Raw genomic sequence first — 71,542 nt, forward strand, 5'->3', positions numbered from 1 at the left:
GGAGCAGAGTATGTGTGAGGTGATGTGGGAGGGTTGGATTCGTGTATAATGGCGGATAATGAGAAGGGGGAAGCAACTGAGGCAGCTGAACGGATGGATAATGACCCCAGTGACCAATAAAACCACGAGCACTTCGCACTTGTTCAAAAAATAACCTCATGCTCGGGAGTGAATCCAGTGAAACGTTGTCTCCAAGACATGTCTTCCCCCTGAGTCAATGATCCCAATAAGCATTACCATTGCACCTAATCAAGATTATTGTGTTGGAAGCACTCACCTCAATTACCTCTGTTATATTTGTAGAATGACACCAATAAATCCGACTAAAAGTGGAGGCATTGACCGCATAAAACCTCTTATTTAAGATCGGCAAAGCTCAATACACTCTATTTACATCGGAGCTACTTCAGAACTTGTCTTATTGGAGACTGAGCCAGTTAGACGTGAATATCTACGCAAAACCTAAATATACTGACTAGTGACACAGGGCAACCACGAAAAACTGAGACATATAGGCTGGTGGTGTCAACAAACCCCGACACACCCAGATATATCAACTGGTAACCCCAGTAAACCCCGATGAACACATGTGTACAGGTTGTTGATCCCACTAAACGCCGATAAACACTTATATATAGGCTGGGGATTGCAGGAAAACCTGATAAGCCCCGACACGAATATATCCAGATATATAGGCTGGTGTGCCAGCAAACTGTGATAAACCCAGGAACAGGAAATGGAGAGTCGTGGTGAACGGATTTTTTTCGGACTGGAGTGAGGTGTACAGTGGTGTTCCCCAAGGATCGGTGTTGGGACCACTTCATTTCTTGATATATATTAATGAATTGGACTTTTGTGGACACGGCACAATTTCAAAATTTACAGATGAAACAAAATTTTGAATGGTAGTAAACAGTGAGGAGGATATTGATATACTTCAAGATGTTATCGTTAGGCTGGTGGCATGGGCGGGCACGTAGCAGATGAAATTTTAACGCTGAAAAATGCGAAGTGATACATTTTGGTAGGAAGAACGAGGAGAGGCAATATTAACCAGAGGGCAAAACTCCAAAAGTGGTACAGTATCAGAGAGATCTGGGGGCAAATGATTTTTTATTCATTCATGGGATGTGGGCGTTGCTCGCAAGGCCAGCATTTATTGCCCCTCGCTAATTGCCCTTGAGGTGGTGGTACTGAGCCGCCTTCTTGAACCGCTGCAGTCCGTGTGGTGAAGGTTCGCCCACGGTGCTGTTAGGTAGGCAGTTCCAAGATTTTGACCCAGCGACGATGAAGGAACGGAGATATATTTCCAAGTCGGGATGGTGTGTGATTTGGAGGGGAACGTGCAGGTGGTGTTGTTACCATACGCCTGCTGACCTTGCCCTTCTGGTTGGTAGAGGTGGCGGTTTTGGGAGAGCTGTCGCAGAAGCCTTGGCGAGTTGCTGCAGTGCATTCTGTAGATGGTACACACTGCAGTTATGTTGCTCCGGTGGTGAAGGTAGGGAATGTTTAGTGTAGTGGATACGGTGCCAATCAAGCGGGCTGCTTTGTTCTGGATGGTGTCGAGCTTTTTGGTTTTTGTCTCTCTGGGTGCCCGATGAACATTTAATTTGATGCATTTGTCCTAAACTGATGCCTTTTCCACATCTCAGGGCGGTCAGACTTGCTCTCTCTGCCTGTTACTGCTTGTGACCATTAACGAGAACAGGCCGCGAGTTAAACATTTATCAGCAAATCGCCAGAGAGATAACACAGCGAGAATAAAACACATTGCCTCACATTGTTAGACAACGAGAGACACAGATTGTAATGAGTGTCAGTAAACAGACCCGAAAATCAGAGTCCGAGAAAGGAAAGGATGAGAGATATCGAAAAGAGTCATCAAAAGAAAGAAAATGCTTTCTCCACCCCAACAACAACAACTTGCATTTATATCGCGCCTTTAACGGAGTAAAACGTCGCAAGGCGCTTCACAGGAGCGATTATCAAACACAATGTGACACGGAGCCATATAAGGAGATTTTGGGACAGGTGAGGTGGGTTTTAGGGGTCTTAACGGAGGAGAGAGAGGTAAAGAGGCGGGGAGGTTCAGGGCGGGAAACCCAAAGCTTTGGGCCCAGTCGGTTGAAGGCACGGCCGCCAATGGTGGAGCGATGAAAATCGTGGATGCTCAAGAGGCCTGAATTGGAGGAGTTCAAAGATCTCGGAGGGTTGTAGGGATGATGGAGGTTACAGAGATAGGGAGGGACGAGGTCATGGAGGGATTTGAACACGAAGATGATAATTTAAAATTTGAGATGTTGATGGACTGGAAGCCAATGTAGGTCAGTGAGCAGAGGGGTTCTCCTCCTGAACGGTGGTTTGAATGTTTGGGGGGCGTGGCTGTGATAAATATCAATATTTAACATAATGATCCCACTTTTCAACTACCACCAAATGATTACAATGCTGACCTGGAATAATCCGTAAAACAAGCCATTAAGATCAATGGTCACTTTAGAAAGGAGTTCAGAAGATTCTTCTAAGAAGGAGAAGGCTCAAGAATCGGATTGCGTACATTTCATGATGGCGTATTTATTTGTGGCCAGGGAGAGGGATGAGACACATGACATTTTTCACACATTTCAAATCTCTGCGGTCAGACTGGCGATTGTTTATTGATCAGGAAGATGGCTGGTAATAATCTAAGACCCAGTGAAGCGGTGAGAACAGTGCAGCAGGGAATGTTCCCGGAAAAATAGGAGCCTGCAGCTCACCGTCTGGTCCCTGTGTCAAGGACAATAAACAACACCACAGCTCCAGGCCAGGAACAGAGAGCTGCTGTTAACGTGGCCCAGCCCTCGCAAACTGCTGGAAATGTAGGATGGAAAACAGACTTTGGGTCTCGGAGGCTACTTTAGGGGCTCAGTGGCTCATCGAAAGAATAATTTCTATTAAAGAGCAGGGCCCTGCTCCATCACAGACTGATACTCTACAGTACATAGCAAAGTAAAGCTCCCTCTCAACTGTGCCATCAAACACTCCGGGGGCGGGTGCATCTCGGGCTAGATCAAGATTAAATCGTTTCAGTACTGTGGCAGGAGTGGAAACCTGACTGGAGGGATTCAAACATGATGTTGTGGGAAAGATGGACACGGATTTTGGAGGCGACAACGCTTTGGACATGAAAGGGAGGTCGGAGCTGGGGTGGCAGTTTCCCTTAGTGTAGCGGTTATCACGTTTGCTTCACACGCAAAAAGTCCCCGCTTCGATCCCGGGCGAGAATGTTATTTGGGCATTTGTTCCAAACCGAATCTCCAGGGTGAGTTTCTTTTCCTGTGAGAAGGAGGCGACAGTTGGCTTTGCCTGTTAATTTTGGCAACGGCTGCACCACATCCCTTCGGGGAAGAAGCGATTTGGGAGAAGGGAAGATGGAAGTGTCCGTCAACCTGTTTAAAAGAGGCCAAATACAAGATAATATTTGGACGTCATCAGCTGAAAATTAACATTGCCTGAGCTTCGAAATCTGAGCGGGTCCCATTCCCCCAGAGTGAGGAATGATCGGAAGGGGAAATTCCACCCAGTTTATATTTTCGTCCAAGGTGATGTCACAAAGTCCAATTTCGATTGGAGCCGAAATAGTTGAGTTTGGAGAGCATGAGATTGAAGATCGAAACGTCTCTGGGTTTGATTCTGTGTTCGGGAACTTTTTGTTGCTTTGTTCTCGTTCTTTGGGTCGATTCTCGCATTTATTTACACTGACTTTTTTTTTACCGGAACAGAAAGGTTGTGGAAGAAATAGAGAGGCATCAAGAATGGCAAATATTGATAGCGTCTTTATTTAGCTTTTATTTCTCTTTCCTCTTCTGCATTTTTCTCTGGAATTTGTATTTCTCGGTGCCGGGAGACCATTTGATTTGAGGCATTTGTCCCAAACTGATGTATTTTCCACAACTCGGGGCGGTCAGTCCCGCTCTGTCTGTTACTGCTTGTGACCATTAACGGGAACAGGCAGAGAAGAAAACGTTTATCAGCAAATCGTCAGAGAGGTAACAGAACGGGAATCAAACTCATTGCGCATGATTTTATCGGGGAGGGGGGCTCATGGGAGGCGGTCAGGGGTCATGGGTGGGTCAGTTATCGGACCGAGGGCTCAGTCATCGGCGGTCGCGGGTCATCGCGATGGTCACAGATAACGGGGTTCGTAGCTCGTGCAGTGGTGTCAGAGTTTTGGAGGGGGTCGGCCGATCGCCTGTGTGGGATCATGGCAGGTAGGCTTGTTGGTCCTGGCGGAAGCACTCCTGCTCCTCCGGGCCCACAAGCTGTGCAATAAAGGAACTTACTTGCTGTTTCGGGCTTTCTCACCTCCTCTCATGTGGTGTGAAGGAGAAGGTCCAGGAATCACGGCCCCCAGGAGCTGAAAATAAAAAAGCTGTGAAAATGGAGACCCGCAGCCTCCTTCAAAGCTTTCACTGACCGACACGCCTCGGTATAAACCAGAAGTGGACGGATTGGTTTCGGGTTTTAGTTACTTTACTAATTTTACCTGAGGCAAAGGATACAGTCGGCTTATCTACAGGGCTGAGTCCCTGCCCGCTGCACTCTGTCTGTCTGTCTCCCGGTATATCAGTCTGATTAAGTCTCTGCTTTATTCTCAGGCATCCATGTTCAAGATGCTGAGCGCTGAAATTGACTTTCTCCTCCGCTGCTTCCCACTGCCTTTTGGATATTTGTGTGGAGGGCCTCTTGCTCCCCCAAACCCCCTCTGCGGATATCGGATGTCCTCCCTTCTGTCCACCAATTGCACCAAGGGTCTCTAGTGCACCTTCAGAGAATCTTGTTGCATGCTCTCTTGCAGGCCTGGTACGAATACAGATCGGCAGATTGGTGAGGTCAGGCGTGCAGATTGGAAGATGTGGGATTCAGTTGTGCGCAACCTTTATTCAATGTTTTAACACAACTCATCAATGTGTAAACAAATGGATGGGACCTGCATCTATGTTTTACGTGTGCGATGTCTGATCTCCATTCAGACTCCTTGAAAAAGGTAGACTGTTATTTTCATCAAAACAACAGGTACCAGCAGCCTTTTGGAGATTTCTAAGAAACATTGACCCTTTATGATATTCAGCTTCCTGCTGGTGGTGGAAAGTGTGAATTGCATTGATTCCCGGTGCAAGGCCCGGAACGGAACGCTGATTGCAGGTGAATCCTGGAGTGGGCGGACACTTGCATCCTGCCTGCGCAGGGCTCATTGGGCGTTGGGTAATAGCACATCACGATACCCTCGCCCAAACCCGAACCCGATCCTATTTTTCCACCGAGGTTTTTTATTCCCGCTGTGTTATCTCTCTGGCAGTTTGCAGATAAATGTTTAACTCGCGGCCGGTTCCCGTTAATGGTCACAAGCAGTAACAAACAGACAGAGCGCGTCTGACCGCCCTGAGGTATGGAAAAGTCATCAGTTCAGGACAAATGCATCAAATCAAAAGTTCATCGGGCACCGAGAGAAACAAAAACCAGTGAGAAAGGCAGAAGGAAATAGAGAAATAAAAGGTAAATACAGACGGCATCCTTGATGTCTCTCTATTCCATCCACAACCGTATAAATGTCAGTGCAAGTAAATGTTCGAGAAGCGGCCCAAAGAAGAGGAAATAAAATAACTCAAAATTGCCAAAACCCAGAAACGAACCAAGAATGTTTAGATTTTCAATCCAACGCTCTCCCAAGTGAGCTATTTCGGCCGTAGTACAGCAACGGATTTTGTTCATCCTCTTGGAATAAATTTTAACCCAGGGTGGAATTGCCCCTCCCGCTCATTCCTCACTTCGGGAGAATGAGACCGACCATCAAAGCGAGATTTTCTGATAATGTCGTTGAATCTCATTTATATTAAACATTCCTTCAACTCTCTGCCGGCGGGATTCAGACCTGGGGTTTGCCATGAACCAGCTTCCCCTCAATTCGCATCTTTATAAGTGAATCGACCAACAAACGCTCGACAGAGTTCAGGTGATATTAATAATAAAAACATAAATTGCGGGAAACACTCAGCAGGTCAGGCAGCATCTGTGGAGAGAGCAACATCCTTTCAGTTCGATGACCATTCATCAGAACTCTCTCCACAGATGCTGACTGACCTGCTGAGTATTTCCAGCATTTTCTGTTTTTCCTTCAGATTTCCAGCATCTACAATATTTTGCTTTTGTTTTACAGCTTGTATTAATGTTCTCCTGATGATATCTTAATATTGTCTTATTTTTGGGCCACTTTAATCTGGTTAATGGATCGATTCTTCCATCATCCCTTCTCCCACATCGCTTCTCTCTCTCATTCATTCTTTCCTTCTTTAAATCCAGAATAGGGCGGGAATCAGAGCTCACAAAACGGCCCCACCCCCGCCCACCCCCGACCAAATCTTCCGCACACAGACCCCCATTTTTATACGTTCATGGAATGTGGGCGTCGCTGGCGAGGCCGGCATTTATTGCCCATCCCTCATTGCCCTTGAGAAGGTGGTGGTGAGCCGCCTTCTTGAACCGCTGCAGTCCGTGTGGTGAAGGTTCTCCCACAGTGCTGTTAAGAATGGAGTTCCAGGATTTTAACCCAGCGACGAGAAAGGAACGGCGATATATTTCCAAGTCGGGATGGTATGTGACTTGAAGGGGAACGTGCAGGTGGTGTTGCTCCTATGTACCTGCTGCTCTTGTCCTTCTCGATAGTAGAGGTCGCAGGCTTGGGAGTTGCTGTTGAAGAAGCCTTGGCGAGTTGCTGCAGTGCATCCTGTGGATGGTACACACTGCAGCCACTGTGCGCCGGTGGTGAAGGGAGTTAATGTTTCGGGTGGTGGATGGGGTGCCCATCAAGCGGGCTGCGTTGTTCTGGATGGTGTCAAGCTTTTTGAACCTTAAATGAGCTGCACTCATCCAGGCAAGTGGACAGTATTCCATCACACTCCTGACTTGTGCCTTGTAGATGTTGGAAAGGCTTTGGGGAGTCAGGAGGTGAGTCACTCGACGCAGAATACCCAGCCTCTGACCTGCCCTTGCAGCCACAGTTTTATGCAGCTCTGTACAGTTCAGTATCTGTTGAATGGTGACCCCCAGGAATATTGATGGTGGAGGATTCGGCAATGGTAATGCCGTTGAATGTCAAGGGGAGGTGGTTAGACTCTCTCTTGTTGGAGATGGTCATTGCTTGACACTTATAGAATCATAGAATTATAGAAGTTACAACATGGAAACAGGCCCTTCGGCCCAACATGTCCATGTCGCCCAGTTTATACCACTAAGCTAGTCCCAATTGCCCATATCCCTCTATACTCATCTTACCCATGTAACTGTCCAAATGATTTTTAAAGGACAAAATTTTACCCGACTCTACTACTGCCTCTGGCAGCTCGTTCCAGACACTCACCACTTTAGAGTGAAAAAATTGCCCCTCTGGACCACTTTATATCTCTCCCCTCTCAGCTTAATTCTATGCCCCCTCGTTATAGATTCCCCTAACTTTTGGAAAATATTTTGACGATCTACCTTATCTATGCCCCTCATTATTTTATAGACTTCTATAAGATCACCCCGTAACCTCCTACTCTCCAGGGAAAAAAGTCCCAGTCCATCTAACCTCTCCTTATAAGTCAAACCATCAAGCCCCGGTAGCATCCGAGTAAATCTTTTCTGCACTCTTTCTAGTTTAATAATATCCTTTCTATAATAGGGTGACCAGAACTGTACACAGTATTCCAAGTGTGGCCTTATTAATGTCTTGAACAAGTTCAACAAGACATCCCAACTCCTGTATTCAATGTTCTGACCAATGAAACCAAGCATTTCGAATGCCTTCTTCACAACCCTATCGACCTGTGACTCCACTTTCAAGGAGCTATGAACCTGTACTCCGAGATCTCTTTGTTCCATAACTCTCCCCAACGCCCCACTATTAACGGAGTAGGTCCTGGCCCGATTCGATCGACCAAAATGCATCACCTCACATTTATCGAAATTAAACTCCATCTGCCATTCATCGGCCCACTGGCCCAATTTATCAAGATCCCGTTGCAATCCTAGATAACCTTCTTCACTGTCCACAATGCCACCAATCTTGGTGTCATCTGCAAGCTTATAACCATGCCTCCTAAATTCTCATCCAAATCATTAATATAATTAACAGCGGACCAAGCACCGATCCGTGAGGCACACCGCTGGTCACAGGCCTCCAGTTTGAAAAACAACCCTTCGACTTCAAGCCAATTTTGCATCCAATTGGCTGCCTCACTTTGGATCCCTGAAATGCGAACAGGAGTTGGATTCGAACCCACGCCCCCGCAAAAATTAGAACCTTAATTCAGCGTCTTAAGCCGCTAGACCATGCTACCACCTAAAATTAGCAACCACTTGTCTGGCACGAATGTTACTTGCCACTTACCAGCCCAAGCCTGGATGTTGTCCAGGTCTTGCTGCATGCGGGCACGGACTGTTTCATTATTTGAGGAGTTGCGAATGGAAATGAACATTGTGCAATCATCAGCGAACAACCCCATTTCTGACCTTATGATGGAGGCAAGGTTATTGATGAAGCAGCTGAAGATGGTTGTGTCCAGGACACTGGCCTGTGGAACTCATGTAGCAATGTCCTGGGGCTGCGATGATTGGCCTCCAACAACCGCAATCATCTTGTTCGGTATGACTCCAGCCACTGGAGAGTTTTCCCCGTGATTCCCATTGACTTCAATTTTACTCAGGCTCCTTGTTGCCAAACTCGGTCAAATGCTGCCTTGATGTCAAGGCAGTCACGCTCACCTTACCTCTGGAATTCATCTCTTTTTTCCATGTTTGGACCAAGGCTGTAATGAATTCTGGAGCCGAGTGGTCCTGGCGGAACCCAAACTGAGCATCGGTGAACACGTTATTGGAGAGTAAGTGGCGGGAAAAAAGTTATGGTTGCACCCAGATTTGGGATTGGATCGCTAGATTCAGTGTTTGGAGTACTCACCATGACACATGGAATCCGATGATTTCTTCAGCCAGTAGCCACCATTCAAAGACACTTGGCTCTTTTCCCAGCACGGCCATGTCGCTGTATTACTGACCTCTCGAGGCTGTTGCCAACCCTCTCCAATCAGCAAAACTGCAAGCAATGGACAATTCCAAACTGCCATCTTGACCCGGCCCTTTGCCGCTCCCACGTTCAGCTTCCACTCCTTCTCCTCTGCTCAGAATCGATGCTCAGCCAATCACACAGCTACTAATCAAACCTGTCGCTTCCATCGTCACTGCTTCTGTTTCACTCTGCTCAGCGCAGCTCCGATTATATCTTGCCGGATAATCTGTGAATAAATATTGCAAGGCACTGATGCATGAAGATTGGCGTAAAACAAAATGTAAACTTTGCCCGAGGACACGATCCAAGCAATTCCTGCATTTCAAGAGACAGTGCTTTGAATTTCGGCATGTTTGCTTGCTGAATGCAGATTGCAAAGAAAAATTCAGCAAACACCATTCTTTGGTGCAGTGAAGCGCAGTTTTGCACAAAAAGCAACTTTCTCTTCTGAAGATTTAGGAAAGCAAAAAACAGGCTGAGCTTCCAGACTGATAGAAATGTTACAGAACGGAAAGAGGCCATTCAGCCAATCGAGCCCTGACGGCTCGATGCAAAAGCAATCCAGCCAATCCAACTCCCTCGACCGATCCCAGTCGCCCTGCACATGCTTTCCTTTCAAGTATTCATGCAGTTCCCTTTTGAAAGCCACGATTGAATCTACCTCCACCACAACCCCTGGCAGTGCATTCCAGATCCTAACCACTCACTGTGTAAAAAAGGTTTTCCCTCATGTCACCTTTGGTTCTTTTGCCAGTCACCTTAAATCTATTTCCTCTGGTTCTTGATCCTTCTGGCATAAGGAACAGTTTCTTTCGATCTATTCTGTCAACACCCCTCATGATTTCAAGTAAATCTGTCATATCTCCTCTCAATCTTCTCTGTTCCAAAAAGAACAAACCCAGCATCTCTAGGCTATCCACGTAACTAAAGTCCCTCATCCCTGGAATCATGCTAGTTTATCTTTTCTGCACCCTCTCGAAAACCTTCACATCTTTCGTGAAGTGCCGTGCCCAGAACTGGACCTAATGCTCCAGTTGTGGTCGAACTAATGTTTTATAAACCTTCATCATAGCCTCCTTGCTTTTGTAATCTATGCCTCAAAATATAAAGCTCAGCATCCCATATGATTTGTTGACCGCTTTCTCAACCTACCTCGTCACATTCAACGGTTTGTGCACATATACCCCCAGACCTCTCTGTCCATCGACACATTTTAGAATTGTGAGCTTTAGTTTATATTGATTCTCCTCGTTCTTCCTACCGAGATGTATCACCTTGCATTTTTCTGCGATAAATTTCGATATCCTCTTGAAGTCCATCACTATCCTCCTCAATGTTCACTATACTTCCAAGGGTTGCGTCATCTGCAAATTTGGAAATTGTGCCCTGTACACCCAAGTCCAAGTCATTAATAAATATCAAATAGGGCAGTGGTGCGAGCACCGACCAGTGGGGAACATTACTGTACACCTCCCTCCAATCCCCAAAACAACCGTTCATCACTCCTCTCTGGTTCCTGTTACTGAGGCAATTTTCGAAACATGTTGCTATTGCTCCTTTAGGCCGTTCGGCCCTTCGAGTCCTGCCAGCTCGATGCAAAAGCAATCCAGCCAATCCCACTCCCTCGCCCTATCCACGGAGCCCTCGGCATGTTTTCCTTTTGAAGTATTTATACAGTTCCCTCTTGAAAGCCACGATTGAATCTGCCTCCACCACGACCCCTGGCATTGCATTCCAGATCCTAAACACACACTGTGTAAAAAAGGATTTTCCTCAAGTCATCTTTGGTCATTTTGCCAGTCGCCTTAAATCTATGTCCTCTGGTTCTTGACCTTTCCGCCAATAGGAACAGTTTGTCTCCATCCATTCTGTCAATACCCCTCATGAGTTTAAATACCTCTATCAAATCTCCTCTCAATCTTCTCTGTTGCAAGAAAAACAACCCCAGCTTCTCCAGTCAATCTACGGAACGAAAGTCCCTCATCCCTGGAATCATTCTCGTTCGTCTTTTCTCCACCCTCTCTTAGGCCTTCAAATTTTTCCAAAAGCGCGGTGCCCAGATCTGGACACAATACTCCAGTTGTGGTCGAACTAATGTTTTATAAAGGTTCATTATGAATTCCGTGCTCTTGTGCTCTGTGCCTCCAATTATAAAGCCCAGGATCCCGCATGTTTTTTCAACCGCATTGTCAATCTGCCTCGCGACATTCAACGAATTGTGCACATCATCCCCAGATCTCTCTGTTCCTGTACCCCTTTTCGAATTGACCCCAATTATTTATATTGATTCTCCTCGTTCTTCCTACCGAGATGTATCACCTTGCATTTTTCTGCGTTAAATTTCGATATCCTCTTGAAGTCTGTCACTATCCTCCGCACAGTTTGTCTCCATTTATTCTGTCAATACCCCTCATGAGTTTAAATAGCTCTATCAAATCTCCTCTCAATTTTCTCTGTTCCAAGAAGAACATGCCCAGCTTCTCCAGTCTATCCACGCCACTAAATTCCCTCATCCCTGGAATCATTCTCGTTCATCTTTTCTGCACCCTCTCTTAGACCTTCGCATTTTTCCTAAAGTGCGGTGCCCAGATCTGGACACAATACTCCAGTTGTGGTCGAACTAATGTTTTATAAAGGATCATCATGAATTCCGTGCTTTAGTGTTCTATGCCTGTATTTATAAAGCCCAGGATCCCGTATGCTTTTGAACCGCATTCTCAACCAGCCTCGCTACGTTCAACGACTTTTCCCCCATATCTCTCTGCTCCTGTAACCTTTTCGAATTGAGCCCTCTTATTTACATTGCTTCTCCTCGTTCTTCCGACCACTGAGATGTATCACGTTGCATTTTTCTGCGTTCAATTTATATATCCTCTTGAAGTCTATCACTATCCTCCTCACTGTTCACTATAATTCCAAGGTTTGTGTCATCTTGAAATTTGGAAATTGTTCCCTGGACACCCAAGTACAAGTCATTAATAAATATCAAAAAGGGCAGTGGTGCGAGCACCGACCTGTGGGGCACATTACTGGACACCTCCCTCCCATCCGAAAAACAACCGTTCATCACTCCTCTCTGGTTCCTGTTACTGAGGCAATTTTGTATCCATATTGCTACTGCTCCTTTTATTCTATGGGTATCAATCTTGATGACAAGGCTATCATAAGGCACTTTATTAATCGCCTTTTGAAAGTTTACATACACCACATCAATCGCATTGACCTCAGCATCCTTCTCCGTTACCTCATCAAAAACTCTATCAAGTTAGTTCAATACGATTTGCCTTTAACAAAAGCCCAAATTTATACAATTAGCTCGAACCTCATTGATAGAGGCTCCGAACTTCCCACGAACAGGGATGGGATTCCAGGTGACTTTTATTTGTTTCCCCAAAAGTTACAAACGGAAGGGACAAAAGTTGAGGTTCCACCGAGATTTGAACTCGGATCGCTGGATTCAAAGTCCAGAGTGCTCACCATTACACCATGAAACCCATTCATTAAAACATGCGACCCCCTTCCCTTCAAGGATACTGGGCTCCATTATCAGCATCGCCATGGCGCTGCATCATTGACTGCACGAGGCGACTGGCAAACGTCTGCCATCAGCAAAACTGCAAGCACTGGTCAATCCCAACCTGCCACTTTGGCCTTTTCTCATCCATACTTCCAGCTTCCCCACTTTTCCCTCTGATAAGAAGAGATGCTCAGCCAATCGCACAGCTGCTGTCAAATCCATCGCTTCCCTCGTTGATGCTTCTGTTTCACACTGCTCAGCGCAGCTCGTCTTGTTGGATAATCAGTGCATAAACATTGCAAGGCACTGATGCATGAAGTTCGGGGTGAAATGAAAAGAGCTCGATCCTCACTGATTAAAGCTGCGAACTCCCCACCAACACGGATTAGATTCCAAGTGATTTTAACTTGTTTGCCCTTAATTTGCAAACGAAAAGGACAAAATTCGAAGGTTGATCGAAATTTGAATTTGGATCGCTGGAATCCAAGTCCAGAATGCCCTTGTTATTGCACTGTGTGAACCAACTGATTACTTCAGCTGGCACCCACCAGTCAAAAACACTTGGCTGTTTTATCAGCACTGCCTTAACCCCACATCACTGACACCTCGAGGCTACCGACAAACCTCTCCCATCATCAAAACTGCAACATCTTGATAAGAAAATGTCAACATTGCCCGAGGACATGATCCAAGCAATTCTTGCCTTTCAAGAAACAATGCTTTGAATTTCTACATGCTTGATTGCTGAATGCAGATTACAAAGAAAAGTTCTGCAAACACCATTCTCTGGTGCAGTGAAACTCAGCATTAAACAAAATACAGCTTTCTCTTCTGTTGATTTGGGAAAGCTAAAGTCCGGTTGAGCTGATGAACTGAAACCGATAGAAGCAACTGGAACCTCATTGATTGATAGTGACTTCCCACGAGCAGGGAGTGGATTCCAGCTGCATTTTGTTTTTTTTTCCCTGCAGTTGCAAACGAATGGGACAAAAACAAATCAGGTTCCACCGAGATTCGAACTCGGATCGCGAGATTCAGAGTCTAGAGTGCTCACCATTACACCATGGAACCCATTTGTTAACAAAAGTCGCACCCTCCATCAAAAGACATTTGGCTCTTTTCTAAGCACGGCCACGTCGCTGCATCACTGACTTCTCGAGGCTGTTGCCACACCGCTCCCATCAGCAAAACTACAAGAACTTGACAATTCCAAACTGCCACTTTGACTTGACCCTTTCTCATCTCTTCCTTCAGCTTTCAACCTTTTCCTTCTGCTTCGTATCGATGTTCAGCCAATCACACAGCAGCGAGTCAAACCTATCGCTTCCCTCGTCACTGCTTCTCTTTCAATCTGCTCAGCGCAGCTCCGATGACAGTCGTGCCGGATAATCTGTGAATAAATATTGCAAGGCACTGATGCATGAAGATTGGCCTAAAACAAAATGTAAACTTTGTGCGAGGGCACGATCCAAGCAATGCCTGCATTTCAAGAGACAGTGCTTTGAATTTCTGCATGTTTGCCTGCTGAATGCAGATTGCAAAGAAAAATTCAGCAAACACCATTTTGGTGCAGTGAAGCGCAGCGTTGCACATAAAGCAACTTTGTCTTCTGAAGATTTAGGAAAGCAAAAGACAGGCTGAGCTTATGGACTCATAGAAAGGTTACAGCACGGAAGTAGGCCGTTCGGCCCTTCGAGTCCTGACAGCTCTATGCAACAGCAATCCAGCCAATGCCACTCCCTCGCCCTATCCCCGTAGCCCTCGGCATGTTTTCCTTTAAAGTATTTTTCAGTTCCCTCTTGAAAGCCACGATTGAATCTGCCTCCACCACGACCCCTGGCATTGCATTGCATTTCCTAACCACTCACTGTGTAAAAAAGGTTTTTCCTCAAGTCACTTTTGATTCTTTTGCCAGTCACCTTAAATCTATGTCCTCTGGTTCTTGACCTTTCCGCCAATAGGAACAGTTTGTCTACATTTATTCTGTCAATACCCCTCATGAGCTTAAATAGCTCTATCAAATCTCCTCTCAATCTTCTCTCTTCCAAGAAGAACATGCCCAGCTTCTCCAGTCTATCCACGCCACTAAATTCCCTCATCCCTGGAATCATTCTCGTTCATCTTTTCTGCACCCTCTCTTAGACCTTCGCATTTTTCCTAAAGTGCGGTGCCCAGATCTGGACACAATACTCCAGTTGTGGTCGAACTAATGTTTTATAAAGGATCATCATGAATTCCGTGCTTAAGTGTTCTATGCCTGTATTTATAAAGCCCAGGATCCCGTATGCTTTTTGAACCGCATTCTCAACCAGCCTCGCTGCATTCAACGATTTGTGCACTTTTCCCCCATATCTCTCTGCTCCTGTATCCTTTTCGAATTGAGCCCTCTTATTTACATTGCTTCTCCTCGTTCTTCCGACCACTGAGATGTATCACCTTGCATTTTGCTGCGTTCAATTTATATATCCTCTTGAAGTCTATCACTACCCTCCTCACTGTTCACTATAATTCCAAGGTTTGTGTCATCTTGAAATTTGGAAATTGTTCCCTGGACACCCAAGTACAAGTCATTAATAAATATCAAAAAGGGCAGTGGTGTGAGCACCGACCTGTGGGGCACATTACTGGACACCTCCCTCCAATCCGAAAAACAACCGTTCATCACTCCTCTCTGGTTCCTGTTACTGAGGCAATTTTGTATCCATATTGCTACTGCTCCTTTTATTCTATGGGTATCAATCTTGATGACAAGGCTATCATAAGGCACTTTATTAATCGCCTTTTGAAAGTTTACATACACCACATCAATCGCATTGACCTCAGCATCCTTCTCCGTTACATCATCAAAAAATCTATCAAGTTAGTTCAATACGATTTGCTTTAACAAAAGCCCAAATTTATACAATTAGCTCGAACCTCATTGATAGAGGCTCCGAACTTCCCACGAACAGGGATGGGATTCCAGGTGACTTTTATTTGTTTCCCCAAAAGTTACAAACGAAAGGGACAAAAGTTGAGGTTCCACCGAGATTTGAACTCGGATCGCTGGATTCAAAGTCCAGAGTGCTCACCATTACACCATGAAACCCATTCATTAAAACATGCGACCCCCTTCCCTTCAAGGATACTGGGCTCCATTATCAGCATCGCCATGGCGCTGCATCATTGACTGCACGAGGCGACTGGCAAACGTCTGCCATCAGCAAAACTGCAAGCACTGGTCAATCCCAACCTGCCACTTTGGCCTTTTCTCATCCATACTTCCAGCTTCCCCACTTTTCCCTCTGATAAGTAGAGATGCTCAGCCAATCGCACAGCTGCTGTCAAATCCATCGCTTCCCTCGTTGATGCTTCTGTTTCACACTGCTCAGCGCAGCTCGTCTTGTTGGATAATCAGTGCATAAACATTGCAAGGCACTGATGCATGAAGTTCGGGGTGAAATGAAAAGAGATCGATCCTCACTGATTAAAGCTGCGAACTCCCCACCAACAGGGATTAGATTCCAAGTGATTTTAACTTGTTTGCCCTCAATTTGCAAACGAAAAGGACAAAATTCGAAGGTTGATCGAAATTTGAATTTGGATCGCTGGAATCCAAGTCCAGAATGCCCTTGTTATTGCACTGTGTGAACCAACTGATTACTTCAGCTGGCACCCACCAGTCAAAAACACTTGGCTGTTTTATCAGCACTGCCTTAACCCCACATCACTGACACCTCGAGGCTACCGACAAACCTCTCCCATCATCAAAACTGCAACATCTTGATAAGAAAATGTCAACATTGCCCGAGGACATGATCCAAGCAATTCTTGCCTTTCAAGATACAATGCTTTGAATTTCTACATGCTTGATTGCTGAATGCAGATTACAAAGAAAAGTTCTGCAAACACCATTCTCTGGTGCAGTGAAACTCAGCATTAAACAAAATACAGCTTTCTCTTCTGTTGATTTGGTAAAGCTAAAGTCCGGTTGAGCTGATGAACTGAAACCGATAGAAGCAACTGGAACCTCATTGATTGACAGTGACTTCCCACCAGCAGCGAGTGGATTCCCGCTGCATTTTGTTTTTTTTGCCCTGCAGTTGCAAACGAATGGGACAAAAACAAATCAGGTTCCACCGAGATTCGAATTCGGATCGCTAGATTCAGAGTCTAGAGTGCTCACCATTACACCATGGAACCCATTTGTTAACAAAAGTCGCACCCTCCATCAAAAGACATTTGGCTCTTTTCTAAGCACGGCCACGTCGCTGCATCACTGACTTCTCGAGACTGTTGCCACACCGCTCCCATCAGCAAAACTACAAGAACTTGACAATTCCAAACTGCCACTTTGACTTGACCCTTTCTCATCTCTTCCTTCAGCTTCCAACCTTTTCCTTCTGCTTAGTATCGATGTTCAGCCAATCACACAGGAGCGAGTCAAACCTATCGCTTCCCTCGTCACTGCTTCTCTTTCAATCTGCTCAGCGCAGCTCCGATGACAGTCGTGCCGGATAATCTGTGAATAAATATTGCAAGGCACTGATGCATGAAGATTGGCCTAAAACAAAATGTAAACTTTGTGCGAGGGCACGATCCAAGCAATGCCTGCATTTCAAGAGACAGTGCTTTGAATTTCTGCATGTTTGCCTGCTGAATGCAGATTGCAAAGAAAAATTCAGCAAACACCATTTTTGGTGCAGTGAAGCGCAGCGTTGCACATAAAGCAACTTTGTCTGCTGAAGATTTAGGAAAGCAAAAGACAGGCTGAGCTTATGGACTCATAGAAAGGTTACAGCACGGAAGTAGGCCGTTCGGCCCTTCGAGTCCTGACAGCTCTATGCAACAGCAATCCAGCCAATCCCACTCCCTCGCCCTATCCCCGTAGCCCTCGGCATGTTTTCCTTTAAAGTATTTTTCAGTTCCCTCTTGAAAGCCACGATTGAATCTGCCTCCACCACGACCCCTGGCATTGCATTGCATTTCCTAACCACTCACTGTGTAAAAAAGGTTTTTCCTCAAGTCACTTTTGATTCTTTTGCCAGTCACCTTAAATCTATGTCCTCTGGTTCTTGACCTTTCCGCCAATAGGAACAGTTCGTCTACATTTATTCTGTCAATACCCCTCATGAGCTTAAATAGCTCTATCAAATCTCCTCTCAATCTTCTCTCTTCCAAGAAGAACATGCCCAGCTTCTCCAGTCTATCCACGCCACTAAATTCCCTCATCCCTGGAATCATTCTCGTTCATCTTTTCTGCACCCTCTCTTAGACCTTCGCATTTTTCCTAAAGTGCGGTGCCCAGATCTGGACACAATGCTCCAGTTGTGGTCGAACTAATGTTTTATAAAGGATCATCATGAATTCCGTGCTTTAGTGTTCTATGCCTGTATTTATAAAGCCCAGGATCCCGTATGCTTTTTGAACCGCATTCTCAACCAGCCTCGCTACATTCAACGATTTGTGCACTTTTCCCCCATATCTCTCTGCTCCTGTACCCTTTTCGAATTGAGCCCTCTTATTTACATTGCTTCTCCTCGTTCTTACGACCACTGAGATGTATCCCCTTGCATTTTGCTGCGTTCAATTTATATATCCTCTTGAAGTCTATCACTATCCTCCTCACTGTTCACTATAATTCCAAGGTTTGTCTCATCTTGAAATTTGGAAATTGTTCCCTGCACACCCAAGTACAAGTCATTAATAAATATCAATAAGGGCAGTGGTGCGAGCACCGACCTGTGGGGCACATTACTGGACACCTCCCTCCCATCCGAAAAACAACCGTTCATCACTCCTCTCTGTTTCCTGTTACTGAGGCAATTTTGTATCCATATTGCTACTGCTCCTTTTATTCTATGGGTATCAATCTTGATGACAAGGCTATCATAAGGCACTTTTCGCCTTTTGAAAGTTTACATGCACGAATCGCCTTTTGAAAGTTTACATGCACCACATCAATCGCATTGACCTCAGCATCCTTCTCCGTTACCTCATCAAAAACTCTATCAAGTTAGTTCAATACGATTTGCCTTTGACAAAAGCCCAAATTTATACAATTCGCTCGAACCTCATTGATAGAGGCTCCGAACTTCCCACGAACAGGGATGGGATTCCAGGTGACTTTTATTTGTTTCCCCAAAAGTTACAAACGAAAGGGACAAAAGTTGAGGTTCCACCGAGATTTGAACTCAGATCGCTGGATTCCAAGTCCAGAGTGCTCACCATTACACCATGAAACCCATTCACTAAAACATGCGACCCCCTTCCCTTCAAGGATACTTGGCTCCATTATCAGCATCGCCATGGCGCTGCATCATTGACTGCACGAGGCGACTGGCAAACGTCTCCCATCAGCAAAACTGCAAGCACTGGTCAATCCCAACCTGCCACTTTGGCCTTTTCTCATCCATACTTCCAGCTTCCCCACTTTTCCCTCTGATAAGCAGAGATGTTCAGCCAATCGCACAGCTGCTGTCAAATCCATCGCTTCCCTCGTTGATGCTTCTGTTTCACACTGCTCAGCGCAGCTCGTCTTGTTGGATAATCAGTGCATCAACATTGCAAGGCACTGATGCATGAAGTTCGGGGTGAAATGAAAAGAGCTCGATCCTCACTGATTAAAGCTGCGAACTCCCCACCAACAGGGATTAGATTCCAAGTGATTTTAACTTGTTTGCCCGCAATTTGCAAACGAAAAGGACAAAATTCGAAGGTTGATCGAAATTTGAATTTGGATCGCTGGAATCCAAGTCCAGAATGCCCTTGTTATTGCACTGTGTGAACCAACTGATTACTTCACCTGGCACCCACCAGTCAAAAACACTTGGCTGTTTTATCAGCACTGCCTTAACCCCACATCACTGACACCTCGAGGCTACCGACAAACCTCTCCCATCATCAAAACTGCAACATCTTGATAAGAAAATGTCAACATTGCCCGAGGACATGATCCAAGCAATTCTTGCCTTTCAAGAAACAATGCTTTGAATTTCTACATGCTTGATTGCTGAATGCAGATTACAAAGAAAAGTTCTGCAAACACCATTCTCTGGTGCAGTGAAACTCAGCATTAAACAAAATACAGCTTTCTCTTCTTTTGATTTGGGAAAGCTGAAGTCCGGTTGAGCTGATGAACTGAGACCGATAAAAGCAACTGGAACCTCATTGATTGACAGTGACTTACCACCAGCAGGGAGTGGATTCCCGCTGCATTTTGGTTTTTTTGCCCTGCAGTTGCAAACGAATGGGACATAAACAAATCAGGTTCCACCGAGATTCGAACTCGGATCGCGAGATTCAGAGTCTAGAGTGCTCACCATTACAGCATGGAACCCATTTGTTAACAAAAGCCGCACCCTCCATCAAAAGACATTTGGCTCTTTTCTAAGCACGGCCACGTCGCTGCATCACTGACTTCTCGAGGCTGTTGCCACACCGCTCCCATCAGCAAAACTACAAGAACTTGACAATTCCAAACTGCCACTTTGACTTGACTCTTTCTCATCTCTTCCTTCAGCTTCCAACCTTTTCCTTCTGCTTAGTATCGATGTTCAGCCAATCACACAGCAGCGAGTCAAACCTATCGCTTCCCTCGTCACTGCTTCTCTTTCAATCTGCTCAGCGCAGCTCCGATGACAGTCTTGCCGGATCATCTGTGAATAAATATTGCAAGGCACTGATGCATGAAGATTGGCCTAAAACAAAATGTAAACTTTGTGCGAGGGCACGATCCAAGCAATGCCTGCATTTCAAGAGACAGTGCTTTGAATTTCTGCATGTTTGCCTGCTGAATGCAGATTGCAAAGAAAAATTCAGCAAACACCATTTTTGGTGCAGTGAAGCGCAGCTTTGCACATAAAGCAACTTTGTCTTCTGAAGATTTAGGAAAGCAAAAGACAGGCTGAGCTTATGGACTCATAGAAATGTAACAGCACGGAAGTAGGCCGTTCGGCCCTTCGAGTCCTGACAGCTCTTTGCAACAGCAATCCAGCCAATCCCACTCCCTCGCCCTATCCCCGTAGCCCTCGGCATGTTTTCCTTTAAAGTATTTTTCAGTTCCCTCTTGAAAGCCACGATTGAATCTGCCTCCACCACGACCCCTGGCATTGCATTGCATTTCCTAACCACTCACTGTGTAAAAAAGGTTTTTCCTCAAGTCACTTTTGATTCTTTTGCCAGTCACCTTAAATCTATGTCCTCTGGTTCTTGACCTTTCCGCCAATAGGAACAGTTTGTCTACATTTATTCTGTCAATACCCCTCATGAGCTTAAATAGCTCTATCAAATCTCCTCTCAATCTTCTCTCTTCCAAGAAGAACATGCCCAGCTTCTCCAGTCTATCCACACCACTAAATTCCCTCATCCCTGGAATCATTCTCGTTCATCTTTTCTGCACCCTCTCTTAGACCTTCGCATTTTTCCTAAAGTGCGGTGCCCAGATCTGGACACAATACTCCAGTTGTGGTCGAACTAATGTTTTATAAAGGATCATCATGAATTCCGTGCTTTAGTGTTCTATGCCTTTATTTATAAAGCCCAGGATCCCGTATGCTTTTTGAACCGCATTCTCAACCAGCCTCGCTACATTCAACGATTTGTGCACTTTTCCCCCATATCTCTCTGCTCCTGTACCCTTTTCGAATTGAGCCCTCTTATTTACATTGCTTCTCCTCGTTCTTCCGACCACTGAGATGTATCACCTTGCATTTTGCTGCGTTCAATTTATATATCCTCTTGAAGTCTATCACGATCCTCCTCACTGTTCACTATAATTCCAAGGTTTGTGTCATCTTGAAATTTGGAAATTGTTCCCTGGACACCCAAGCACAAGTCATTAATAAATATCAAAAAGGGCAGTGTTGCGAGCACCGACCTGTGGGGCACATTACTGGACACCTCCCTCCCATCCGAAAAACAACCGTTCATCACTCCTCTCTGGTTCCTGTTACTGAGGCAATTTTGTATCCATATTGCTACTGCTCCTTTTATTCTATGGGTATCAATCTTGATGACAAGGCTATCATAAGGCACTTTATTAATCGCCTTTTGAAAGTTTACATACACCACATCAATCGCATTGACCTCAGCATCCTTCTCCGTTACCTCATCAAAAACTCTATCAAGTTAGTTCAATACGATTTGCCTTTAACAAAAGCCCAAATTTATACAATTAGCTCGAACCTCATTGATAGAGGCTCCGAACTTCCCACGAACAGGGATGGGATTCCAGGTGACTTTTATTTGTTTCCCCAAAAGTTACAAACGAAAGGGACAAAAGTTGAGGTTCCACCGAGATTTGAACTCGGATCGCTGGATTCAAAGTCCAGAGTGCTCACCATTACACCATGAAACCCATTCATTAAAACATCCGACCCCCTTCCCTTCAAGGATACTGGGCTCCATTATCAGCATCGCCATGGCGCTGCATCATTGACTGCACGAGGCGACTGGCAAACGTCTGCCATCAGCAAAACTGCAAGCACTGGTCAATCCCAACCTGCCACTTTGGCATTTTCTCATCCATACTTCCAGCTTCCCCACTTTTCCCTCTGATAAGTAGAGATGCTCAGCCAATCGCACAGCTGCTGTCAAATCCATCGCTTCCCTCGTTGATGCTTCTGTTTCACACTGCTCAGCGCAGCTCGTCTTGTTGGATAATCAGTGCATAAACATTGGAAGGCACTGATGCATGAAGTTCGGGGTGAAATGAAAAGAGCTCGATCCTCACTGATTAAAGCTGCGAACTCCCCACCAACAGGGATTAGATTCCAAGTGATTTTAACTTGTTTGCCCGCAATTTGCAAACGAAAAGGACAAAATTCGAAGGTTGATCGAAATTTGAATTTGGATCGCTGGAATCCAAGTCCAGAATGCCCTTGTTATTGCACTGTGTGAACCAACTGATTACTTCACCTGGCACCCACCAGTCAAAAACACTTGGCTGTTTTATCAGCACTGCCTTAACCCCACATCACTGACACCTCGAGGCTACCGACAAACCTCTCCCATCATCAAAACTGCAACATCTTGATAAGAAAATGTCAACATTGCCCGAGGACATGATCCAAGCAATTCTTGCCTTTCAAGAAACAATGCTTTGAATTTCTACATGCTTGATTGCTGAATGCAGATTACAAAGAAAAGTTCTGCAAACACCATTCTCTGGTGCAGTGAAACTCAGCATTAAACAAAATACAGCTTTCTCTTCTTTTGATTTGGGAAAGCTGAAGTCCGGTTGAGCTGATGAACTGAGACCGATAAAAGCAACTGGAACCTCATTGATTGACAGTGACTTACCACCAGCAGGGAGTGGATTCCCGCTGCATTTTGGTTTTTTTGCCCTGCAGTTGCAAACGAATGGGACATAAACAAATCAGGTTCCACCGAGATTCGAACTCGGATCGCGAGATTCAGAGTCTAGAGTGCTCACCATTACACCATGGAACCCATTTGTTAACAAAAGCCGCACCCTCCATCAAAAGACATTTGGCTCTTTTCTAAGCACGGCCACGTCGCTGCATCACTGACTTCTCGAGGCTGTTGCCACACCGCTCCCATCAGCAAAACTACAAGAACTTGACAATTCCAAACTGCCACTTTGACTTGACTCTTTCTCATCTCTTCCTTCAGCTTCCAACCTTTTCCTTCTGCTTAGTATCGATGTTCAGCCAATCACACAGCAGCGAGTCAAACCTATCGCTTCCCTCGTCACTGCTTCTCTTTCAATCTGCTCAGCGCAGCTCCGATGACAGTCTTGCCGGATCATCTGTGAATAAATATTGCAAGGCACTGATGCATGAAGATTGGCCTAAAACAAAATGTAAACTTTGTGCGAGGGCACGATCCAAGCAATGCCTGCATTTCAAGAGACAGTGCTTTGAATTTCTGCATGTTTGCCTGCTGAATGCAGATTGCAAAGAAAAATTCAGCAAACACCATTTTTGGTGCAGTGAAGCGCAGCGTTGCACATAAAGCAACTTTGTCTTCTGAAGATTTAGGAAAGCAAAAGACAGGCTGAGCTTATGGACTCATAGAAATGTAACAGCACGGAAGTAGGCCGTTCGGCCCTTCGAGTCCTGACAGCTCTTTGCAACAGCAATCCAGCCAATCCCACTCCCTCGCCCTATCCCCGTAGCCCTCGGCATGTTTTCCTTTAAAGTATTTTTCAGTTCCCTCTTGAAAGCCACGATTGAATCTGCCTCCACCACGACCCCTGGCATTGCATTGCATTTCCTAACCACTCACTGTGTAAAAAAGGTTTTTCCTCAAGTCACTTTTGATTCTTTTGCCAGTCACCTTAAATCTATGTCCTCTGGTTCTTGACCTTTCCGCCAATAGGAACAGTTTGTCTACATTTATTCTGTCAATACCCCTCATGAGCTTAAATAGCTCTATCAAATCTCCTCTCAATCTTCTCTCTTCCAAGAAGAACATGCCCAGCTTCTCCAGTCTATCCACACCACTAAATTCCCTCATCCCTGGAATCATTCTCGTTCATCTTTTCTGCACCCTCTCTTAGACCTTCGCATTTTTCCTAAAGTGCGGTGCCCAGATCTGGACACAATACTCCAGTTGTGGTCGAACTAATGTTTTATAAAGGATCATCATGAATTCCGTGCTTTAGTGTTCTATGCCTTTATTTATAAAGCCCAGGATCCCGTATGCTTTTTGAACCGCATTCTCAACCAGCCTCGCTACATTCAACGATTTGTGCACTTTTCCCCCATATCTCTCTGCTCCTGTACCCTTTTCGAATTGAGCCCTCTTATTTACATTGCTTCTCCTCGTTCTTCCGACCACTGAGATGTATCACCTTGCATTTTGCTGCGTTCAATTTATATATCCTCTTGAAGTCTATCACGATCCTCCTCACTGTTCACTATAATTCCAAGGTTTGTGTCATCTTGAAATTTGGAAATTGTTCCCTGGACACCCAAGCACAAGTCATTAATAAATATCAAAAAGGGCAGTGTTGCGAGCACCGACCTGTGGGGCACATTACTGGACACCTCCCTCCCATCCGAAAAACAACCGTTCATCACTCCTCTCTGGTTCCTGTTACTGAGGCAATTTTGTATCCATATTGCTACTGCTCCTTTTATTCTATCTTGATGACAAGGCTATCATAAGGCACTTTATTAATCGCCTTTTGAAAGTTTACATACACCACATCAATCGCATTGACCTCAGCATCCTTCTCCGTTACCTCATCAAAAACTCTATCAAGTTAGTTCAATACGATTTGCCTTTAACAAAAGCCCAAATTTATACAATTAGCTCGAACCTCATTGATAGAGGCTCCGAACTTCCCACGAACAGGGATGGGATTCCAGGTGACTTTTATTTGTTTCCCCAAAAGTTACAAACGAAAGGGACAAAAGTTGAGGTTCCACCGAGATTTGAACTCGGATCGCTGGATTCAAAGTCCAGAGTGCTCACCATTACACCATGAAACCCATTCATTAAAACATCCGACCCCCTTCCCTTCAAGGATACTGGGCTCCATTATCAGCATCGCCATGGCGCTGCATCATTGACTGCACGAGGCGACTGGCAAACGTCTGCCATCAGCAAAACTGCAAGCACTGGTCAATCCCAACCTGCCACTTTGGCATTTTCTCATCCATACTTCCAGCTTCCCCACTTTTCCCTCTGATAAGTAGAGATGCTCAGCCAATCGCACAGCTGCTGTCAAATCCATCGCTTCCCTCGTTGATGCTTCTGTTTCACACTGCTCAGCGCAGCTCGTCTTGTTGGATAATCAGTGCATAAACATTGGAAGGCACTGATGCATGAAGTTCGGGGTGAAATGAAAAGAGCTCGATCCTCACTGATTAAAGCTGCGAACTCCCCACCAACAGGGATTAGATTCCAAGTGATTTTAACTTGTTTGCCCTCAATTTGCAAACGAAAAGCACAAAATTCGAAGGCTGATCGAAATTTGAATTTGGATCGCTGGAATCCAAGTCCAGAATGCCCTTGTTATTGCACTGTGTTAACCAACTGATTTCTTCAGCTGGCACCCACCAGTCAAAAACACTTGGCTGTTTTATCAGCACTGCCTTAACCCCACATCACTGACACCTCGAGGCTACCGACAAACCTCTCCCATCATCAAAACTGCAACATCTTGATAAGAAAATGTCAACATTGCCCGAGGACATGATCCAAGCAATTCTTGCCTTTCAAGAAACAATGCTTTGAATTTCTACATGCTTGATTGCTGAATGCAGATTACAAAGAAAAGTTCTGCAAACACCATTCTCTGGTGCAGTGAAACTCAGCATTAAACAAAATACAGCTTTCTCTTCTGTTGATTTGGGAAAGCTAAAGTCCGGTTGAGCTGATGAACTGAAACCGATAGAAGCAACTGGAACCTCATTGATTGACAGTGACTTCCCACCAGCAGGGAGTGGATTCCCGCTGCATTTTGTTTTTTTTGCCCTGCAGTTGCAAACGAATGGGACAAAAACAAATGAGGTTCCACCGAGATTCGAACTCGGATCGCTAGATTCAGAGTCTAGAGTGCTCACCATTACACCATGGAACCCATTTGTTAACAAAAGTCGCACCCTCCATCAAAAGACATTTGGCTCTTTTCTAAGCACGGCCACGTCGCTGCATCACTGACTTCTCGAGGCTGTTGCCACACCGCTCCCATCAGCAAAACTACAAGAACTTGACAATTCCAAACTGCCACTTTGACTTGACCCTTTCTCATCTCTTCCTTCAGCTTCCTAACCTTTTCCTTCTGCTTAGTATCGATGTTCAGCCAATCACACAGCAGCGAGTCAAACCTATCGCTTCCCTCGTCACTGCTTCTCTTCCAATCTGCTCAGCGCAGCTCCGATGACAGTCTTGCCGGATAATCTGTGAATAAATATTGCAAGGCACTGATGCATGAAGATTGGCCTAAAACAAAATGTAAACTTTGTGCGAGGGCACGATCCAAGCAATGCCTGCATTTCAAGAGACAGTGCTTTGAATTTCTGCATGTTTGCCTGCTGAATGCAGATTGCAAAGAAAAATTCAGCAAACACCATTTTTGGTGCAGTGAAGCGCAGCGTTGCACATAAAGCAACTTTGTCTTCTGAAGATTTAGGAAAGCAAAAGACAGGCTGAGCTTATGGACTCATAGAAAGGTTACAGCACGGAAGTAGGCCGTTCGGCCCTTCGAGTCCTGACAGCTCTATGCAACAGCAATCCAGCCAATCCCACTCCCTCGCCCTATCCCCGTAGCCCTCGGCATGTTTTCCTTTAAAGTATTTTTCAGTTCCCTCTTGAAAGCCACGATTGAATCTGCCTCCACCACGACCCCTGGCATTGCATTGCATTTCCTAAACACTCACTGTGTAAAAAAGGTTTTTCCTCAAGTCACTTTTGATTCTTTTGCCAGTCACCTTAAATCTATGTCCTCTGGTTCTTGACCTTTCCGCCAATAGGAACAGTTTGTCTACATTTATTCTGTCAATACCCCTCATGAGCTTAAATAGCTCTATCAAATCTCCTCTCAATCTTCTCTCTTCCAAGAAGAACATGCCCAGCTTCTCCAGTCCATCCACGCCACTAAATTCCCTCATCCCTGGAATCATTCTCGTTCATCTTTTCTGCACCCTCGCTTAGACCTTCGCATTTTTCCTAAAGTGCGGTGCCCAGATCTGGACACAATACTCCAGTTGTGGTCGAACTAATGTTTTATAAAGGATCATCATGAATTCCGTGCTTTCGTGTTCTATGCCTGTATTCATAAAGCCCAGGATCCCGTATGCTTTTTGAACCGAATTCTCAACCAGCCTCGCTACATTCAACGATTTGTGCACTTTTCCCCCATATCTATCTGCTCCTGTACCCTTTTCGAATTGAGCCCTGTTATTTACATTGCTTCACCTCGTTCTTCCGACCACCGAGATGTATCACCTTGCATTTTTCTGCGTTCAATTTCGATATCCTCTTGAAGTCTATCACTATCCTCCTCACTGTTCACTATAATTCCAAGGTTTGTGTCATCTTGAAATTTGGAAATTGTTCCCTGGACACCCAAGTACAATTCATTAATAAATATCAAAAAGGGCAGTGGTGCGAGCACCGACCTGTGGGGAACATTACTGTACACCTCCCTCCAATCCGAAAAACAACCGTTCATCACTCCTCTCTGGTTCCTGTTACTGAGGCAATTTTGTATCCATATTGCTACTGCTCCTTTTATTCTATGGGTATCAATCTTGATGACAAGGCTATCATAAGGCACTTTATTAATCGCCTTTTGAAAGTTTACATACACCACATCAATCGCATTGACCTCAGCATCCTTCTCCGTTACCTCATCAAAAACTCTATCAAGTTAGTTTCATACGATTTGCCTTTAACAAAAGGCCAAATTTATACAAGGAGCTCGAACCTTTTTGATTGAGGCTGCGAACTTCCCACGAACAGGGATGGGATTCCAGGTGAGTTTTATTTGTTTCCCCAGAAGTTACAAACGAAAGGGACAAAAGTTGAGGTTCCACCGAGATTTGAACTCGGATCGCTGGATTCAATGTCCAGAGTGCTCACCATTACACCATGGAACCCATTTATTGAAACATGCGGCCCCCTTCCCTTCAAGGATACTGGGCTCCATTATCAGCATCGCCATGGCGCTGCATCATTGACTGCACGAGGCGACTGGCAAACGTCTGCCATCAGCAAAACTGCAAGCACTGGTCAATCCCAACCTGCCACTTTGGCCTTTTCTCATCCATACTTCCAGCTTCCCCACTTTCCCCTCTGATAAGTAAGGATGCTGAGCCAATCACACAGCTACTGTCAAATCCATCTGTTCCCTGGTTGCTGCTTCTGTTTCACACTGATCAGCGCAGCTTGTCTTGTTGAATAATCAGTTCATAAACATTGCAAGGCACTGATACATGAAGTTCGGGGTGAAAAGAAAACAGCTCGATTCTCACTGATGGATGTGGAGATGCCGGTGATGGACTGGGGTGGACAAATGTCAGGATTCTGACAACACCAGGTCATAGTCCAACAGCTTTATTAGAATCACAAGCTTGTGATTCCAGTAAAGCTGCTCGACTATAACCTAATGTTGTAAGACTCCTCACTGATTGAATCTGCGAACTCCCCACCAACAGGGAGAGCGAGATGCAACCAGACCGCTTCAACAACAGCACAGGATCCCCACTCTCGAATCCATCTGCTGCAAGCCGCTGTTTAACGGAGAAGCCACACGATGCCATGTCAAAAGCAACAGTTTCCGCAGTTTAGCGGTTATCACGTTCACCTCACATGTGAAAAGTCTCTGGTTTGATCGCAGGCGGGAACGTTATTTGGGAATTTGCTCTTGTGACAAGGGGGTGATAATTCGTTGTTCCTTTTAAATTTAGCAACGGCTGCACCACTTTCCTTGTGTCATAAACACTGAACATTTTAACCAGACTCTTAAAACACAGTTTTTGAAATGAGAACGGATGAAAGTTCATCACATGCAAAACACAATAACTTACTCACTCGGTAACCATGTTCGTATTTTCGTCAGCCAGTTTGCAGAACGTTATCGCTTCATTCATAGCGATTACAACAATTATTTATCTTTCACAGGTTTTCATCCGTTTCGTGCATTCATTTCATAAAGTTCATCACTGTTCTGTGAAAATTATTTTTCTGACCGGGAATCGACCCACACCGCGGCGGGAAAAGCCCCGAATCCAAACCACCAGATGCCGCGCAATGGGTCGACACGAAGAACAAATTAAAAAGCAGAAACAGAAAATGTTGAGAACTCTCAGCAGGTCAGACAGCATCTGTGGAGAGAGAAACAGAGGGAACCTTTCAGGTCGGTGACCTTTCATCAGAACTCGCTCCACAGATGCTGCCTGACCGGCTGAATGTATCCAACATTTTCTGTTTATATTTCAGATTTCCAGCACATTGCTTTTGAAATTAAAGTGAAGCCCAAGTTGATGAAAGTTGCACCAGTGAAAATCATGGGTGGATATTTAGAAGATGCGACATTAGGAAGGGCTGGACTGCGATTCGAACAGTCCTCCACCCAAAGCTCGGGGAAGTCATTGAAATTTCAAAGAGGACTTGGGATGGGAAAGGAACGACAGGCTCACGTGATTGGTCGTTGGTATTCGGAATGCACAAAATGCAGTCCCCACTGCTCTGATTAGCCGAATCAGAGAAATAGTAATTCACAACACAGGACAAATCCGTTTGATTTTAGTTTTGGAAAACATTTCACGACAGCAGCTGTCCACCATCAGTTTACTTTTCCAAACTGAAGGGTGTGAAGCTGGCACGAGTGATGATCTGTGCTGTATTATTTCTGAGCAGCGGACTCAGCTTGTCCATGAATGCCGACTTGATGGAAGGCGAAGTCCCAATTGGTAGAGGGGATCGGTTTCTCGAGCTGTGATTCATCATCATCTATTTCAGTAATATTCAGGTTTGATGAAATTGAGATGAGATGAAACGAGCAGGTCCAACGAGCCGGTCTGTAATACTACACGGCATCTACAAATTTGTCTCTTGCACTTACAGTGAAGCAGAGGGCAGTTTTCAATCTTAAACCAGCAAGTTGGGTGGCGCAGTAAGTAGTGTAGATGGGAGCAGAAAGTAGTGAAGGGACATTGATGATTAAATGAGAGGGAAAAACTATGACAGATGGAGTTCAATGTGGAGAAGTGTGATATAATCCACTTGGAACCTTAAAAAGATCTGAATCAGAGTATTTTCTATATGACGAGAAACTAGGAACTATGGAGGGGCAGAGAGGTTCAGAGGTCTATCTCCATAAAGCACTAAAAACTAGCAGACAGGTACAAAAAATAATTGATGGAATGTGAGCCTTCATCTCAAGGGGCTGGAATAAAAAGCGTGGAAGTTATGCTACGGATGCATTAAGCTATGGTTAGACCACATCTGGAGTACAGCATTCAGTTCAGGGCACCGTACCCCAGGAGGGACATATTGGCCTTGAATGGGGTGTAGAATAGATTCACCAGAATGATACTGGGGCTAAAAGGGTTAAATTATGAGGACAGGTCGTGCAGACTGGACGTGTAGTTTCTTGATTATCGGCGATTAAGGGGCGATCTAATTGTAATGTTTAAAAAGATAGGGTGGAGAGAGAGAGGCAATTTCCTTCGGGGGTGTCTCGAACAAGGGGGCTTAACCTTAAAATTAGAGCAGGGCCTTTCAGGGGTGATGTCAGTAAACACTTCTTCACATGAAGGGTAGCGGGACTCCCACACACTGTGCAGGGCTCAGGCTGTTTTTGGTCAGTGTGCTGAGTCCCACACACCCTGGGGGATTGGCTCAGTTACACATCTCCTGGCTCTCTGAAATGTTTCACTCATCTCAAATCTCCGCGGTCAGACTGCCGATTGTTTATTGATCAGGAAGATGGCTGGTAATAATCTGAGAGCCAGTGAAGTGGTGAGAACAGAGCAGCAGGGAATGATCCCAGAACAATAGGAGCCAGCAGCTCGCCGTCTGGTCCCTGTGTCAGGGACAATACACAACACCTCAGCTCCTGACCAGGAACAGAGAGCTGCTGTTAACGTGGCCCAGTCCTCGCAAACTGCTGGAATTGTCGGATGGAAAACACGCTTTTCGTCTCGGAGGCTGCTTTTGGGGCTCAGTGGCTCATCGAAAGAATGATTTCTATTGAAGAGCAGGGCTCTTCTCCATCACAGACTGATACTGCACAGTGCATGGCAGAGTAAAGCTCCCTCTACACTGTGCCATCAAACACTGCGGGGGCAGGTGCAACAAGGGTTAGATCAAGATTAAATCTCCCTCTATACAGTCACAGAGGATGTCATTTGTGACTTTGATAAGGGCCGTTTCAGATCTGTGGCAGGGGTGGAAACCTGATTGGACGGATGTGTGGGAAAGATGGACACGGATTTGTGAGGTGACAACACGTTCAAGGACTTGAGAGGAAAGGCAGGTTGTAGATGGTGTGGTAGTTTGCATGGTCAGATGTTCAAGGTGCGTCTTTTGAGAAGGAGGGTGATGACAGCAGATTTGATAGTGAGGAGGACAGTCCCTGAGTAGAGCGAACCGTTATCAGTGTCAGCTAACATGGGGCCAGGAAGGGAGGTTGGGAGTCCAACAGTTTGGTGGAAATAAGTTCGAAGCATTAGGAGGTGGGTCTCATGTTCAAAATGAGCTCAGAGAGGGCATGAGGAGAGAGAGGAGAGAAACTTTGTGGACTTGAGGAAGGGAGGGAAGTGGCAGAGGCAGCTGTACTGATGGTCTCAATCGTAGTGACAAAGAAGTCTCTGAGCTTCTCGCACTCACTTCGTTCAAGAAAAACTCTCCTCATCCCTCCGTGACTGTTTTCCAATTTATCTTAGATGTGTGTCCTCTGGTTATTGATGCTCCCATTACTGGAAACAGTTTTTCCTTATTTACTCTATCAAAACCTTTCATAATTGTGAACAGCTCCATTAAATCGCACCATAACCTTCTGGGTGTCGTCCCAGTGTCGTTCCTGGTGGCTTTTTCATCGGTTCTCATATTGTATACCGGTTCGGGCTCCTTGTTCGTATCCAATTAACGCGATTTCGACTCCAGTTGTTGGATTAGTCAACTTCTCGCCCCAGCCTTCCAATTTGCCTGCAGTGTGGGCTGTCGATGCTTTTTCCTCCCTCGCTTCCATGTCAGTCCCACAATCACACTGAGAAATGAGGCAGACCACAGCTATTAAAGTGACCAAAAACCCAAAACCAAAAGCTGAAGTGAAGCAGCAGTTCATGGCCAATTGTTTGACCACAATCCTTTTATCATTTACTGTAAAATCTGAGTCTCAGTGAAACACACACAGAACATTCTGGAAACACTCAGCCAGTCGGGCCCCATCTGTGGAGAGAACGGACCAATTAACTGAGAGCCTCGATGTGACGAGGAACGAGACTCGGCCACCTTTGAGAAAAAAAGAACTTTCACATCCTCAGGACATCCCAACTCACTTCACTGGAAGTTCAATCATTATCGTTTTAGAGGAGAACGCAGCAGCCTAGTTGTGTACAGCAAGATCCCATAAACAGTGATGAGATATTGAGCAGACCTCCTGTTTGTTGGGTGTTGATGGTTGAGGGAAGAATGTTGGCCAGGAAACCGGTAGAATTCTCTGATCTTCACAAATTCACACGGGACCTTTACACCTCGGAGCAGAAAGAAGGGACCCACATTAACCACCTCATTCAAATGACAGCACCTCTCACAATGTAGCTCCCTCTCAGCACGACACAGTCAGCCTGGATCACATATCCCAGAGCTGGAACTGGAGCTGGAACCCACACCCATCCAAACACCAGCCTGACTCTCTGGTATTACTCTCACCCCTGGCTAGTCATGAACCAGACTGTGCCACCCCCAGAGTAACTGATGACCACAGCCTCAGCTCCGGGTCCCGTTATGAACCATTGCCGCAGCCTGTTATCGCTCTTTGAAAGTGGCGTGGGATTCCCGCGTTCATTCTGTGATGTGCATTGGGGCAGTGGGACGAGGTGTATTGCTCTGGAATAGAGCCGGTACTGACTCGATGGGCCAAATGACATCCTTCCGTGCTGTGACCCTTCTATGATTCTATGATTACATGTGGGTTGAGAGGGATACATGGAAGTATTCAGAGATGGCCTTATCCATGATTGAAACGATCAGGAGCAGAGAGGCCACGTGAGATGGCAAGGTTCGAGGGGGTGGCCGTGAATATGCGTCGGGGAGTTTCTATGCAGGGAGAGATTAAGTGAGGATAAAGTATCACACCATAGACCTGTTAGCAAAATTGAAGCCCATGGGATTAAAGGGTCAATGGCAGCGTGGATACAAAATTGGCTCAGTGGCAGAAAACAGAGAGTAGTGTTGAACGGTTGTTTTTCAGACTGGCGGCAAGTATCCAGTGGTGTCCCCCAGGGCTCGGAATTAGGACCACTGCTCTTTTTGACATATATTAATGAACGGGGCTTTGGTGTACAGGGTATAATTTCAAAGAATTTGCAGATGACACGAAACTCGAAAGTGTAATAAACAACGTGGAGGATAGTGAAGGACTTCAGTAATACATAGACAGACTGGCGAAATGGGCAGAAACATGGTACATGAAATTTAATGCTTGGAATAGTGAAATGATACATTATGGTAGGAAGAATGGTGCAGAAGCTATGGTAAGAGAAACTAAATGGTGCAATTTTAAAAGGTGTGCTGGAATAGCGAGACCTCGGGTGCATGTACACAAATCTTTGAAGGTGGCAGGACAAGTTGAGAAGCCTGTTAAATAATCAAATGGGGTCCTTCTCTTTATTAATTGAGGCATAGGATACAAAAGCAAGGAATTAATACTAAACCTTGATAAAACACTGGATAGGCCTCAGCTGGAGTATTCTATTAAATTCTGGGCACCAAACATTAGGAAGGATGTCAAGGCCTTAGAGAGAATGCAGAGGAGATTTACTAGAGTGGTGCCATGGATGAGGGACTTCAGTTGTATGGAGAAACTGAAGAATTGGAGTTGTTCTCCTCAGATCAATGAAGGTTAAGGGGAGGTTTGATAGAGGTGTTCAAAATCATGAAGCGTTTTGATAGAGTAAATAAGGAGAAACTTTCCAGTTACAGTAGGGTAGTTACATCAAGGGTTAGATACAGAGCAAAGCTGCTCTGCACTGTGACATCAAACGGTGCCAGTGCAGCTACAGCACAGGTTAGATACAGATTAAAGCTCCTAGCAAAATGTCCCATCAAACACTCTCAGGGCAGGCACAGCACGGGATAGGTACAGATTAATTTTAACTCTGAACTGCCCCATTGAACATTCCCAGAGAAGGTACAGCATGGGTTATATGCAGAATGAAGCTCCCTCTACATTGTCAAATCAAACATTCCCAGGGCAGGTACAACACAGGTTAGATACACAAAATGCTTCCTCTACTTGAGTGTATTCAGGAGGAATTTCTCATTCAGTGTGTGGATGGCCCGACCAGAGATGGGGCAAACCTTGACCTCCTCTTGGGAAATAAGGAAGAGCAGGTGACAGAAGTATTAGTGAGGGATCATTTTGGGACCAGTGCTCATAATTCCATTAGTTTTAAGATAGCTATGGAGAATGATAGGTCTGGCCCAAAAGTTAAAATTCTAAATTGGGGAAAGGCCAATTTTGATGGTATTAGACAGGAACTTTCAGAAGTTGATTGGGAGAGTCTGTTGGCAGGCAAAGGGACGTCTGGTAAGTTGGAGGCCTTCAAAAGTGTGTTAACCAGGGTTCAGGGTAAGCACATTCCTTATAAAGTGAAGGGCAAGGCTGGTAGAAGTAGGGAACCTTGGATGACTCGGGAGATTGAGGCCCTAGTCAGAAAGAAGAAGGAGGCATATGACATGCGGAGGCAGCTGGGATCAAGTGGATCCCTTGAAGAGTATAGTGATTGCCGGAGTAGAGTTAAGAGAGAAATCAGGAGGGCAAAAAAGGGACATGAGATTGCTTTGGCAGATAAGGCAAAGGTGAATCCAAAGAGCTTCTACAAATACATAAAGGGCAAAGGAGTAACTAGGGAGAAAGTAGGGCCTCTGAAGGATCAACAAGCTCATCTATGTGCGGAACCACAAGAGATGGGTGAGATGCTAAATGAATATTTCGCATCGGTATTTACGATTGAGAAAGGCATGGATGTGAGGGAACTTGGGGAAATAAATAGTGATATCTTGCGGAGTTTATATATTACAGAGAGGGAGGTGCTGGAAGTCTTAATGCGCATCAAGGTAGATAAATCTCCGGGACCTGATGAAATGTATCCCAGGACGTTATGGGAGGTGAGGGAGGAAATTGCTGGTCCCCTAGCAGAGATATTTGAATCATCGACAGCTACAGGTGAGGTGCCTGAAGATTGAGAAGATTGTTTACGAAGGGCGGCAGGGAAAAGCCTGGGAACTAGAGACCGGTGAGCCTGACATATGTAGTGGGTAAGTTGTTAGAGGGTATTCTGTGAGACAGGATCTACGTGCATTTGGAGAGGCAGGGACAGATTAGGAACAGTCAGCATGGTTTTATGAGAGGAAAATCATGTCTCACAAATTTGATTGAGTTTCTTGAAGGGGTAACCAAGAAGATAAATGAGGGCTGTGCAGTAGACGTGGTCTACATGGACTTTAGCAAAGTCTTTGACAAGGTACCGCATGGTAGGTTGTTACATAAGGTTAGATCTCACGGGATCCAAGGTGAGGTAGCCAATTGGTTACAAAATTGGATTGACGAAAGAAGACAGAGGGTGGTTGTGGAGGGTTGTTTTTCAAACTGGAGGCCTGTGACCAGCGGTGTGCCTCAGCGATCGGTGCTCGGTCCGCTGTTATTTGTTATTTATATTAATGATTTGGATGACAATTTAGGAGGCATGGTTAGTAAGTTTGCAGATGACACCAAGATTGGTGTCATTGTGGACAGTGAAGAATGCTATCTAGGATTGCAACGGGATCTTGATGAATTGGGCCAGTGGGCCGATGAATGGCAGATGGAGTTTAATTTAGATAAATGTGAGGTGATGCATTTTGGTCGATCGAATCGGGCCAGGACCTACTCCGTTAATGGTCGGGCGTTGGGGAGAGTTATAGAACAAAGAGATCTAGAAGTACAGGTTCATAGCTCCTTGAAAGTGGAGTCACAGGTGGATCGGGTGGTGAAGAAGGCATTCAGCATGCTTGGTTTCATTGGTCAGAACATTGAATACAGGAGTTGGGATGTCTTGTTGAAGTTGTACAAGACATTAGTTAGGCCACACTTGGAATACTGTGTACAGTTCTGGTCACCCTATTATTGAAAGGATATTATTAAACTAGAAAGAGTGCAGAAAAGATTTACTAGGATGCTACCGGGACTTGACGGTTTGACTTATAGGGAGAGGTTGGATAGACTGAGACTTTTCTCCCTGGTGAGTAGGAGGTTTAGGGGTGATCTTATAGAAGTCTATAAAATAATGAGGGGCATAGATAAGGTAGATAGTCAAAATCTTTTCCCAAAGTTAGGGGAGTCTATAACGAGGGGGCATAGATTTAAGGTGAGAGGGGAGAGATACAAAAGGGTCCAGAGGGGCAATTTTTTCACTCAAAGGGTGGTGAGTGTCTGGAACGAGCTGCCAGAGGCAATAGTAGAGGCGGGTACAATTTTGTCTTTTAAAAAGCATTTGAACAGTTACATTGGTAAGATGGATATAGAGGGATATGGGCCAAGTGCAGGCAACTGGGACTAGCTTATTGGTAGAAACTGAGCGACATGGACATGTTGGGCCGAAGGGCCTGTTTCCATGTTGTAAACTTCTATGATTCTATGATTCTACTTCTACTCTGTGCAGATTACATCTCGCCAAATATTCCTGATGCACGGTGGCTTTGCTGGATACTCTGCTGATGTCTCTCCATATCTCTGCATTGAGTTGTACCGCTCACAATCGCCATATCCTGGTGTCTCTGCATCTCTGTACTCAGTTACACCGCTCTCTACCTCCCTCTGCTGGTGTCTCTCTGTGTCACTCGATCCGCTCTGTTCTGTGTGATCCAACTGGACAATGAGACGGCTGATTAATAACATGTGGTACAGTGACTCACACGGACAGAGAGAGACTGAGGCTGACTGAAGCATAGGGATATGTCCACACAGGCTGCAGACTGCACGGCGTTACAAGGCGACATGGGAATGGGTGGAAATCTGGGGATTTTCAAAGGAATTGGGCAGATGGGGAGAAAAGAGCAGAACAGATGGGGAGCATGGGGTGAAATCATCGGAAGACAGGTTAAAAAACAGACACGCAACTGAAATACAAACAGCAGGTTGAAATGAAGAAAAGAAACTTATGAAATAGGACAATGGACGTGATTGGATGAAAGGATGATCCGAAAGATATTGAGTTGTCTCAAAAACAGCTTTTTATTTTTTCTCGCCTTTCCGCTCAGCTCAGGTTTGTGGGATGGAAGCGCAACCAGGTTGACTCTTCACTGCCCTCTGGAGTGTCCGAAGGGCAGCCAATCGGATCAAAAGAGCGATTCTTTTAATTGGAGTCAGGTGACTGCAGGTTGTGCATAAAAGTTGCTGGTCGGAGGGTAAAGTGAGAATTGAGTTGTTTAGTATCATGGGTGATTTTGTAGTGAGAGGTTTGTTGTTGTTGCTGGTGTTAGTTGGAGCGTTTTGTTGCTCTGATATTTGGCAACACTTTCGCAGCAAGAGATGGAGGTGTTGTGCGTGGTGAAGTTGGGATGATACGCCACTTGACAGTTGCACTCACTCACCTTGCCTACTCATGTCAAAGCATTCAACTTGTTCTTGCACTACATCCAGATGCTGTGCGCTGAAATCGACTTTCTCTCCCGCTGCCTCCCACAGCCTTTTGGATATGAGTGTGGAGGGCCCCTTGCTCCCCCCAAACCACTCTGCGGATATCGGTAGTCCCCACTTCTGTCCCCCTCTTGCACCAAGGTCTGTGGTGCATCAGCAGAGAATCTTGTTGCATGCACTCTCGCAGGCCTGGTACCAACACAGATCGGCAGATTGGTGAGGTCTGGCGTGCAGATTGGAAGATGTGGGATTCAGTTGTGCGCAACCTTTATTCAATGTTTTAACATACGTTATCAATGTGTAAACAAACGGATGGGACCTGCATCTGTGTTTTACGTGTTCGATGACTGATCTCCATTCGGACTCCTTGCACACAGTAGACTGTTATTTTCATGAAACAACAGTTACCAGCTACCTTTAAGAAATTTCTGAGAAACATCCTCACTTTCTGAGGTTCAGCTTTCTGCTGGTGGTGGAAAGTGTGAATTGCATTGATTCCCGGTGCAAGGCCCGGAACGGAACGCTGATTGCACGTGAGTCCTGGGGTGGGCCGAAACTTGCATCCTGCCTGCGCAGGGCTCATTGGGCGTTGTGTAATAGCACATCACGTTACCCCCGCCCAAAACCGATCACGATCCTATTTTTCCCCCAGGTGTTTTATTCCCGCTATGCTATCTCTCTGGCAGATTGCTGATAAATGTTTAACTCGCGGCCTGTTCCCGTTAATGGTCACAAGCAGTAACAAAAAGACAGAGCGTGAGATGTGGAAAAGGCATCAGTTTAGGACAAATGCATCAAATCAAATGTTCATCGGGCACCGAGAGAAACAAAACAGTGAGAAAGGCAGAAAGAAACAGAGAAATAAAAGATAAATGCAGACATTCTTGATGTCTCTCTATTCCATCCCCAACCGTTCAGTGTCGGGTAAAAATGTCAGTGCAAGTGAATGTTCGAGAATCGGCCAAAAGAACAAATAAAATAATCCAAAGCTGCTGAAACCCGGGATCGAACCAGAGACCTTGAAATTTTCAGACCAATGCTCTCTCAATTGAACTATTTCGGACCCAGTGGAAAGTGTATTTTTGGTCATCCTGTTGGAATAAAATATAACTCCGGGTGGACTTGCCCCTCCCGCTCATTCCTCACTTCGGGATAATGAGACCGACCATCAAGGGGAGATTTTCTGATAGTGTCGTTGAATCTCATTTATATTAAACATTCCTTGAACTCTCTGCCGGGGGGATTCAGAGCTGGGGTTCGCCATGAACCAACTTCCCCTCAATTCCCAGCTTTTCAGTGAATCGACCAACAAACGCTCGACAGAGCTTAGGTTATATTAATAATAAAAAACAGAAAATACGGGAAACACTCAGCAGGTCAGGTAGCATCTGTGGAGAGAGAAACATCATTTCAGGTCGATGACCATTCAACAGAACTCTGTCCACAGATGCTGCCTGACCTGTTAAGTATTTCCAGCATTTTCTGTTTTTACTTCAGATTTCCAGCATCTGCAGTATTTTATTTTTGTTTTACAGCTTGTATTAATGTTCTCCTGATGATATCTTAATTTTTCTTGGTTTTAGGCCACTTTAATTTGGTTCATGGACAAATTCTTCCATCATCCCTTCTTCCACATCGCTTCTCTCTCTCATTCATTCTTTTCTCCTTTCATTCCAGAAGAGGGCGGGAATCACAGCTCAACCCGCAAACATTCCGCACACAGACCCTCGTCTGACACTCCGTGTGATCCAAGAGACAATTCAATACATTACACTCTACATAAACACAAGGAAGACAGCACGTTTCTGGACACGGAGTGAAAAAAACTGAAATGTTTTCAAAAAGCAACAGATTACAACACGTGTCTCTCTCTCTCTCCGCCATCCCGGCCTGTGCTGAGTGAGCTGATTCAATGTGTTACTGGTAATTTTCATCAACATCTTCGAATGTGGCAGCACAATTTGGTGAAGTTGTTAAATCAGCATATGGTTCTTTTGCTTAATAATACAGAAATTGAGGGCAAAAACTAGGAAGTTATGTTGAAAGTTGATAAATCATTGTTCAGTCCCCTTCTGAAGTATTGTGTTTTAATTATGGGCATTATAATTTATTAAGGAGGTCAAGGTATTGGAGAGGATGCAGAGGAGCTTTACCAGAATTATACCAGGGATGGGTTTAGTTGTGCAGAGAGACTCGAGAACCTGAGATTGTTCTGCTTCGAGCAATGAAGGTTAAGGGTCGAAGCAATTCACGTGTTCAAAATTAAGAGGGATTTTGAGTAAATAAGGAGAAACTGCACCCACTGGCGGGAGGGTCGGCAACCAACGGACGCAGATTTAAGATAATTGGCAAAAGTACTAAAAGGGAAATAAGGAGTTTATTTTAAACAGCGAATTGTTATGATCTACAACGCACTGCCTTAACGGATGGTGGAGCGCGATTCAATCGTAACTTTAAAAGGAGAATCGAATAAATATTTGAGTATCTCTCCACAGATACTACATGACCTGCTGAGTGTTGCCAGTAGTTTCTGGGTTTACTTTTGAGCTTTCACCATTGCAGTTTTTCTGACAACCTGAAACTTGCTTCAAGTGCGCAGGTTCAAGCACAACTTTCTTGTGCTCTTCTCACACACAAAATCGCACTTTACTTTCCCACACACGTGCTACAAAGTCTGTCTTTTACGCACACAGCGTCCTGCGCCACGAAAATTTGAAAGGCCTCCCGCTCATGGTTTGTCAGTGCTCCTTTTTCGCCACAGCCGCTCTTTACTTTCATCCTCGACTCGATCCAAACACAAGTTTCAACAGACCTAACCAGCCAAATGTGCACCTTTCAACCGCCATTCGCAGCTCTGCAGCGCTGCCCGTCGCTCACGGACCTCAACTGCTGAGAGAAAAGAGCCAACAAGCATCAAAACAAAAACCAATTCTTCTGTTACCATCCCCTGGATCACAAGATTCTCCAAGTAAATTTCGTGAACAATCGGGCTGCTGTCTTTCCAGAGACGAGCCCTGCTTTCGTCGTCCTGTCTGTCGAGCGATCACGCAGATCTAAATGTATCGACTGGTTCCAAGGCACAAATAAACATTTGTGAGAATGGGACATGTGCCCAATAGAAACAGCGGTCGGAGCAGAACAAACTTAAAGGCGTGATATCGTGAAAGTGAATGTTAGAGTCGGCAATGCCGCAGGAAAGTATCCATGAAATGGAAGGAGGAAAGTAAAGGCGGCCGATTGACTGTGGAAGGAATAAAAAACTGGGAGAAGGGGCGGGTTTGAACTGTGGAACATCAAGTACAGGCATGTGAGAGTGATAGCGTTTGAAGGAATGAATAGGTTTTCGCCACCAACAAAAAAATATTTCTTGTCTATATTAAAGATTCATATGTTGCTGCATTATTTTCGCATGTTTGGCAGAAGACAAAGAAGATTAGAAATTCATGTCTTGATGTGGATTCGAATCGATGTTGCTGTGATTACAACGCAAAGTATTGATTACGAGACGATCTCGGCGCCACACCTTTGTTCGCAACCTTGGTCCTGGTGCATTCCGGATCCGAACCTCTCGCAGTGTAAAAACGTTTTTCCTCATGTCACCATTGGTTCTTTTGCCAATCACCTTAAATCTATGCCCTCTGGTGCTTGACCCTTCTGCCAATTGGAGCAGTTTCTCTCTATCCACTCTGTCTCGACCTGTAATGATTTTGAATAGCCCTTTCAAATCTACTCGCATACTTCTCTGTTCCAAGCAGAACTACTCCAGCTTCTCCATTCTTTCCATGCAACTAAAGTCCCTCATCCCTGGAATAATTCTTGTAAATCTCTTTTGCACCGTCTCAAAGGTCATCCGATCTTTCCTAAAGTGCGGTGCCAGGAACTGAACACAATACTCCAGTTGTGGCCGAACCAGTGTTTTTTAAAGGTTCATCATGGCTTCCATAATGATTTACTCTCTGCACTTATTCATAAAGCCCTGGATCCCGTGAGCTTTTTTATCGACTTTCTCAACCTGCCGTGTCACCTTCCACGTTTTCTGCACATATACCCACAGATATCTCTGTTCCTGCACCTCTTTTTGAGTTGTGCCCTCTGGATTATTCAGCCAATCCTCGTTCTTCCCACCGAAATGAATCACTTCACATTTTTCTGCGTCAAATTCCATGTGCCTCCTGTCCGCCCATGCCACCAGCCTGTTTATATCCTCTTGAAGTCTGTCACTATCCTCCTCACTGTTTACCACCTTTCCACGGTTTGTGTCATCTGCAAATTTTGAAATTGTGCCCTGGACACCCAAGTCCAAGTCATTAATACATACCAAGAAAAGCAGTGGTCCCAGCACCAACTACACGGCATCGACAACGTTGTCCAACGCCCCTAGATTGAAGCGGGATCACTTTTCCCTCGTAAACCAGCAACCCTGATGTTAAAATCATCTGCCAGAGAAAGCCGCGATTTCAACGCAAAGACACTGGGCCAGAGTAAAGTTCAGTTAATGTGATTGCCGAGTGGCAAGGGAGTGAAAGGAAATGGGGAAAAGGCGGAACAGTGGAGTTGAGGTAAAAATCAGATCCGCCATGATCTCATTAAATGGCGGGGCTCAAAGGGCCAAATGGCCAACTCCTGCTCCAATCTCGTATGGTCTTATCGTCGTCTGGTGGCGAGAGGGTGAATTTGGAACACCTGTGCGGCTGCTTTGCGCAGGTAACACGACTGGTGACAAACTAAACCATAAATTCACCGAGCTAAAGTTTGAGGTAGCAGCGACAAGAACCTGATGATATTAATTACAGAAATCTAATGAAACTCTGTGAAAGATGTATAATTGTTGTAATCGCCATTGATCATCCGATAACTTTCTGCTGCAGACTGACAGAAACACTGATCTGGACACTGGGTGACAGTGAAATTTTAATCAGTTTCAACAACTACAAATACAACGCGCATTTATATCGCGCATTTAATGTGGCAAAACGTCCCAAGGCGCTTCACTGGAACTTTATTAAACAACATTTGACACCGAGCCACATAAGGAGATATTAGAAGCAAAATACTGCGGATGCCGGAAATCTGAACTAAAAATAGAAAATGCTGAAAAGACTCCACAAGTCAGGCTGCGCCTGTGAAAGGAGAGAAACAGAGTTAACGTTAAGGTCGATGACCCGTCGTCAGAAATGGAAAAAGTTGAAGATTACATGGTTTTTAAGAAAACTGCAGTGCCAGGAACAGGGATGGGGGTGGAGGGGGCTGGGAGGAAAGAACAAAAGGGAAGGTCCCTGATAGGGTGGAGGGCAGGGGTGATTCAAAAATAAAAGGGGTCATGGTGCAAGAAGGGTAGTATTGGGAAAATTAAAGAATCAAATGATGGGTCTCTTGGAGCTGTAAATGGGAACATTAGAACCAACACTTGCTCTCCGAAAAAAATGGGAGCAGTGGTTATGATCTCAAATTATTGAAATCAGTGTTGACTTCAGAAGGTTGGAAAGAGACTAATCGAAAGGTGAGGTGCAGTTTCTCGAACTTCCGTTCAGCTTCATTGGAGTCGTGTCTGAGGCCGAGGACAGAGATGTCAGAGTGGGAGTGGGACGGAGAATTCAAATGGCAAACGACCAGCAGGTCAGGGTCAAGCTTGCGGACCGAGCAGAAGTGTTCAGCAAAACGGCCACCCAATCTGCGTTTGGTCGCCCCAATGTAGATGTGGCCGCATTGCGAGCAGCGAATACCGGATAGTAAATTGAAAGAAGTAAAAGTAAATCACTTTTTCACCTAGAAGGAATGTTTGGGGCCGTGATAGGTGGGAAAGGAGGAGGTGAACATAAGAACATAAGAATTTGCAGCAGGAGTAGGCCAATCGGCCCCTCGAGCCTGCTCCGCCATTCAATAAGATCATGGCTGATCTGATCCTAACCTCAAATTTAAATTCATGTCATATTTCCTGCCCGCTCCCCGTAACCCCGAATTCCCTTTACTTCTTGGAAACTGTCTGTTTCTGTTTTAAATGTATTTAACGATGTCGCTTCCACAACTTCCTGGGGCAGCAAATTGCACAGAACTACTACCCTCTGAGTGAAGAAGTTTCTCCTCATCTCAGTTTTCAAAGAGCAGCCCCCTATTCTAAGATTATGGCCACTGGTTCCAATTTCACCCATCCTTGGGAACATCCTTACCGCATTCACCCGATCAAGCCCCTTGACAATCTTATATGTTTCAATAAGATCACCTCTCATTTTTCTGAGCTCCAATGAGTTGAGTCCAAAATCAACTCAACCTCTCCTCAGAAGTCAGCCCCCTCATCCCCGGGATTAACCGAGTGAACCTTCTATGTACTGCCTCGAGAGCAAGTATGCCTTTTCGAAAGTATGGACACCAAAACTGTATGCAGCATTCCAGGTGCGGACTCACCAATACCTTATATAACTGCAGCAATAGCTCCCTGTTTTTATATTCTATCCCCCTAGCAATAAAAGCCAACATTCCGTTGGCCTTCTTGATCACCTGCTGCACCTGCATACTTACTTTTCGATTTTCTTGCACTTGGACCCCCAGATCCCTTTGTACTGCAGTACTTTCCAGTTTCTTGCCATTAAGATAATAAATTGCTTTCTGATTTTTACTGCCAAAGTGCATAATCTCACATTTTCCAATATTGTATTGCATCTGCCAAATCTCCACCCACTCACCCACCCTGTCTCCATCTCCTTGTAGGTTTTTGATGTCCTCGTCACTCTCTACTTTCCCTCCCATCTTTGTATCACCTGCAAACTTTGATATGTTACACTCGGCCCCCTCCTCCAATTCGTTAATATAGGTTGTAAAGAGTTGGGGACCCAGCACCGACCCCTGCGGAACACCACTGGCTACTGGTTACCAGTCCGAGAATGAACCATTTATCCCAACTCTATGCTGCCTGTTAGGTAACCAATCCTCCACCCATGCCAGAATATTACCCCCAATCCAGTGATTCTTTATCTTGAGCAATAATCTTTATGTGGCACCTTGTCGAATGCCTTCTGGAAGTCTAATTACACTACGTCCACTGGTTCCCCTTTATCCACCCTGTACGTTATGTCCTCAAAGAACTCAAGCAAATTTGTCAGACATGACTTCCCCTTCATAAAGCCATGCTGACTTTGTCCTATTAAATTATGTTTATCTAAATGTTCCGCAACTGTCTCCTTAATAATAGACTCCAAAATTTTACCCACCACGGATGTGAGGCGAAATGGTCGATAATTTCCAGCCTTCTGCCTGCTACCCTTTTTAAATAAGGGTGTTACATTAGCAGTTGTCCGATCTGCCGCGACCTTTGCCGAGTGAAGAGAATTTTGGAAAATTATTACCAAAGCATCCACAATCCCCACTGCCACTTCCCTCAAGACCCTAGGATGTCAGCTATCAGGTCCAGGGGATTTATCCGCCTTGAGTCCCATTAATTTACTGAGTACCAATTCCTTAGTGACTTTAATCGTAGTTAGCTCCTCCCCCCGAGAGCCCCCTATTTATCCAGTGTTCGGATATTCTTTGTGTCCTCCACCGTAAAGACTGAAACAAAATATTTGTTCAGCATTTTTGCCATCTCCATGTTTCCCACCATTAATTTCCCGGTCACATCCTCGACGTTTGCCTCAGCCACCCTTTTTCTTTTTATATAACGATAGAAACTCTTGCCATCTGTTTTTATATTATTTGCTAATTTATTTTCATAATCTATCTTCCCTTTCTTAATCAATCCTTCAATTATTTTTTGCTGTCTTTTGAAGACGTCCCAATCTTCTGTCCTCCCATTAAGTTTGGCTACCTTACATGTCCTTGTTTTTAGTCGGATACTATCCTTAATTTCTTCACTTAGCCACGGATGGCTGTTATTTCTTTTACAACCTTTTTTCCTCAGTGGAATATATTTGTTTTGAAAGTAGTAAAATAACCCCTTCAATGAACACCACTGCTCATGTACCGTCTTACCCTTTAATCTATTTTCCCACTCCACTTTAATCAATTCCGCTCTCATACCATCATAGTCTCCTTTATTCAAGCTCAGTCCGCTTGTTTGAGAACCAACCTTCTCACCCTCTAATTGGATATGGAATGTTACCATGTTATGTTCACTCATTCCAAGGGGATTCTTAACGAGGACATTATTAATTAATCCAAGCTCATTACACAGGACCAGTTCAAAGGTTGCTTGCCCCCTTGTAGGATCAGTAACATACTGCTCAAGAAATCCATCCCTAATACACCCAATAAACTCTTCCTCAAGGCTGCCCTGCCCAATTAGAATTGACCAGTTAATATGATAGTTAAAATCCCCCATAATTATAGCTGTTCCCTTATTACATGCCCCGACTATTTCCTGATTAATACTTCTTCCAGCAGAGTTGCAATTATTAGGAGGCCTATCTCCGACGCACAATAATGTTCTTTTCCCCTTATTATTCCTGATCTCTCCCCAAACAGTTTCATTGTCCGGATCCTTTGTCCCAATATCATTTCTCTGTATTACAGTATTACAGTGATTTCTTCCCTTATTAACATAGCCACCCCACCTGCCCTTCCATCCTGCCTGTCTTTCCTGATAGTTAAATCCCCTTGCATATTTGATTCCCAGTCGTTGTCACCCTGCAGCCATGTTTCTGTAATGGCCACAAGATCATACCCAAATGTAGTTATTTGTGCCGTTAACTCGTCCATTTTGTTACGAATGCAACGTGCATTCAGATAAAGAACTTTCAAATATGTTTTGTAAACTTAGTTCCTGCTTTTTCCTTGTTTAACACTTTACCTTTTACTCCATACCTTCTGTCCCTTCCTGACGCATTTTCCTCTGTCTCCCTGCTTAGGTTCCAAGCCGCTGCCACAGCTTTGATGCTGTGTTAATCGCCTTACGCCTTCTAGTTTTTACTTTATCTGTCGTGCCTAAAGTACACTAACTTTCCGCTGCTCCACGCTTTTCCCTTTCACTTGTTCTTGAACAACTGTTTGTACTATTTGTATTGTAGATTTCCCCTGGGTCTTCCCCTCTCTTGCTGCTCTCAAATTTATTCTCTTCTGACTCCCCGCTCAGGTTCCCATCCCCCTGCCACTCGAGTTTAAACCTTCCCCAACAGCACTAGCAAACACCCCCGCGAGCACATTGGTCCCGGTCCTGCTCGGGTGTAACCCGTCACGCTTGTACAGGTCCCACCCTCCCCAGAACTGGCCCCAATGTCCCAGGAAACCAAATCCCTCCCTCCTACGCCATCCCTGCAGCCACGCATTCATCCTGTCTATTCTCCTGTTTCTCTCCTCACTTGCATGTGGCACCGGTAATAATCCTGAGATCACGACCATTGAAATCCTGCTTTTTAATTTATCTCCTAACTCCTTAAATTCACCTTGCAGGACCTCATCCCTTTTTTTTACAAATGTCGTTGGTACCAATATGGACCACGACTACTGTCTGTTCACCCTCCCCATCCAGAATGCCCTGCAGCCGCTCCGTGACATCCTTGACCCTAGCACCAGAGAGGCAATATCCCATCCTTCAGTGACGTTTCCGGCCTCAGAAACGTCCACCTATTCCCCTTACAATTGAATCCCCAATCACTATAGCCCTGCCACTCTTCTTCCTCCCTTCCTGTTGCATCTCCTGCACTTGCATGGAAAGGTGCTGTGGGAGGAGAGCGGGTTTTGAGGGTGATGGAAGAGTGGACCAGCGTGTCGAGGGGAGAGCAGTCGCTTGAGATTGTTGAAAGGAGAGTGTAGGAGACGATGTGGTTGGTGGTGGGATTGTGCTGCAGGTGGTTGAAATGGGGGAGGATGGTACGTTGAATGTGGAGGCTGGTGGTGTGGAAAGGAAGGACAAGAGGAACCCTATCATGGTTCTGGGAGGGAGAGGGTGAGGGCAGCAGTGGAGGAACTGGGACGGACACGGTCAAGGTCCTGTTAACTTGAGTGGAGGGGAATTATCGGTTGAGGAAAAAGGAAGGTATTTCGGAAGCACTCGTGTGGAAGGTCGCATCGTGAGAACAGATGTGAAGGAGACGGAGAAACTGGGAGAAGGGAAAAGAGTCCTTAGAGGAAGCGGGGTGGGTGGATGTGTAATCAAGGTAGCTGTGAGGGTCGGTTGGCTTTTATTTGACAGTGGTTGACAGCCTATCCCCGGAAATGTAGACAGAGAAGTCGAGGAAGGGAAGGGACGATTCGGAGATGGATCGTGAGAAGGCGAGTGAAGGGTGGAAATTGGATGCAATCTTCATGACATTTCCCAGTTCGGGGTGAGAGCAGGAACCGGCATCGAAACAGTCATCAATGTACCAGAAAAGGAAGGTGAGGGAGGGGACCTGAGTATCACTGTAACAAAGGATGTTCCTCATATCCAACAAAAACGGAAGGAATAGCTAGGATCCATAGGGGAGCCCATAGTAACACCTTTTATTTGGAGGAAATGAGTGGAATCAAAGGAGACGTTGTTCAACGTAAGAACAAGTTCAGCCAGGCGGAAGGTGGTGGTGGATGGGGATCGGTTGGGTCTTCGTTTATGGAAAAGGCGGACGGCCCAGAGGCCGTCCTGGTTGCAGGTGGATGTGTGAACGGACTGAACATCCATGGTAAAAAGGAGAAAGTTAGGTCTGTGGAAAAGAAACTGTTTAAGTGGTGGAGGGTGTCGGAGGAGTCGCAGATGTTGGTCGGAATAGACTGGATGAGTTGAGAGAAAATAGAATCGGAATAGGAAGAAATTGATTCCGTGGGACAAGAACCGGCTGAGACAATGGATCCACCAGGTCAGTCCTGTTTGTATATGTTCGGAAGGAGGAAGAAGTGGGCTTTGCGGGGTTGGGGGGCTGTGAGGTTGGAGGCCGTGGGGGGAAGATCTCCAGAGGAGATGAGGAAAGTGACGGTGTGGGAAACTATGGCTTGATGTTCGGTGGTGGGGTCACGGTCCAGGGGAAGGTCCGAGGAGGTATGAGAGAGTTGGCGTTCAGCCTCCGCAAGGTCGAGGTCTGTTCGCCTCATAACGAAAATAGCGCCACCCTTGTCAGCAGGTTGAATGCCAATGTCAGGGTTGGAACTGAGGGAACGGAGTGTGGCAAGTTCAGAGGGAAGTCGATCAGATTTAGTGAGGGAACCAGAGAAATTTAGACTGCCGATGTATTACCTGCAGTTCCCAATGATAAGATCAAGTGAGGGTAAGAGGATAGAGGGAGGGGACCAGGTGCACCGAGAATTCTGGAGATGGGAGCAAGGGTCCGCTGTGCGGAGGGAAGAGTCCTGGCCAAAGAAATGGGCGCATATGTGAAGGCCACCGAAGAAGAGCTCAGCATAATATCTTGCTCGAAACTCATTGAGGTGGGGGCGTATGAGGATGACGCAGAGGCTTTTACTGAGGACTGACGTTCGGTTTCAGAGAGGGGAAGATCAGAGGGAAGAATGAAAATACGACAAAGAGATTGGAGGGAGGGATGGGGTCAGAGGAAATGGAAGGGGAAGAAGAATCAGGAGGGGTGTGAATCGCATGTTTCAACAGAACTATTAAGATCAAGGCGGAACACTTCCGATCTGACTGCGCCGCCCCAACTTGCCAAATGTGCACCTCTCAACCGCCATTCACAGCTCTGTCGCGCTGCCCGTCGGTCACGCAACTCAACTGCTGAAAGAAAAAAGCCAAAAAGCATCAAAACAAAAACCAGTTCTTCAGTTACCATCACCTGGATCACAAGATTCGACAAGTAAAATTCGTGAACAATCGGGCGGCTGTCTTTCCAGAGGCCAGCCCTGCTTTCATCCTGTTTGTCTGTCGAGCGGTCACGCAGATCGAAATGTATCGACTGGTTTCAAGGCGCAAATGAACATTGGTGCGAATCGGACATCTGTCCAATAGAAACAGTGGTCGCAGCAGAACAAACTTAAAGGCGTAAGATCATGAAAGTGAATGCTGGAGTCGGCAATGCCGCAGGAAAGTTTCCATGGAGTGGAAGGAAGAAAGGAAAGGCGGCATATTGGCTGTGGAAGGAAGAAAAAGTGGGGAAAACAGGCCAGTTTGAACTGTGGAGCATCAAGTACAGGCATGTGAGAGTGCTGGATTTGAAGGAATGGTTCGATTTTTGGCAGCAACAAAAAATATTTTTCTTGTGAAAAATATTGATTTCTTGCTGCATTCTATCAGTGTATGTGGCAGAGAACATAAGAGGGAAACGAAACTATTCTGTGGCTCGTATTCAAACCGAACTGACTGCGAACTCAACGCAGAGGATGGACCAGAACACGATCAAGGCAACGCGCATCAGGTGGGGCAGTCATGCCCGAACAACAGCAACGTCGCGCAAGGTGCTGCTTGGAAAAGAAGGATGTTTGGTCATGAGGAAAAAAAAGCAATTTCTTGAAATGCTAGTAGGGGTGGGATTCGAACCTACGCTCCCACAGAAACTGGAAACCAAATCCAGCGCCTTAGACCGCTCGGCCACGCTACCACCTGCCGGAAGTTTGCGTTCAGAATCTGATATCTGGTGATTGAAATGTGGTTTTCTTGCATTTTGACCTTTGAGTCGAGGATTTTCCACTGAAAAAATCAAATAAATGGGCTTTCTGAGCAATATTCATGCGACGAGGTGGCCGAGTGTTTGAGGTGTTGGATTCCTAATCCATTGTACTCTGCACGCATGGTTTTGTATCTCATCCGCGCCATTATTGCATTTACCGTTTGATGTGTTGGTTCCTTCCTCATATTCAACCAGAAGTCTTGCGACTCGCTCCAATCCGAAGCTACGGTGGATGGATTTTGCGTTGCTCGCTGAACTCTGTTCAAATCAGCAAGGTCCTGATTGGCACACGGAGCTGTTGCGAGTGTCAGATGTGAAGAACGTGAAGTCTCAATAAAGTGCACAACGACGCCCCGGTAAATCGAATATCTGTCCACAGATAATACCTGACCTGCTGAGTGTTGCCAACAGTTTGTGGATTTATTTTTGAGCTATCAGTGTAGCCGTTTTCCTGACAACCTGAAACTTTCCTCAAGGGCGCTGCTTCAAGCAGAACTTTCTTGAGCTCTTCTCACACACAACATCGCTCTTTACTTTCCGACACACTCGCTTTAAAATCTGGCTTATCCGCACACAGCTTCCTGCGCCACGAAAATTTGAAACACCTTTTGCTCTTGGCCTGTAATCGCGACATTTTCGCCACAGGCGCTCTTTACATTTATCCTCTACTCGATTCAATCGCATGTTTCAACAGAACTATTAAGATCAAGGCGGAACACTTCCGATCTTCCTGGGCCGCCCCAACTTGCGAAATGTGCACCTCTCAACCGCCATTCGCAGCTGTGTCGCGCTGCCCGTCGCTCACGCAACTCAACTGCTGAAAGAAAAAATCCAAAAAGCATCAAAACAAAATCCAGTTCTTCAGTTACCATCACCTGGATCACAAGATTCGACAAGTAAAATTCGTGAACAATCGGGCGGCTGTCTTTCCCGAGGCCAGCCCTGCTTTCGTCGTGTTTGTCTGTCGAGCGGTCACGCAGATCGAAATGTATTGACTGGTTTCAAGGCGCAAATGAACATTGGTGCGAATCGGACATCTGCCCAATAGAAACAGCGGTCGTCGCAGAGCAAACTTGAAGGCGTGAGATCATGAAAGTGAATGTTAGATTCGGCAATGCCGCAGGAAAGTTTCCATGAAATGGAAGGAAGAAAGGAAAGGCGGCCGATTGACTGTGGAAGGAAACAAAAGTGGGGAAAACAGGCGAGTTTGAACTGTGGAGCATCAAGTACAGGCATGTGAGAGTGCTGGATTTGAAGTAATAGACAGGTTTTTGCCAGCAACAAAAAATATTTCTTTCTTGTGCAAAAGATTGATTTCTTGCTGTATTCTATTAGTGTAAGTGGCAGAGAACAAAAGAGGTAAACGAAACTATACTGTAGCTCGTATTCAAACCAAACTTGCTGCGACCACAACGCAGAGTATGGACCAGGATACGATCAAGGCGACGCGCAACAGGTGGGGCAGTCATGCCCGAACAACAGCAATGTCGCGCCCGGGACTGCTTGGAAAAGAAGGATGTTTGGTGCTGAGGAAAAAATAGCAAGAACTTTAATTGCTGGCAGCGGTGGGAGCACCGACCTGTGGGGAACATTACTGCACACCTCCCTCCAATCCGAAAAACAACCGTTCATCACTCCTCTCTGGTTCCTGTTACTGAGGCAATTTTGTATTCATGTTGCTACTGCTCCTTTTATTCTATGGGTATCAACCTTGATGACAAGAATATCATAAGGCACTTTATCAAACGCCTTTTGAAAGTTTATATGCACCACATCAATCGCATCGCCCTCAGCATCCTTCTCCGTTATCTCATCAAAAATTCAATCAAGTTATTTCAAAACGGTTTTCCTTTAACAAAAGGCCAAATTTATACAAGGAGCTCGAGCCTCATTGATTGAGGCTGGGAACTGCCCACGAACAGGGATGGGATTCCAGGTGCCTTTTATTCGTTTCCCCAACAGTTACAAACGAAAGGGACAAAAGTTCGAATTCCTCCGAGATTTGAATTCGAATCACTACATTTAAAGTCCAGAGTGCTCAACATTACACCATGGAGCCCATTGATTAAAACAAGTGGCCCCCTCCCTTCAAAGATATTGGGCTCCTTTATCAGCATCGCCATGGCGCTGCATCATTGACTTCACGAGGCTAATGGCAAATCTCTGCCATCAGCTAAACTGCAAGCACTGGTCAAACCCAACCTGCCATTTTGGCTCCGCTCTTTCTCATCCACACTTTCAGCTTCCCCACGTTCCCCTCTGATAAGAATAGATGATTCTCCAATCACACAGCTAATGTCAAATCCATCGGTTCCCTCGTTGCTGCTTCTGTTTCACACTGCTCTGCGCAGCTCGACTTGTTGGTTAATCAGTGCATAAACATTGCAAGGCACTGATGCATGAAGTTCGGGGTGAAATGAAAAGAGCTCGATTCTCACTGATTGAAGCTGCGAACTCCCCACCAACAGCGATTGGATTCCAAGTGATTTTTCCTTGTTTGCCCTCAATTTGGAAATGAATTGGACAAACTTCGAGGTTTAATAGATAGTTGAATTTGGATCGCTGGAATCCAAGTCCAGAATGCTTACCATTGCACGATGGAAATTAACTCACTTCTATAATTGGGACACACCAGTCAAAGACACTTGGCTCTTTTCTTAGCACTGCCATCATGCCACATCACTGACACCTCGAGGCTACCGACAAACCTCTCCCATCATGAAAACTGCAACTTCTTGCAAAGAAAATGTAAACATTGCCCGAGGACATGATCCAAGCAATGCCTGCCTTTCAAGAAACAATGCTTTCAATTTCGACATGCTTGACTGCTGAATTCAGATCACAAAGAAAAGTACAGCAAACACCATTCTTTGGTGCAGTGAAACTCAGCATTAAACAAAATACAACTTTCTCTTCTGCTGATTTGCGAAAGCAAAAGTCCGGTTGAGCTTATGAAAAGAAACCGATTGAAGCAACTGGAACCTCATTGATAGAGACAGCAACTTCCCACCAGCAGGGAGTGGATTCCAGCTGCATTTTATTTTTTCGCCCTGCAGTTGCAAACGAATGGGACAAAAACGAATCAGGTTCTACCGAGATTCGAACTCGGATCACTAGATTCAGTGTCGAGAGTGCTCACCATTACAACATGGAACCCATTTGTTAATAAAAGCCGCACCCTCCATCCAAAGACATTTGGCTCTTTTCTGAGCACTGCCATGTCGCTCCATCACTGACTTCTCGAGATTGTTGCCAACTATCTCCCATCAGCAAAACTGCAAGAAATTGACAATTCCAAACTGCCACTTTGACTCGGCCCTTTCTCATCTCTTCCATCAGTTTCGACCCTTTTCCGTCTGCTTCGTATCGATGCTCAGCCAATCACACAGCTATGAGTCAAACCTGTCGCTTCCCTCGTCACTGCTTCTCTTTCAATCTGCTCAGCGCAGCTCCGATTCCAGTCTTGCCGGATAATCTGTGAATAAATATTGCAAGGCACTGATGCAAGAAGATTGGCGTAAATCAAAATGTAACCCTTGGGCGAGGACACGATCCAAGCAATGCCTGCATTTCAAGAGACAGTGCTTTGAATTTCCACATTTTGCCTGCTGAATGCAGATTGCAAAGAAAAAATCAGCAAACTCCGTTTTTTGGTGCAGTGAAGCGCAGCGTTGCACATAATGCAACTTTGTCTTCTGAAGATTTAGGAAAGCAAAAGACAGGCTGAGCTTACAGACTCATAGAAAGGTGACAGCACGGAAGTCAGCCGTTAGGCCCATCGAGTCCTGCCAGCTCTGTGCAAAAGCAATCCAGCTAATCCCACAATGTTGGAGGGGAGTTCACAGCTTCAATCAGTGAGGAGTCTTACAAAACCAGATTCCAGTCGAACAGCTTTATTGGATTCACAAGCTTGGTGTTGTCAGACTCCTCACATTTGTCCACCCCAGTCCATCACTAGCATCTCCACATCAATCAGTGAGGATCGAGCTATTTTCTTTTCACCCCGAACTTCATGCATCAGTGCCTTGCATTGTTTATGCACTGATTATCCAACAAGACGAGCTGCGTTGAGCAGTGTGAAACAGAAGCAGCAACGAGGGAACCGATGCATTTGACAGTAGCTGTGTGATTGGCTAATCATCTACACTTATCAGAGGGGAAAGTGGGGAACCTGAAAGTATGGATGAGAAAGGGCGGAGCCAAAATGGCAGGTTGCGATTGACCAGTGCTTGCAGTTTTGCTGATGGCAGAGGTTTGCCTGTTGCCTCGTGCAGTCAATGATGCAGCGCCATGGCGATGCTGATAAAGGATCCCAGTATCTTTGAAGGGAGGGCACGCCTATTTTAATGAATGGGTTCCATGTTGTAATGGTGAGCACTTCGGACTTTTAATCCAGCGATCCGAGTTCAAATCTCGGTGGAATCTCAACTTTTGTCCCATTTGTTTGTCACTTTTGCGGAAACAAATTTCAGACACCTGGAATCCCATCCCTTTTTGTGGGCAGTTCGCAGCCTCAATCAATGAGGCTCGAGCTCCTTGTATAAATTTGGCATTTTGTTAAAGGCAAATCGTATTGAATTTACTTGATAGAGTTTTTGATGAGTTGACGGAGGGGGTTGATGAGGGCAATGCGATTGATGTGATGGATATAAACTTTGAAAAGGCGTTTGATAAAGTGCCTTTTCATCGCCTTGTCATCAAGATTGATACCCATAGAATAAAAGGAGCAGTAGCAACATGGATACAAAATTGCCTCAGTAACAGGAACCAGAGAGGAGTGATGAACGGTTGTTTTTTTCGGATTGGAGGGAGGTGTACAGTAATGTTCCCCACAGGTCGGTGCTCGCACCATTGCCCCTTTTTGATAATTATTGATGACTTGGACTTGGGTGTACAGGGAACAATTTCCAAATTTGCAGATGACACAAACCTTGGAAGTATAGTGAACATTGAGGTGGATAGTGATAGACTTCTAGAGGACGTAGAAATTTAACGCAGAAAAATGCAAGGTGATACATCTCGGTAGGAAGAACGAGGAGAAGCAATATAAATTAGAGGGCTCAATTCGATAATGGGTGCAGGAACAGAGCGGTTTGGGGGTCTATGTGCACAAATCGTCGAATGTAAGCGAGGCATGCTGAAAAAGCTTTTCAAAAAAGCATCCGGAATCCTGGGCTTTATAAATAGAGACATAGTGTACTAAAGCACGGAATTCATGATGAACCTTTATAAAACATCAGTTCGACCACAACTGGAGTATTGTGTCCAGACCTGGGCACCGCACTTTTGGAAAAATGTGAAGGCCTAAGAGAGGGTGCAGAAAAGATGAACGAGAATGATTCCAGGGATGAGGGACTTTAGTTACGTGGACAGACTGGACAAGCTGGGGTTATTTTTCTTGGAACAGAGAAGATTGAGAGGAGATTTGATAGAGGTATTTAAAATCATGAGGGCTATTGACAGAATAGGTGGAGACAAACTGTTCGTATTGGCGGAAAGGTCAAGAACCAGAGGACATAGATTTAAGGTGACTGGCAAACGAATCAAAGGTGACTTGAGGAAAAACCTTTTTTTACACAGTGTGTGTTTAGGATCTGGAATGCAATGCCAGGGGTCGTGGTGGAGGCAGATTCAATCGTTGCTTTCAAGAGGGAACTGTAGAATTAATTGAAAGGAAAACATGCCGAGGGCGACGGGAATCGGGCGAGGGAGTGGGATTGGCTGGATTGCTTTTGCATGGAGCTGGCAGGACTCGAAGGGCCGAACGGCCTACTTCGGTGGTGTAACCTTTCTATTAGTCTATTAGCTCAGGCTGTCTTTTGCTTTCCTAAATCTTCAGAAGACAAAGTTGCTTTGTGTGCAATGCTGCGCTTCACTGCACCAAAAAATGGTGTTTGCTGAACATTTCTTTGCAATCTGCATTCAGCAGGCAAACTTGCAGAAATCCAAAGCACTGTCTCTTGAAATGCAGGCATTGCTTGGATCGTGCCCTCGCACAAAGTTTACATTTTGTTTTACGCCAATCTTCACGCATATACCAAGAAAAGCAGTGGTACCAGCACCAACTACACGGCATCGACAACGTTGTCCAACGCCCCTAGATTGAAGCGGGATCACTTTTCCCTCGTAAACCAGCAACCCTGATGTTAAAATCATCTGCCAGAGGAAGCCGCGATTTCAACACGGAGACACTGGGCCAGAGTAAAGTTCAGTTAATGTGATTGCCGAGTGGCAAGGGAGTCAAAGGAAATGGGGAAAAGGCGGAACAGTGGAGTTGAGGTAAAAATCAGATCCGCCATGATCTCATTAAATGGCGGGGCTCAAAGGGCCAAATGGCCAACTCCTGCTCCAATCTCGTATGGTCTTATCTTCGTATGGTGATGGGAGCCGAGCCGAGCGGAGGGAGCGTCCGATAAAAGGCGGGATTTCAGAGCGCTGAGAGGAGCTGAGAGGAGCCGAGCCGAGCGGAGGGAGCGTCCGATAAAAGGCGGGATTTCAGAGCGCTGAGAACAGCTGAGAGGAGCCGAGCCGAGCGGAGGGAGCGTCGGATAAAAGGCGGGATTTCAGAGCGCTGAGAACAGCTGAGAGGAGCCGAGCGGAGCGGAGGGAGCGTCCGATAAAAGGCGGGATTTCAGAGCGCTGAGAACAGCCGAGCGGAGCGGAGGGAGCGTCCGATAAAAGGCGGGATTTCAGAGCGCTGAGAGGAGCCGAGCCGAGCGGAGGGAGCGTCGGATAAAAGGCGGGATTTCAGAGCGCTGAGAACAGCTGAGAGGAGCCGAGCCGAGCGGAGGGAGCGTCCGATAAAAGGCGGGATTTCAGAGCGCTGAGAACAGCTGAGAGGAGCCGAGCGGAGCGGAGGGAGCGTCCGATAAAAGGCGGGATTTCAGAGCGCTGAGAACAGCCGAGCGGAGCGGAGGGAGCGTCCGATAAAAGGCGGGATTTCAGAGCGCTGAGAACAGCCGAGCGGAGCGGAGGGAGCGTCCGATAAAAGGCGGGATTTCAGAGCGCTGAGAGGAGCCGAGCGGAGCTGCGACCGAGTTCGAAGTGACGTCAGGAATCAGATCGGGACGCGACACAGGGGAGGCACCTGATTGGTGAGTAGGTTCAGGTGAATATTTCTCCTTATCGACAGTAACTGAAGTAAAAGGAAAGGGAAGGTCTGCAGGTCTTATAGGAAGTAGCGTTTATTTTTTAGTGAATCAAGGTCCCTAGTGTAGTTAACATTCTCTAAATTGAGAACAATTTAAACGAGTAAACTCCTTAAAGTTAGTGGGAAGTAGTTTTTCTTTCCTTTTTTTTTCTCTTGACATTGTAGTTGTTCTTAAGCTAATTTAAGGGTTAAGTCATGGCAGGAGATCCCAGCGCCGTGTCATGTTCCTCTTGTGGGATGTGGGAATTCAGGGCTCCTTCCTGTATCCCTGATTCCTTCACCTGCGGGAAGTGTGTCCAGCTGCAGCTATTGTTTGACCGCTTGACGGCTCTGGAGCTGCGGATGGACTCACTTTGGAGCATCCGCGATGCTGAGAAAGTCGTGGATAGCACGTTCAGTGAGTTGGTCACACCGCAGATAAAAATTACTGAGGGAGATAGTGAATGGGTGACCAACAGACAGAGGAAGAGTAGGAAGGCAGTGCAGGGGTCCCCTGCGGTCATCTCCCTCCAAAACAGGTATACCGTTTTGGATACTGTTGGCGGAGATGGCTCACCAGGGGAAGGTGGCAGTGGCCAGGTTCATGGCACCGTGGCTGGCTCTGCTGCACAGGAGGGCAGGAAAAAGAGTGGCAGAGCTATAGTGATAGGGGACTCGATTGTAAGGGGAATAGACAGGCGTTTCTGCGGACGCAACCGAGACTCCAGGATGGTATGTTGCCTCCCTGGTGCAAGGGTCAAGGATGTCTCGGAGCGGCTGCAGGACATTCTGGAGGGGGAGGGTGAACAGCCAGTTGTCGTGGTGCATATAGGCACCAACGATATAGGTAAAAAACAGGATGAGGTCCTACAAGCTGAATTTAGGGAGTTAGGAGTTAAACTAAAGAGTAGGACCTCAAAGGTAGTAATCTCAGGATTGCTACCAGTGCCACGGGTTAGTCAGAGTAGGAATGACAGGATAGCTAAGATGAATACGTGGCTTGAGAGATGGTGCAAGCTGGAGGGATTCAAATTCCTGGGCCATTGGAACCGGTTCTGGGGGAGGTGGGACCAGTACAAATTGGACGGTCTGCATCTGGGCAGGACTGGAAACAATGTCCTAGGGGGAGTGTTTGCCAGTGCTGTTGGGGAGGGTTTAAACTAATGTGGCAGGGGGATGGGAACCGATGCAGGAAGTCAGTGGGAAATAAAGTGGTGACAGAAACAAAAGGCAGTAAGGGAGAGTGTACAGAACATGACCGGACAGATGGTCTGAGAAAGCAGGGCAAAGACCAAGGGAAGTCTAGATTAAACTGCATTTATTTCAATGCAAGAAGTCTGATGGGCAAGGCAGATGAACTCAGGGCATGGATGGGTACATGGGACTGGGATGTTATAGCTATTACTGAAACATGGCTAAGGGAGGGGCAGGACTGGCAGCTCAATGTTCCAGGGTACAGATGCTATAGGAAAGATAGAGCAGGAGGTAAGAGAGGAGGGGGAGTTGCGTTCTTGATTAGGGAGAACATCACGGCAGTAGTGAGAGGGGATATATCTGAGGGTTCGCCCACTGATTCCATATGGGTAGAACTGAAAAATAAGAAGGGAGAGATCACTTTGATAGGATTGTACTACAGACCCCAAAATAGTCAACGGGAAATTGAGGAGCAAATATGTAAGGAGATTACAGACAGCTGCAAGAAAAATAGGGTGGTAATAGTAGGGGACTTTAACTTTCCCAACATTGACTGGGACAGCCATAGCATTAGGGGCTTGGATGGAGAGAAATTTGTTGAGTGTATTCAGGAGGAATTTCTCATTCAGTATGTGGATGGCCCGACTAGAGAGGGGGCAAAACTTGACCTCCTCTTGGGAAATAAGGAAGGGCAGGTGACAGAAGTGTTAGTGAGGGATCACTTTGGGACCAGTGATCATAATTCCATTAGTTTTAAGATAGCTATGGAGAAGGATAGGTCTGGCCCAAAAGTTACAATTCTAAATTGGGGAAAGGCCAATTTTGATGGTATTAGACAGGAACTTTCAGAAGTTGATTGGGAGAGTCTGTTGGCAGGCAAAGGGACGTCTGGTAAGTGGGAGGCTTTCAAAAGTGTGTTAACCAGGGTTCAGGGTAAGCACATTCCTTATAAAGTGAAGGGCAAGGCTGGTAGAAGTAGGGAACCTTGGATGACTCGGGAGATTGAGGCACTAGTCAAAAATAAGAAGGAGGCATATGACATGCATAGGCAGCTGGGATCAAGTGGATCCCTTGAAGAGTATAGAGATTGCCGGAGTAGAGTTAAGAGAGAAATCAGGAGGGCAAAAAGGGGATATGAGATTGCTTTGGCAGATCAGGCAAAGGTGAATCCAAAGAGCTTCTACAAATACATAAAGGGCAAAAGGGTAACTAGGGAGAGAGTAGGGCCTCTTAAGGATCAACAAGGTCATCTATGTGCGGAACCACAAGAGATGGGTGAGATCCTGAATGAATATTTCACATCGGTATTTACGGTTGAGAAAGGCATGGATGTTAGGGAACTTGGGGAAATAAATAGTGATGTCTTGAGAAGTGTACATATTACAGAGAGGGAGGTGCTGGAAGTCTTAACGCGCATCAAGGTAGATAAATCTCCGGGACCTGATGAAATGTATCCCAGGACGTTATGGGAGGTTAGGGAGGAAATTGCGGGTCCCCTAGCAGAGATATTTGAATCATCCACCGCTACAGGTGAGGTGCCTGAAGATTGGAGGGTAGCAAATGTTGTGCCTTTGTTTAAGAAGGGCGGCAGGGAAAAGCCTGGGAACTACAGACCAGTGAGCCTGACATCTGTAGTGGGTAAGTTGTTAGAGGGTATTCTGAGGGACAGAATCTATAGGCATTTGGAGAGGCAGGGACTAATTAGGAACAGTCAGCATGGTTTTGTGAGAGGAAAATCATGTCTCACGAATTTGATTGAGTTTTTTGAAGGGGTAACCAAGAAGATAGATGAGGGCTGTGCAGTAGACGTGGTCTACATGGACTTCAGCAAAGCATTTGACAAGGTACCGCATGGTAGGTTGTTACATAAGGTTAAATCTCATGGGATCCAAGGTGAGGTAGCCAATTGGATACAAAATTGGCTTGACGACAGAAGACAGAGGGTGGTTGTCGAGGGTTGTTTTTCAAACTGGATGCCTGTGTCCAGCGGTGTGCCTCAGGGATCGGTGCTGGGTCCGCTGTTATTTGTTATTTATATTAATGATTTGGATGAGAATTTAGGAGGCATGGTTAGTAAGTTTGCAGATGACACCAAGATTGGTGGTATTGTGGACAGTGAAGAAGGTTATCTAGGATTGCAACGGGATCTTGATAAATTGGGCCAGTGGGCCGATGAATGGCAGATGGAGTTTAATTTAGATAAATGTGAGGTGATGCATTTTGGTCGATCGAATCGGGCCAGGACCTACTCCGTTAATGGTAGGGCGTTGGGGAGAGTTATAGAACAAAGAGATCTAGGAGTACAGATTCATAGCTCCTTGAAAGTGGAGTCACAGGTGGATAGGGTGGTGAAGAAGGCATTCAGCATGCTTGGTTTCATTGGTCAGAACATTGAATGCAGGAGTTGGGATGTCTTGTTGAAGTTGTACAGGGCATTGGTGAGGCCACACTTGGAGTACTGTGTACAGTTCTGGTCACCCTATTATAGAAAGGATATTATTAAACTAGAAAGAGTGCAGAAAAGATTTACTAGGATGCTACCGGGACTTGATGGTTTGACTTACAGGGAGAGGTTAGACAGACTGGGACTTTATTCCCTGGAGAGTAGGAGGTTAAGGGGTGATCTTATAGAAGTCTATAAAATAATGAGGGGCATAGATAAGGTCGATAGTCAAAATCTTTTCCCAAAGGTAGGGGAGTCTATAACGAGGGGGCACAGATTTAAGGTGAGAGGGGAGAGATACAAAAGGATCCAGAGGGGCAATTTTTTCACTCAAAGAGTGGTGAGTGTCTGGAACGAGCTGCCAGAGGCAGTAGTAGAGGCGGGTACAATTTTGTCTTTTAAAAAGCATTTGGACAGTTACATGGGGAAGATGGGTATCGAGGGATATGGGCCAAGTGCAGGCAATTGGGACTAGCTTAGTGGTATAAACTGGGCGACATGGACATGTTGGGCCGAAGGGCCTGTTTCCATGTTGTAACTTCTATGATTCTATGATTCTATGATTTGGAACTCCTGTGCGGCTGCTTTGCGCAGGTAACACGACTGATTAAAAACTAAACCATTAATTCACCGAGCTAAAGTTTGAGGTTGCAGCGACAAGAACCTGATGACATTAATTAAAGAAAACTAATGAAACTCTGTGAAAGATGAATAATTGTTGTAATCGCCATTGATCAACCGATAACTTTCTGCTGCAGACTGACAGAAACATTGACATGGACACTGGGTGACAGTGAAATTTTAATCAGTTTCAACAACTACAAATACAACGGCCATTTATATCGCGCAATTAGTGTAGCAAAACGTCCCAAGGCGCTTCACTGGAACTTTATTGAACAACATTTGACACCGAGTCACATAAGGAGATATTAGAAGCAAAATACTGCGGATGCTGGAAATCTGAAATAAAAATAGAAAATGCTGAAAAGACTCCACAAGTCAGGCTGCGTCTGTGGAGAGAGAAACAGAGTTAACGTTAAGGTCGATGACCCTTCGTTAGAAATGGAAAAAAGTTGAAGATTACATAGTTTTTAAGCAACTACAGAGCCAGGAACAGGGCTGGGGGTGGAGGGAGAGGGGAGGAAAGAACATAAGGGAAGGTCCCTGATAGGGTGGAGGGCAGGGGTGATTCAAAAATAAAAGGGGTCATGGTGCAAGAAGGGTAGTATTGGGAAAATTAAAGAAACCAATGATGGGTCTCTTGGAGCTGTAAATGGCAACATTAGAAAAAACACTTGCTCTCCGAAAAAAATGGGAGCAATGGTTATGAGCTCAAATTCATGAAATCAGTGTTGACTTCAGAAGGTTGTCAAGAGACTAATCGAAAAATTAGGTGTTGTTTCTCGATCTTCCGTTGAGCTTCATTGGAGCAGTGACTGAGGCCGAGGACAGAGATGTAAGAGTGGGAGTGAGACGGGGAATAAAAATGGCAAACGACCAGCAGGTGTGGGTCAAGCTTGCGGACCGAGCAGAAGTGTTCAGCAAAACGGTCACCCAATCTGCGTTTGGTCGACCCACTGTAGATGTGGCCGCATTGCGAGCAGCGAATACAGTATAGTAAATTGAAAGAAGTAAAAGTAAATCACTGTTTCACCGAGAAGCAATGTTTGGGGCCGTGATAGGTGGGGAAGGAGGAGGTGAACATAAGAACATAAGAAAAAGCAGCAGGAGTAGGACAATCGGCCCCTCGAGCCTGTTCCGCCATTCAATAAGATCATGGCTGATCTGATCCTAACATCAAATTTAAATTCATGTCCAATTTCCTGCCCGCTCCCCGTAACCCCTAATTCCATTTACTTCTATGAAACTGTCTATTTCTGTTTTAAATTTATTTAATGATATAGCTTCCACAGCTTCCTGGGGCAGAAAATGCCACCGACCTACCACCCTCTGAGTGAAGAAGTTTCTCCTATTCTCAGTTTTGAAAGAGCAGCCCCTTATTCTAAGATTATGCCCACTAGTTCTAGTTTCACCCATCCTTGGGAACATCCTTACCGCATCCACCCGATCAAGCTCCTTCACAATCTTATATGTTTCAGTATGATCGCCTCTCATTCTTCTGAACTCCAATGAGTGGAGTCCCAATCAACTCAACATCTCCTCATATGTTCGCCCCCTCATCCCCGGGATTAACCGAGTGAACCTTCTTTGTACTGCCTCGAGAGCAAGTATGTCTTTTCTTAAGTATGGAGACCAAAACTGTATGCAGTATTCCAGGTGCGGTCTCACTAATACCTTATATAGCTGCAGCAATGCCTCCCTGTTTTTATATTCTTTCCCTCTAGCAATAAAAGCCAACATTCCGTTGGCCTTCTTGATCACCTGCTGCACCTGCATACTAACTTTTTGATTGTCTTGCACAAGGACCCCCAGATCCCTTTGTACTGCAGTACTTTCCAGTTTCTTGCCATTAAGATAATAACTTGCTTTCTGATATTTACTGCTAAAGTGCATAACCTCACATTTTCCAATATTGTATTGAATCTGCCAAATCTCCACCCACTCACCCAGTCTGTCTACATTCCCTTGCAGGTTTTTTTGTCCTCCTCACTCTCTACTTTCCCTCCCATCTTTATATCATCTGCAAACTTTGATATGTTATACTCGGTCCCCTCCTCCAAATCGTTAATATAGATTGGATAGAGGTGGGGACCCAGCACCGACCCCTGTGGAACAACACTGGCTACTGGTTACCAGTCCGAGAATGAACCATTTATCCCAACTCTCTGCTTCCTGTTAGATAACCAATCCTCCACCCATGCCAGAATATTTCCCCCAATCCAGTGATTATTTATCTTGAGCAATAATCTTTTATGTGGCACCTTGTCGAATGCCTTCTGAAAGTCTGAATACACTACGTCCACTGGTTCCCCATTATCCACCCTGTACGTTATGTCCTCAAAGAACTCAAGCAAATTTGTCAGACATGACTTCCCCTTCATAAAGCAATGCTGACTTTGTCCTATTAAATTATGTTTATCCAAATGTTCCGCTACTGTCTCCTTAATAACAGACTCCAAAATTTTACCCACCACAGATGTTAGGTCTATAATTTCTAGCCTTCTGCCTGCTACCCTTTTTAAGTAATGGTGTTACATTAGCAGTTTTCCAATCTGCCGGCACCTTTGCCGAGTCCAGAGAATTTTGGAAAATTAGTACCAAAGCATCCACAATCCCGACTGCCACTTTCCTCAAGGCCCTAGGATGGAAGCCATCAGGTCCAGGGGATTTATCCGCCTTGAGTCCCATTAAATTTACTTAGTACCAATTCCTTAGTGATTTTAATCGTATTCAGCTCCTCCCCGCCGAGAGCCCCCTGTTGATCCAGTGTTGGGATATTCTTGGTGTCCTCCACCGTAAAGACTGAAACAAAATATTTGTTCAGCATTTTTGCCATCTCCATGTATCCCACCATTAATTTTCCGTTCTCATCCTGTCCGTTTGCCTTAGCCACCCTGTTTCTTTTTATATAACGATAGAAACTCTTGCTGTCTGTTTTAATATTTTTTGCTAATTTATTTTCATAATCTATCGTCCCTTTCTTAATCAATCCTTTAGTTACTTTTTGCTGTCTTTTGAAGACTTCCCAATCTTCTGTCCTCCCACTAAGTTTGGCTACCTTATATGTCCTTGTTTTTAGTCGGATACTATCCTTAATTTCTTTACTCAGCCACGGATGGCTGTTATTTCTTTTACACCCTTTTTTCCTCAGTGGAATATATTTGTTTTGAAAGTTCTAAAATAACCCCTTAAATGAACACCACTGCTCATGTACCGTCTTACCCTTTAATCTATTTTCCCATTCCACTTTAATCAATTCCGCTCTCATACCACCATAATCTCCTTTATTCAAGCTCAGTACGCTTGTTTGAGAACCAACCTTCTCACCCTCGAATTGGAAATGGAATGTTGCCATGTTATGGTCACTCATTCCAAGGGGATCCTTAACTAGGACATTATTAATTAATCCTAGCTCATTACACAGGACCAGGTCCAAGGTTGCTTGCCCCCTTGTAGGATCAGTAACATACTGCTCAAGAAATCCATCCCTAATACACTCAATAAACTCTTCCTAAAGGCTGCCCTGCCCAATTAGATTTGTCCAGTTAATATGATGGTTAAAATCCCCCATAATGATAGCTGTTCCATTATTACATGCCCCGACTATTCCCTGATTAATACTTCTTCCAGCAGAGTTGCAACTATTCGGAGGCCTATTTACTACGCCCACTAGTTTTCTTTTCCCCTTATTATTCATTATCTCTACCCAAACTGTTTCGTGGTCCTGATCCTTTGTCCCAATATCATTTCTCTGTATTACAGTGATTTCTTCCTTTATTAACATAGCCACCCCACCTGCCCTTCCATCCTGCCTGTGTTTCCTGACAGTCAAATACCCTGGCATATTTAATTCCCAGTCGTTGTCACCCTCCAGCCATGTTTCTGTAATGGCCACAAGATCATACCCAAATGTAGTTATTTGTGCCGTTAACTCATCCATTTTGTTACGAATGCTCCATGTATTCAGATAAAGAACTTTCAAATATGTTTTGTGACACTTTGTTCCTGCTTGTTCCTTTTTTAACACTTTACCTTTTACTCCATACCTTCTGTCCCTTTCATCTGTCTCCCTGCTCAGGTTCCAACCCCCTGCCACAGCTTTGATGCTGGGTTAATCGCCTTACGCCTTCTAGTTTTTATTTTATCTGTCGTGCCTAAAGTACACTTTCTTTCCGCTGCTCTCCGCTTTTCCCTTTCACTTGTTCTTGAACAACTGTTTGTACTATTTGTATTGTAGATTTCCCCTGGGTCTTCCCCTCTCTTGCTGCTCTCAACTTTATTCTCTTCTGACTCCCCGCTCAGGTTCCCATGCCCCTGCCACTCTAGTTTAAACCTTCCCCAACAGCACTAGCAAACAGCCCCGCGAGTACATTGGTCCCGGTCCTGCTCGGGGGTAACCCGTCACGCTTGCAGAGGTCCCACCTTCCCCAGAACCGGTCCAAATGTCCCAGGAATCTAAATCTCTCCCTCCTACGCCATCCCTGCAGCATTCATGCTGTCGATTCTCCTGTTTCTCTTCTCACTGGCACGTGGCACCGGCAATAAACCTGAGATCACAACCTTTGAAGTCCTGCTTTTTAATTTATCTCCGAACTCCTTAAATTCACCTTGCAAGACCTCATCCCTTCTTTTACAAATGTCGTTGGTACCAATATGGACCACGACTACTGTCTGTTCACCCTCCCCCTCCAGAATGCCCTGCAGCCGCTCCGTGACATCCTTGACCCTAGCACCAGGGAAGCAACATACCATCCTTGTGTCACGTTTGCCGCCTCAGAAAAGCCTATTTGTTCCCCTTACAATTGAATCCCCAATCACTATAGCCCTGCCACTCTTCTTCCTCCCCTCCTGTTGCATCTCCTGTACTTGCATGGAAAGGTGCTGTGGGAGGAGGGCGGGTTTTGGGGGTGATGGAAGAGTGGACCAGCGTGTCGAGGAGAGAGCAGTCACTTGAGAATGTTGAAAGGGGAATGGAGGGGACGATGTGTTTGGTGGTGGGATTGTGCTGCAGGTGGTTGAAATGGGGGAGGATGATATGTTGAATGTGGAGGCTGGTGGTGTGGAAAGGAAGGACAAGAGGAACCCTATCATGGTTCTGGGAGGGAGAGGGTGAGGGCAGAAGTGGAGGAACTGGGACGGACACGGTCAAGGGCCTGTTAACTTGAGTGGAGGGGAATTATCGGTAGAGGAAAAAGGAAGATATTTCGGAAGCACTGGTGTGGAAGGTGGCATCGTGAGAACAGATGTGAAGGAGACGGAGAAACTGGGAGAAGGGAAAAGAGTCCTGACAGGAAGCGGGGTTGGAGGATGTGTAATCAAGGTAGCTGTGAGGGTCGGTTGGCTTTTAGTTGACAGTGGTTGACAGCCTATCCCCGGAAATGTAGACAGAGAAGTCGAGGAAGGGAAGGGACGATTCGGAGATGGACCGTGTGAAGGCAAGGGAAGGGTGGAAATTGGAAGCAATCTTCATGACATTTCCCAGTTCGGGGTTAGAGCAGGAAACGGCATTGAAGCAGTCATCAATGCACCAGAAAAAGAGGTGAGGGAGGGGACCTGAGTAGGACTGGAACAAATGATGTTCCTCATATCCAACAAAAACAGGAAGGCATAGCTAGGACCCATAGAGGAGCCCATAGCAACACCTTCTATTTGGAGGAAATGAGTGGAGTCAAAGGAGACGTTGTTCAACGTAAGAATAAGTTCAGCCAGGCGGAAGGTGGTGGTGGATGGGGATCGGCTGGGCCTTCGTTTAAGGAAAAGGCCTGGGGCCCACAGGCCGTCCTGGTGGGAGGTGGATGTGCAGACGGACTGGACGTCCATGGTAAAAAGGAGAAAGTTAGGTCTGGGGAAAATAAACTGTTTAAGTGGTGGAGGGTGTCGGAAGAGTCGCGGATGTTCGTCGGAATAGACTGGAGGAGTGGAGAGAAAATAGAGACGGAATAGGAAGAAATTGGTTCCGTGGGACAAGAACAGGGTGAGACAATGGATCTACCAGGCCAGTCCTGTTTGTAGATCTTAGGAAGGAGGTAGAACTGGGCTGTGCGGGCTTTGGGAACTGTGAGGTTGGAGGACGTGGGTGGAAGATCTCCAGAGGAGATGAGGACAGTGACGGTCTGGGAAACTATGGCTTGATGTTCGGTGGTGGGATCACGGTCCAGGGGAAGGTAAGAGGAGGTATGAGAGAGTTGGCGTTCAGCCTCCGCAAGGGAAAGGTCTGTTCGCCTCATAACGATAACAGCGCCACCCTTGTCAGCAGGTTTAATGACAATGTCAGGGGTGGACCTGAGAGAAAGGAGTGCTGCAAGTTCAGAGGGAAGTAGATCATAGTGAGTGAGGGGAGCAGAGAAATTGAGACTGCCGATGTTTTGCCGGCAGTTCCCAATGATAAGATCAAGTGAGAGTTAGAGGATAGAGGGAGGGGTCCAGGTGGACCGAGAATTCTGAAGATGGGAGAAAGGGTCCGAATCCTGGCCAAAGAAATGGGCGCGGATGTGAAGGCCACGGAAGAAGAGCTCAGCATAATATCTTGCTCGAAACTCATTGAGGTGGGGGCGTATGGGGATGACGCTGAGGCTTTTACTGAGGACTGACGTTCGGTTTCAGAGAGGGGAAGATCAGAGGGAAGAATGAAAATACGAAAAAAGAGATTGGAGGGAGGGATAGGGTCAGAGGAAAGTGAAGGGGATGAAAAATCGGGAGGGGTGTGAATCGCATGTTTCAACAGAACTATTAAGATCAAGGCGGAACACTTCCGATCTGACTGCGCCGCCCCAACTTGCCAAATGTGCACCTCTCAACCGCCATTCGCAGCTCTGCAGCGCTGCCCGTCGGTCACGTATGCCATAGCACATAATGCTCCGGAGCAAATGCTGGAATATGGGATGAGAGTGGACAGGGCTTGATGGCCGGCGCGGACACGATGGGCCGAAGGGCCTCTACCGTGCTCTATGACTCTATGACTCAAGTACTGAAAGAAAAAAGCCAAAAAGCATAAAAACAAAAACCAGTTCTTCAGTTACCATCACCTGGATCACAAGATTCGACAAGTAAAATTCGTGAACAATCGGGCGGCTGTCTTTCCAGAGGCCAGCCCTGCTTTCGTCGTGTTTGTCTGTCGAGCGGTCACGCAGATCGAAATGTATCGAGAGGGTTCAAGGCGCAAATGAACATTGGTGCGAATCGGACATCTGCCCAACAGAAACAGTGGTCGCAGCAGAACAAAATTAAAGGCGTGAGATCATGAAAGTGAATGCTGGAGTCGGCAATGCAGCAGGAAAGTTTCCATGAAGTGGAAGGAAGAAAGGAAAGGCGGCATATTGGCTGTGGAAGGAAGAAAAAGTGGGGAAAACAGGCGAGTTTGAACTGTGGAGCATCAAGTACAGGCATGTGAGAGTGCTGGATTTGAAGGAATGGATAGGTTTTTGCCAGCAACATAAAATATTTCTTTCTTGTGCAAAAGATTGATTTCTTGCTGCATACTGTTATTGTATGTGGCAGAGAACAAAAGAGGTAAACGAAACTATACTGCAGCTCGAATTCAAACCGAACTTACTGCGACCTCAACACAGAGCATGGACGAGGATACGATCAAGTCGACGCGCATCAGGTCATGCCCGAACAACAGCAATGTCGCGCCCGGGACTGCTTGGAAAAGAAGGATGTTTGGTGATGAGAAAAAAAAGCAAGCACTTCACACGCTGGCAGAGGTGGGACTCAAACGCTCGCCCCCGCAGCAATTGGAATCTTAATCTAGCGCCTGAGACCGCTCGGCCACGCTACCACCGACCAAAAGGTTGCGTTCAGAATCTGATATCTGGTGATTGAAATGTGGTTTTCTTGCATTTTGACCTTTGAGTCGAGGATTTTCCATTGAACCAATCAAATAAATGGGCTTTCTGAGCAATATTCATGCTGGTAGAGTGTTTGAGGTGATGGATTCCTAATCCATTGTGCTCTGCACGCATGGTTTTGTATTTCATGCGGGCCATTATTACATTTACCGTTTGATGTGTTGCTTCATTCCTGATATTCAACCAGAAGTCTTGAGCCTCGCTCCAATCCGAAGCCACGGTGGATGAATTTTGCATTGCTCGCAGAACTCTGCAAATAACAGCAAGGTCCTGATTGGCGCACGTAGGTGTTGCGAGTGTCAGATGTGAACAACGTGAAGTATCAAGAAAGTGCACAATGACGCCCTGGCAAAGCGAGCATCTGTGCACAGATACAACCTGACCGACTGAGTGTTGCCAGCAGTTTCTGGATTTATTTTTGAGCTTTCACGATAGCCGTTTTCCTGACAACCTGAAACTTTCTTAAAGGGCGCAGCTTCAAGCACAACTTTCTTGTGCTCTACTCACACACAACATCGCTCTTGACTTTCCCACACACGCGCTTTAAAATCTGGCTCATCCGCACATCGATTCCTGCGCCACGAAAATTTGAAAGACCTTTCGCTTTTGGCCTGTAATCGCTACTTTTTCGCCACAGGCGCTGTTTACATATATCCTCGACTCGATTCAATCGCATGTTTCGACAGAACTATTACGATCAAGGCGGAACAATTCCGATCTTCCTGGGCCGCCCCAACTTGCCAAATGTGCACCTCCCAACCTCCATTCGGTGCTCTGCAGCGCTGCCCGTCGGTCACGCAACTCAACTGCTGAAAGAAAAAAGTAAAAAAGCATCAAAACAAAAACCAGTTCTTCAGTTATCATCACCTGGATCACAAGATTCGACAAGTAAAATTCGTGAACAATCGGGCGGTTGTCTTTCCAGAGGCCAGCCCTGCTTTCGTCGTGTTTGTCTGTCGAGCGGTCACGTCGATCGAAATGGATCGATTGGTTTGAAGGCGCAAATGAACATTGGTGCGAATCGGACATCTGCCCAATAGAAACAGCGGTCGTAGCAGAACAAACTTAAAGGCGTGAGATCAAGAAAGTGAATGCTGCAGTCGGCAATGCCGCAGGAAAGTTTCCATGAAATGGAAGGAAGAAAGGAAAGGCGGCATATTGGCTGTGGAAGGAAGAAAAAGTGGGGAAAACAGGCCAGTTTGAACTGTGGAGCATCAAGTACAGGCATGTGAGAGTGCAGGATTTGAAGGAATGGTTAGGTTTTTGCCAGCAACAAAAAATATTTCTTTTTTGTGCAAAAGGTTGATTTCTTGCTGCATTCTATTAGTGTATGTGGTAGAGAACAAAAGAGGTAATCGAAACGAAACTGTAGCTCGTATTCAAACCGAACAAACTGCAACCTCAACGCAGAGCATGGACGAGGATACGATCAAGGCGAAGCGCATCAGGTGGGGCAGTCATGCCCGAACAACAGCAATGTCACGCCCGGTGCTGCTTGGAAAAGAAGGATGTTTGGTGATGAGGAAAAAATAGCAAGCACTTTACACGCTGGCAGCGGTGGGATTCGAACCCACGCCCCCGAAGAGACTGCAGGCTTAATCCAGCGCCTTGGACCGCTCGGCCACGTTACCACCTGACAAAGCTCTGCCTTCAGAATCTGATATCTGGTGATTGAAATGTGGTTTTCTTGCATTTTGACCTTTGAGTCGAGGATTTTCCATTGAACGAATCAAATAAATGGGCTTTCTGAGCAATATTCATGCGACGAGGTGGCCGAGTGTTTGAGGTGATGGATTCCTAATCCATTGTGCTCTGCACGCATGTTTTTGTATCTCATCCGCGCCATTATTGCATTTACCGTTTGATGTGTCGGTTCCTTCCTGAAATT

General features: G+C 45.7%; 12 non-coding genes across 12 annotated transcripts; all 12 read right to left on the bottom strand.

Moving 5' to 3' along the window:
* Window positions 1–12,504: 12,504 nt before the first annotated feature.
* On the bottom strand, window positions 12,505–12,576 carry trnaq-uug (transfer RNA glutamine (anticodon UUG)). Its single transcript has one exon. It is a non-coding gene; the product is annotated as a tRNA-Gln (tRNA).
* Window positions 12,577–13,598: 1,022 nt separating this feature from the next.
* trnaq-cug (transfer RNA glutamine (anticodon CUG)) lies at window positions 13,599–13,670 on the bottom strand. The gene has a single exon. It is a non-coding gene; the product is annotated as a tRNA-Gln (tRNA).
* Window positions 13,671–15,615: 1,945 nt separating this feature from the next.
* Window positions 15,616–15,687, bottom strand: trnaq-uug (transfer RNA glutamine (anticodon UUG)). The gene has a single exon. It is a non-coding gene; the product is annotated as a tRNA-Gln (tRNA).
* Window positions 15,688–16,709: 1,022 nt separating this feature from the next.
* On the bottom strand, window positions 16,710–16,781 carry trnaq-cug (transfer RNA glutamine (anticodon CUG)). The gene has a single exon. It is a non-coding gene; the product is annotated as a tRNA-Gln (tRNA).
* A 1,970-nt stretch (window positions 16,782–18,751) lies between these two features.
* On the bottom strand, window positions 18,752–18,823 carry trnap-ugg (transfer RNA proline (anticodon UGG)). Its single transcript has one exon. It is a non-coding gene; the product is annotated as a tRNA-Pro (tRNA).
* Window positions 18,824–19,845: 1,022 nt separating this feature from the next.
* On the bottom strand, window positions 19,846–19,917 carry trnaq-cug (transfer RNA glutamine (anticodon CUG)). The gene has a single exon. It is a non-coding gene; the product is annotated as a tRNA-Gln (tRNA).
* Window positions 19,918–21,864: 1,947 nt separating this feature from the next.
* Window positions 21,865–21,936, bottom strand: trnaq-uug (transfer RNA glutamine (anticodon UUG)). The gene has a single exon. It is a non-coding gene; the product is annotated as a tRNA-Gln (tRNA).
* A 1,022-nt stretch (window positions 21,937–22,958) lies between these two features.
* Window positions 22,959–23,030, bottom strand: trnaq-cug (transfer RNA glutamine (anticodon CUG)). Its single transcript has one exon. It is a non-coding gene; the product is annotated as a tRNA-Gln (tRNA).
* Window positions 23,031–24,967: 1,937 nt separating this feature from the next.
* On the bottom strand, window positions 24,968–25,039 carry trnaq-uug (transfer RNA glutamine (anticodon UUG)). The gene has a single exon. It is a non-coding gene; the product is annotated as a tRNA-Gln (tRNA).
* A 1,022-nt stretch (window positions 25,040–26,061) lies between these two features.
* trnaq-cug (transfer RNA glutamine (anticodon CUG)) lies at window positions 26,062–26,133 on the bottom strand. The gene has a single exon. It is a non-coding gene; the product is annotated as a tRNA-Gln (tRNA).
* Window positions 26,134–28,081: 1,948 nt separating this feature from the next.
* On the bottom strand, window positions 28,082–28,153 carry trnaq-uug (transfer RNA glutamine (anticodon UUG)). The gene has a single exon. It is a non-coding gene; the product is annotated as a tRNA-Gln (tRNA).
* Window positions 28,154–71,203: 43,050 nt separating this feature from the next.
* On the bottom strand, window positions 71,204–71,285 carry trnal-aag (transfer RNA leucine (anticodon AAG)). The gene has a single exon. It is a non-coding gene; the product is annotated as a tRNA-Leu (tRNA).
* Window positions 71,286–71,542: the final 257 nt, after the last annotated feature.

The sequence above is a fragment of the Heptranchias perlo genome, chromosome 35 (assembly GCF_035084215.1).
Source record: "Heptranchias perlo isolate sHepPer1 chromosome 35, sHepPer1.hap1, whole genome shotgun sequence".
Taxonomy (NCBI): domain Eukaryota; kingdom Metazoa; phylum Chordata; class Chondrichthyes; order Hexanchiformes; family Hexanchidae; genus Heptranchias; species Heptranchias perlo.